General features: G+C 39.8%; 1 protein-coding gene across 1 annotated transcript; it reads right to left on the bottom strand.

The window, feature by feature from the left end:
- Positions 1 to 1162: 1162 nt before the first annotated feature.
- On the bottom strand, positions 1163 to 53836 carry LOC108714564 (voltage-dependent calcium channel gamma-2 subunit). The gene is made up of 4 exons (XM_018258906.2): positions 52317 to 53836; positions 7177 to 7260; positions 2433 to 2573; positions 1163 to 1807 (listed from the first exon to the last, which is right to left on the bottom strand). Exons 1-4 carry the CDS (start codon positions 52525 to 52527, stop codon positions 1290 to 1292), a joined length of 954 nt encoding a protein of 317 aa, XP_018114395.2. The 5' UTR covers positions 52528 to 53836; the 3' UTR covers positions 1163 to 1289.
- Between the last annotated feature and the right edge of the window lie 7112 nt (positions 53837 to 60948).

Raw genomic sequence — 60948 nt, 5'->3', positions numbered from 1 at the left:
AATCACTGGTAATACTTGGAGTGCTTGACTATAATGAGTCAATGTATCTCTTATACAGCGACACACTATGTTGCATAATGACTTTGAGTATTTTATACCCCTGATATCTCATGACTGGAGATGGTCAACTACTACATTGTATAATGGTGTTGAAAATGCACAAAAACACAGTCTGGAATGGTGATTCTTATCTCACTAAAAGTTCATTGCGTTTAGGCTGCAAAACATTCTTTTAGAGATATATAACTAGGTATGTAAGATACTTGGAATCATTATAAAGCACAGCTGCAGTCAGTTTTTTGAAGTGAAAAACATTAAAACATTTTCACCCCCAAGCAAGCAAGGTTGCTTTAAAGACAGACTGAATCCTTTGTAAATCATAGCCTCAAAATCCAATATATGTGTTTTAACAACTCATTTCAATACACCAGTAAGGGAGTAATAAGCTCTATGGAAAGTCTTTTTCATTATGATGCTAAAATGCATTAATAAGTTGGGCGTTTAAGACCAGATTTTAAAGACCAGAAAATTAATTTGGGTTATCCAATTTGCTTTCTATGATTTTAGCATTGCCATGGCCCTCTCGGTGTCATACTTATAGAACATTTTTTTTTTCAAATATGAATCAAGGTGTTTAGATTTCTAAGGACAATGCAGACAGTAAAGGAAAAAAATAAATAAAATAAAAAACAAACAAACAAACAATCAAAAACATAAAACAATACCTGGTATTGTTTTGAGGAGGTTTTACAAAGGGTAAGCACTGCCTGTAATGCTACTGGATCTGTGTATCAGACTCATTCTTATGGTTGTTCTTAAACTTCCCATTGATCTATGTTAGCTAGAAATAGCATTTTGTTCACAACTGTCAGCTGGATGCAGGCATTTCGGTAATTTGGCGACAAGGAACATTCGGAGCTGTGAGCCTCCATCCCCACATAACAGTGAGAATCGTAAGAACATTAATACTGTGGACAGTGTTGTCCCATGTGTTTAAGAAATACTAGAGGTTTGGGCATTTTCCAAGTTCAAGTTAAAGATCCTAAAATGAACTGGCTAAATTGTGACTATAAAAATACTTTTTGAATTTATTTAGCACTTTTTAAATGGGTTATTTCAGTTTCTAAGCCCTATCTAAAAAAGGCCAGATATGGGGCCTAAATAAGAAGCAAAAATGTTTATTTCACAGACAAAGCTTGATACACAGATCCTTCTGACTTGACCATACTGCTTTAACGTTCTGACCCTCTGTTCTCTTTTATCCCCCTGTTTTTCTCTTCCATCCTTTTTCATACTGGGGTGGTCCTGCGGTTGGCTGTGTTGTCCTTGTTATCTTTGGGTATACAGTTATGAACTTGGAGGAAGCTGTTATCCGAGTTATAAGTGGCAGTGGGGGTCCCAGCCGACTTAAGGGTGTCGCGGGTCAGCGTGTACATGGAAATTTCAGTGGATGGGAGAGTATTGAAGCCCTTGAGCCCAACAGGAGAGGCATCACGGGAGTGTGATGGCTCCGTTGATCGTGAACTGGAGCGACTGCGCCTCTGATAGCGGTAACGATAACTTGGGATGCGTGTGATTGCAGAGGACTGGAGGTAGTCCGTGGCCCGTGCAGTGGCCCTCAGCTGTTTGTGTCGGTCAATAAACATGTGGACTGCTAAAACCCCCACCATTTCTGCAATAATGAAGGAGAGAGCCCCAAAGTAGAAGGACCATCCATATGAGTAGCTGTTTTTCTTTGAGTCACTCTTGGAAGGGTCACCAGCATTGGCTGATATGTAGACAATGATCCCAATGATGTTACTCAAGCCTGTGGTCATTGAACAGGAAAGGGAAATAATGAGTATAGAAAATATTGGAATACTATCCAAAAAAGAGGCTGAAGGTAAAGCAAAATTTAAGTAGGAAAAATACATAAGACAAAGGACACATTGATAACAGTATAAAGAAGACCCAGAAAAAGAAAAAGAAAGAACAGAGATTAATGGAAGTATTTTTGAGCTGTTGAAACAATAAAAGACAATAGGCTTTTATAATTTAAATATAAGATTAATTATAATTATATATTATAATGGCAATAAAAATCTAAAACATTAAGCAAGAAAGGGCAATGCTGGAATCTGTCACAAACCACCAAAGGTGGATAAAGCAAGAATGGCAAAGACAGACACCATCTAAAGCAAGAAATGTTGGCCTGATCATGGCATATGTTTGAGCTACGTGAAAGAACAAGTTCAGAGCCATAAATTCTCCATGTAAATAAGTGTTGCTTATTATAGGTGAATAATGCTAGAGAATAGAAAAAATAGATTCACACTTACAGGACACTTGTTTGCAAGTTGAATTAAATTGCCATGATGAGAGTTACATACATAGCCTTAAACCACCCTATTCCACCCTACACAACCCTTCCCCTCCAGGCGTCACCCTGTTACCTGCAGATACAAAGAAGATGCCAGCACTCAGTATGATGTTATGTCGGGTCTTGTAGAATTCACTGGCTGCAATGCAAAGCCCTCCCATAAAGAGCAGGATAACGCTGAGAATTGGAAATATACTGGAAGCCCTCACAGCCCCTGAGGGAAGAGAGTGAAAAAAATATTCTTACCTGATATATATATATATAGCTGGAGACTTCAAATACAACATTATTTTGTGTTCTAGCCCTTTCAGTTCTATCACCCGTCTTGCATACCAGCATAAAGTTCTACTTGAAAAACTTCATATATTACAGGATGTCAGGGCATATTTATAAATAGTATAAATAGTTTATAAAAACTCCCATCAATGTTTGAAGATAGCCTTCATGATGTTTACGTTTTTTTGGTGGCTTTCACTCGAAAACTTGATCAATTTGAGCGTTTCGAGGTTTTCCCCCGAAAAACTGATTTCAGTTTTTTACATTCATAAATCAGAACCATTCAAGTTGTGAGTTCATTTGAGTCCATTCAAGGTCTAATAAAGCTCACACAGCTTCGACCTTTGATAAATAACCCCGTAAGTGTAAAAACCACAAAAATTCAACTACAAAAAAAAAAGTAAAAGCAGTTGAGGTGCAATGGAAGTCAAAGTGATCAGCGCTGATCCTATTGGACTTGTAAATTTTTACATTCGGATCTTTTAATAACTTTTATGCCATTCATGATCTTAGAGAAAAAGAGTTTAATCATGGTTTAAATAAGCTCTAATACCACTAAAATTCAACCTCTAATAAATGGGTCTCCCCAAGTAGTTTTTTAACTCTTTGAAGTTTTTCTGCGAAGTACTTTGCTTCTTCAAAGAGGCAATAATCTCAAACAAAAAAAAAATCTGACACTGGCTCCTGTACTGTATAAGCTGGGGAGCAGGACGCGCAGCCGGGCCCCCCGCCCCCCCTCCGTACGCCTGGAACTGCCCGGAATAAGCGGCGCCCGGTAGTTACGCCACTGACCTTTTTATAGTTCCACAAGTAAACAATGAATTTCATATTTTATTTTTGTGCCCTCTTAAATGCTGTTTTCAGCATCAATTTGCTTTCTTTTACCTCCCCATTTCCTTCCTTACATCTGAGTTAAGCCACATAGGGTTGGCGCTTAATGCTTTTCTGCTTTCTTCGTAAGGCAGTTTGTTAAAAATGTCAGTTTAATATCATTTTATCGGACACACATTTTTATTCTGTGTTTTTATCTGAGAAAACATTGCCCACATTCTACTCGCTGAAGTAACGATATTACAGTGGTAAAATTTGATTTGCTGAGGTTTAATGTCTTTGTTGACCCAGTGTAAATTAAATGAGGCAAAATCCCGTTTACGCGCAAGTTCTATTACCCACGTGAAACAGTTACTGAGGCTCTTCCTCTTCGTTTACACAAGGGGGGTCTATAATGAGCTCCTACAATTAACTTGTCTGTCACCTTCCAATCTGTGAAAGTTCTATTCATATGATCTCAGCCTTATCTCTTATCCCGACTACAAATTTTCTCTTTATATTGTGCTTCAAATCACGCTTGACATACAGACACACCACTTCCCTTTCTCTATATCTGAGAAGGACTTGTTTTCTGCCGCTCTTGTTTATTTTCTTATCTCCTTCATTAGGCTGTTTTGGTGACACATGAGAACAAAGGGATTTCAGACTTAATGAGACTGAGCTAGAAAACAAGTCTGAGCTGAAAAGTAGCTGTAGGACAGTAAAGTGCCAAAAAATCAGTGCAATTAACCATGTTTTTTTTGCCTACAATTCAACAGTCCGTCCCTTATTTCAATCTGAACTAGCCACAATCTGGTACAAAACTGTATGCTTAATTGTCTGCCATGCTTAGTAAACTGTGTGCAAAGGGCTCAACCAGCACTTTGAGGGAAGGGTAGCACATGGGGAAGATATAGGTGATTCCACTAGCACAATATGAAAACCCTATAGGCAAAATTCACAGACCTAATCCTGTATTTATCACCTGGTCAAGGCAGATTACACTGCTCGGTTGTGCCAGCGTATGCCCCTCATACATCAAAGTAGGTGCAACTGGTAAGTGATTGCACCAAGATATTACAAAGGGGTGCAAGTGGAAGCAAGTGCATTATGTCTGACTTTTTCATAGGTGCAATTCTAGGCACATTATATGATCTTAAATAAGCTCTTTGACTTTTGCAACATTAAGAGGCCCATTTATCAAAGGTCGAATTTCGAATTTATGTGAGTTTTTAAAATTCGAATATAGTCACAGTTCGACTCGGAGGTTATTTAAGAAAAAATTGAATGTTTAATATTTGATCGAATGGTTCCGACCCGAAAATTCGAATTGTATTCGATTCGTATGAATTAAACTTTTCTCCCGAAAAAAAAAAACCTCGGGTGTCAGGAAGGCTAGTAACATCTCCAAATGGCTCAACGGACCTCTGCTATTGACTTGTACATGAACTTGGCAGGTTTTAGGTGGCGAATATTCAAATTAGAACTGTTTCCATGGTCGAGGTGTGGTCAATCTCACATTCAAGTTTACATTCGACTTCATTGTAAATTATACATTCTGTTTAATATGTCATTGTATTAATCTTCTTATTCTGCATACTATTTGTTATCATATCGATTTTTATGGTTTATTGTGAAAACCAAATAAAATATTTCAAATCAAGTTTACATTCGAATAGGGGAATTAAAATTTGAATGTGTGAATTTTGAAATTCAAATTTGAATTTGCATTTACCATTTGAACCTTGATAAATCTACCCTAAATAAACACATTGATCCTTGACTACCCTTTTTTACCAAGTCTTGTACATTGCTTTCAGGTAAAAGCAATCCCTTTCTATTTTGATGACAGTAAATTTACTCAGTAAATAAAACCTGTGCCCTACTGATCTTGAATATTTTTTCCTTATTTTTCCCAGAAATGGCATGCAACCCCAGTAGAGGACTATTTCTTTCTTTTTAACTGCTGGCTGCCTCTAAAATATTATTTGGCCAGTGCGCTATAGCTTCCTGTCAATGAAACCCACCTGGATTTATATTTATAGTTATAGGTATGAACTCCAAAGGCTCATGGAACATATAAACAAGCTCGGCTATGATTTGGTAGGTACCATTAGAGAACAGAAAGGGTAAGGCTCCTGCAGGTTAGTGCAGCAGACTGTAAATACTGACACATTGATGACATGCAGGACTGATGCACTAGGCATATAAGAAGTGAGGAGTACTAAAGAAAAGCACAAATATATTTATAAGAAAAGTTATGTAGAGATACACAGAGCCAAAAACCAAAGCGGCTTTGTTGAGATCACTTTTCTGGGGAAAATAAAACTACATACAAAAAACAATAAAGGTAAATTATTTAAAAAAAATTATGAAAAAATAATCAGATGAGCAGCCGTTTTATTTACTGAATCCTGTGTAACCCTACATGCTAAACAGCATAGAATCTATAGGCCAGATGTATGTCCGCATTTGCAGTTGTGGTCTCTAATACTAGGTTGACCTGCAGCCATCAATAAAGACTACAAACTCCTCCTTTTCTCACTTGCTAAGAATGTGCTATGACCAAGGGAATGCCAATTGCAACATTTATTAGACAACACTGATTTTCAGTAAAGTCACAGTAAAGTTTCCCTTATAGCAATAGCCTTGGAGTAAAAAAATTGTTACTGAGATATGGTTATATTTGGGGATATTTCCTACTTTTCCAAGTAAAATTACTTTAGCTCAAAAGACAGAAGATGAACATAAAGAAACTAGCAAATATGTGCCTGTGTACCAAACCACCACAAATCCAGCTTCAGCTTTACCTCATTCCTGGTAAAGTGCAACCAAATCAAGCTTCTCACCTTGCTTCATAGCAAAAATGGGATTTAAGTTGTCTATTTATAAAGCATCAGTAGAAATTATTATTGTACTATACGACATTGATGCACATCAAAGGAAAATGTAAATGTTGGCATCAATGGGAGTTGGAAGGGAAGTGAATGTAAAGTAAAAAATGTCACTGAAGTAATAAGATTTAATTGTTAATCTCAGATTTGACAGATGTATTATCAGGGGGTCGGAAAATGTCGATGTTTCTTTTTTTTTTCATTTTGCCAAACATAAAGTTCTTCATCCTCCTGCAGGAAATAATGGGATTTGGTGAGGTTTTGGCTGGCTGGGACTTTTCAGTAATATTTTGTAGAAGAGGAAGATAAGTTCTTTATGTATAGGGTGGAAAAAATAAAAATTGGGCAATGTAGAACTTTAGCAAAATTGTATGAGAATGAATTAAAGTGAGACAAAAGTTGCATTTACTAAGTACAGTGTTGGGCTCAAAGTGTAAATTGCCATGTTTTTCACGCTACTCGCCCTGAATTGCCGCAGGTGTTTGTACTTGTGACCTGGTTGTACCCCTATTTATACAGTGTTGCCTATTCTCAGCAGTGCCATACTCATAAGAGACAGGTGGGGGTGGCACATAGACATCCTCCTCCGGACTCCTACCCGTCCCCTAACTTGCACATCATTCTGATGAAACCCTCTACCTACAGCCTTTTCCTATATTTTTTTGTGTGTGTAGGCAGTCAGTAATTTTGTATTTCATACATGCCACTTGAATGATCAAAGCGCTGGTGTGCGATGCATTGCTGGGAACTCGGCTAATGAAGACTAAAGAAACGTATTTGCCAAATAAGGATACATTGATCAATAACATATTGTAGAGAAAGAAGGGCTGTACTTACGAAGGAAATATTCAGCAGTATCTGCTTCATAATCTGCATCCTCTGGAAAGTGATCGATCTGTTTGCACATGCCTTTAAAATTACCTAAAGGGGATAAAGAAAAGACCTTTATTTTCCATACATCTTCTTACTGAACAAGCACCAACAACATCCTATTGTTACTCCTCCGAATACATACTGTATCAACCATTAGTTTTACATGAATGTGCTTCTTGTTCGTCACCAATTTATGTCTGCCTAGAAGGGAACGATTACTGAGACGCAGTATGTGGAGCCTAGCAGTTTTTCTGAGCTCATTTCCATGAAACTACAACTACATTGGAGCTGCCACTTACCTGCTTGTCTTGTGTTACCCACAGCCCCAGCACTACCTTGCCCACATACTGTACAGGGAAACTATCTAGTGTGTCTAGGGTGACTTTAACGCACTCATAATACTCATATTAGTGGGCAAAATGGCCCACTATCAAAGTATAAACCACAAAGGGGTGTTAACATTTTTGTATCAAATACACTGATGTTTTTGACTGCATCTCCTTTCAACCCACTGATTTTATTATCTAATTGGTAGCTTCTATTGGTGTGCATGATGGATATGGGGTATGCTTAAAGGAGAAGGAAAGGTTAAAACTATTAAGCCTTATCAGAAAGGTCCAAAATATACCAGAAACCCTCGAAGTAATGCTGCTCTGAGTCCTCTGTCAAAAGAAACACTGCATTTCTTTCCTTCTATTGTGTACACATGGGTAGGGGTGATCCGTGGGCCGCTGCCGCCTGAGGTAATGAGCGCGTACTGTGCTTTCTGCTGAATTTCCAGTTTAAAAAACGGAAATTCTGCTCTTAAAGTTACAGGAGGCGGCTTTTTGCCACCCCTTGTAACTGCCCGTTCCCTGCCGCCTGAGGCAAGGTCCTCACAGTCCTGCACATGGGCTTCTGTATCAGACTTCCTGCCGTCAGCTTAAACCTCCTTGCCCTGGGACTGAGCATGCTCAGTTTGCTCCTGTCCATTTGCTGTCCATTTATTGATAATATCTATCTATATATCTATCTATCTATCTATCTATCTATATATATATATATATATATATATATATATATATATATATATATATAATAACAAGACAGTACAGGACTCATGGAAAGAGCTGATGACTGCAGCTAAGGCAGTGGTACAGATGGACTTGTGTGAAGAATCTAATAACTACCATTGACATTAGACCAGTGTTTCAGATTTTGTGCCTCTAACAATAGAGCTACGACATATGCAAATCAAATCGGGAAGCAATGCAACTGCAAGTTTCTATCCAAAAAATTAAAAATCACCAAGCACTTTTGTTACAGCCCATCAATAAAGGACACTACCTTAGGGCAATGGAATTTTATAGAAGTTTTCCCACCATAAATGACTGTAAGTCAAGTCAAAACTTCTTCTAAATGTTGAAAGAGATACATTTGAGAATTTGATTTATTTGCAGAATCCAAAGAGTGGGAGAAAGGGCAAAAACAAAAATATCGTCCATTCATACTGTTAATGAAAAAGTAAAGTCACAAATGCTATAGATTATTCTTAATTAAAAGAACAAGGCAGAGACATTTCAGTACAGTTATTACACTTGTGAATTGCTAATGTTTTGATGTGTTTTGACGAATTGAGGATCCCTAGACTTAGAGTAGCACCCCAGGGCACACTGAATCTCAGGGCAATAGGGAGAGAGCAAGCAAGGAAAACTTTGAAAAGGGAGATGCTGAATACAGCTAATGGGCACAGATTATTACTGTCATTGTCTTCTGTATCTTTGCATCGTTTTAGTAAATCCAGTGCATAAAGTACAACACATATATTTAATGATTTTCAGGCTTTAGATACGGCTTTAGATACCCTTTAAATACTTGTGTATATTGACTACTACATACAAACGCCATTCCTGTCCAACACAATGGACCACTGGGCCTCTATTTTTAAAGCAACCCCAGATGCTTTTTGAATAGCACAATAGTTATGTCGAATAGTATTTATTAGTAGACATGGCTTTCTATTCATGTCCCCTGAAAAAGTGAAAATGAGCACAAAGAACTGTATATCTATCTATCTATCTATCTATCTATCTATCTATCTATCTATCTATCTATCTATCTATCTATCTATGATGAACCAGCAATTACCAAGTGAAGCAGGCGCCAGTCAGCTATGGCCCCCCTCCCCAATCACTGTGCTCTTCTGATTTTAGTTGGCTGGGGCCCACCACTCTGACGGACTGCCTACTACAAAACTTTTTATCAATAAGAGATGATGGCAAATAAATAAGAGTGTGATTCTAGGGGCCCACAAAGTCCGGGCCCACCAAGTTTTTTCCCGGTACACCGGCAGGCCAGTCCAACCCTCTATCTATCTATCTATCTATCTAGCTATCTATCTATCTATCTATCTATCTATCTATCTATCTCTATCATCTATCTATCTATCTATTATCTATGTATCTATCTATGTATCTATCTATCTATCTATCTATCTATTATCTATCTATCTATCTATCTATCTATTATCTATCTATCATATATCTATCTATCGATCTATCTATCTATCTATCATCTATCTATCTATTATCTATCTATCTATCTATCTATCTATCTATCTATCTATCTATCTATCTATCATCTATCTATCTATCTATCTATCTATCTATCCATCTATCTATCTATCATCTATCTATCTATCTATCTATCTATCTATCTATCTATCTATCTATCTATCTATCTATCTATCTAGTTGTTTAATATAGACCTTCTAATAAATACAGTTCACATGTTCACATATTCCTGAGTAAATGAAGTCAAATCCTAATTCCCAGGCTTCCCAGATAGCTACAGTCCTAGACACACACGTTACTTATAGTCAGTGATACAGAACACAATCACATCTGACCCAAACACACAAAGAGAGGATGCTGTTATGGAGTGTTATTGAAACTTTAAGATGTTTGGTGAGATAGTCAGACAAATTGCTCTTAACCTTATGTGGCCACCACCATGCTGGGCCAAATGGGGATCTGATTTTTCAGTTCCTGGCCCAATGATTGAAGTGTAATGGGGCTTGTGGAGACCCCGTGAGCAAGGACTATGTGTGCTGCCATTGGGCAGTTGTAGGTTTCATCACCGCAGTTATTGCTTCTACCCGTTTAGCAATGAAAGTAGCCTATACCTTTGACATCATTAAAGAGTTTGGTTTGAGCGCCACTGAAAAAAAATATTTAAAAAAAAATAAAATTATGCTGTAGGTTGGGAAAGGGTGGGATGGAACATTACCATACCTGTGTAATTCCAAAATGTTCTATGTGCCTGGGTGTCATGATCATGGGTGCTCAACTTCATGGAAATATTTTTTCGAGGGTGACTTTCTGGAATCATTAAATCAGTGTAGCTGCATCTGTCAGGGGAAGTTACATTGGCCCCTAAACTAAAATGTTCACTTTATTACTGTGTGCTGCTTCCTGGAAGGATAAATGCCTCTCATTGGAAAGACCTTGTAACACTGCAACCTTCTGTTGGCCGGAACATGTCGTGCTTTTAGCCCGCTCAACCTCAGAACAGAGCGTCTAACTCAAGACGGATCTGTGAAGTTCTCTCTCATGCAAATTTCCTTTCATTATTTTGTGGCTGATGAATAGATTGTTCCATGTGTACGTACGGCAGTGATGACCCATCTGCAGCTGTACAGCTGCTGTTGTTAAAGTACAACTCTCATCATCCGCAGTCAAGCGCTCATCAATGCCTATTGTGAATTTTTACGTGTGCTAAATGCCTGGAATTGTGGCGCGCATTGTTGTGCGAGTTGTCGTGGGCAAAGCACCTGCACTAGGAAATCCATACGGCACTTTAATTTGAATTCCCCAAGCGTGCGCATAATCAGTCACATTGCAATAATGGCTTGGGCATAATCCTCGGATTCACAAAGTATGAAGAGTACAAATGTGCCGAAAGCTGTAGAACACAACTTGCTTCTTTATATTCTGTGATTTTTTATTCAACTAAAGTATATGCACTCAGTTTACTAAAGAAATAGAGATCTGCGGCCTTTGTATTTCAAAGCACAAACTATTAGTCATAAAAGGATAAGCAGAACTGAGATCCAAAAGCCCCATGGTCATTGGCCAAAGACTAGTGCCCCAATACATGCAGGGGCATATTATACTTGCCCGATATAGTAGACATCCCTACCTTCTTACTTATGTTACTGATTGGACGACGGGGGAATAAGGACAGCAATGCTAGAGTAGAGAGGTACCATGGACAGCTTTTTGCCACCTTTAAGAAAAATGAGTTGTCAGAATCTCTTCCCTTTTGGTGGTCATTTGTGTTGAAGAGTATATTTAGGAAAGGTTAAATTAAGAAACTATAAGGATGCTATTTAGAATTACCTATAGGAATAAAAGTTCTTAATTTGTCGACCAGAAAGATTTCGCTAAGGTGTCACCTAATTAGATGCCCTACATACAGCAATTATTTCATATCTCAAGATTTGTTGCTCTCAATTGAAACAATGGAAGCCTGCTTGGAGTTCTGTATTTAATGCTTGCCCGCTTTGCTGGAAATCCAACAAGAGTCATCCGATTAACTGAACAGTTAAAATAAGGCTTTAGGATAGTGATCCCCAACCAGTGGCTCTTGAGCAACATGTTGCTCTCCAACCCCTTGGATGTTGCTCCTATTGGCTTATTTTTGAATTCCTGGCTGGGAGGCAAGTTTTGGATGCATTAAAAACCAGGCGTACTGTCAAACAGAGTCTCCTGTAGGCTGCCAGTCCACATAGGGACAAATATCCAAACACAGTCCTTACTTGGCACCCCAGGGACTTTTTCATACTTGTGTAAGCCATAGCCCTGGGACCTGTATATCCAGCTCTACCACTAGGCACAAAACATTAAAATGCCATGTACAAAGCACTTCCAAAGGGTCTGATAATGACAATGTACCATTTGAACTTATTAATGCAAATACGGCTCCAGGCACAAAGTGAATCCGGCAGAGATGCCACAAAGCCTCATTTTCTACATATGAACATGGGTTTGTGTCTAATTCTGCAAACCACAATTCAGACTCAAGCAGTCTTATCACATGATGACTGTTGATTTTGCTAAACTTGGTTGGATATGACTTCAACATTGTATATATACTGTATGATAACAAGATAGTACCGGCCTCATGGAAAGAGTTGATGACTGCAGCTAAGTTGGTGGCACAGATGGACTTGTGTATTAGTTACCATTGACATTAGACCATTGGTCAGGACATTGTTTCAGATTTCTTGTCACTAACATTAGAGCTATGACGTATGGAAATCCAATTGGGAAGCAATGAAAAGTAACTATTGGGGATACGAAGCACTTGTGTTACAGCCCTTTACTGAAGGGAACTGCTGAAAGCCTTAGGGAGCTTTAAGGCAATATCATTTTATAACATCCCCCCCCCCCAATATATTACTGCATGTGAAGAATAGCAGTAACATTTACACCATTTGTACACTAAAGCTCGTAGAGTAGGGATCCCTTTGCCCATGGGGCACTATATAGTAGGTGTAATTATAATGGAATTCGAGGTACAAGAAATACAGTGTGGTTGCAAATTATGCCCATTTCTCCTAATGAAGGACACAGTGGTGTAACTAGATGTTACTGGTTGTTGTCCTGTTTTACCAATATGTTGATATTGCTCTTTATTTGGGACACATGGGGCTCCCTATACCTCCTGGGCCCCTCTACAGCTGCTGGGTCTGCTTTCTCTGTAGTAACGCCCCTAGAAGGACCAATAGGCAGCAGAGTACAAAGTTGTGTGGAAGTCCTCACATCATATGTGATTTGGGTGGACAAGGGACACACAAAAGATGTTATATACTCCTTTCCATGTGCCAACAAATTACTTGCAAATGATTGTAAACCACTTTAGCCCCCACATTGCACACACACCATCACTGTGCACTGTGGGAAGAAATTTGTGAAGAGAAGGGTGCCCAATCTGTGAATAAATCATCTCATTCACAAATAGCTCTTATTAACACTGCATCATCCTACACCTCGGTGTTAAATCGGCTCAAATAATGGACTTATTTCTCTGCTTAAATATATTCATACTGTGGCACGCTGGTCGAGTAATTATAATAACAGGAGCAACTTGTAGATTCTGGCACAAGTAGTGGGTTCTGTGAAAATATTGGAGGAAAACACAATTATTCCTGCACTCAGCTAGAAATACCACTATAATTTGCTTTCATTCATCCTAAACATTCACTGCTTTGTTTGTGCTGTGTGTGTGTCTTTGTGTTCTCTATGTTCTTCATAAACCAGGTCACCAAACCTTAATATTTTCCTGCTAAATTGTGCAGACTGTGTATAATGGGGAGGAATAAGCATAACATATTTGTATGGCAAATGTCTGTAAGACTAGGGGGAATACGTATATGGTTGTTTTGACTGCATATAAATCTGTTGAAAACTATAAGTGGCTGTTTCTGTCTGACGATTCACTCTTCAGACATCATCCCTCTTGTCTAACTCCATTCCTCTAGTTGAACTCTCATTGGACTACAACTGGCTAAAGACTGAGATGTTCTGAAAGTTGAAGTTCAATGGCAGCTGGAGGCCTACACATTGTCCATTCAGATCAGTAACGAAACTAATAGCAATATAGTCCTTTTGCTTTCATATTAAGCTCACTGCTGACTCTCTTTATACAAATTTACCCCATAAAGTTTATATCCATCCATTTCCCTATCCTGCTCACCTGTTGCCCACTCCCCTAGGCCCCCAGACGTTGTTTGCTGCAAGGGTTTCAGTACAAAGCAGTGCTGCATTGCAGATGTTAGGTGACCTCAGTCCTCACCCACTCATCCTAAGGGGCTTGTTAGTGTGTTTGATCCCCAGCCCTATGTATGAATGGATAACAGCTCAGGCTTTCAAATCAATAATTACAATAATTGTAGCTGCTATTAGAGTAATTTCTGAGGGTGTGATTAATTGCTTAGCGGCTTAGAGTCTCGGTCACAGTTCCTTGGCATCCCACTGGTGACTGCAGCAGGAACGTTTAGTAATACATAGAATTTAGCAGCGGGGCTGTCTGGGGGCGCTTCCATTGCTGCAGCGGAGGATTGACAAGATGAGAGAGATCATGCAAGAGCAAGAAGAAAGGGAAAGCAATAGGAGGAAGGAAAGAAATTGGAGGTTCAGGGGAAAAGCAACTACAACCCCTAGAGGGGAAATGGCAGTCAGGCATATTAGAATCAAGGTCCAGTGCAGTAGTCCAGGGAACTGCAGGCAATTAGGGACCATAACATAAAAGAAACAAAAACATATCCAACTCCCAAGCTGAACTATAACTTACCAACAGCTGAATAGTACAACAACAGCTGGAGGGCTGCAACATCCCTGATATAGATACAGAAAACATCATATGACTGTTCCAAATAGCATAATATTTAGTGTGCACTAGTTCTTTACGTTATAGGCCAAAGCTGCCTCATGAGGCTGTTACCCAGGGCCAAATGCTCTCTCTGTCTTACCCTAAAACAAAGGGAAGTAAAAAGGACTGAGAAACATACAGCAAGTCTAGCAGCCACATGGAATAACACAGAAATAAAGGGGTACTAGAATAATCTGTGACTAGTTGTGCTATTAATGCCAAGTGCTGACTAAAAAGCTTGACCTAAGCTCAAGATCACTAGTGAATTTTCGCTAGGCACAAATGAACCCTAGCGCATGTTCGCTGAAGTACCACTAGCAAAAAGTCGCCAGCATTCGGAGCCCCGGAAGAAACTCTGCATATTAGTGAATTGGCGAAGTCTGAGTGCATTTGCACTGGGGGCGAAACGTACGCTAGCCAAGATTCGCCGCTTGGTAAATTTGCCCAATAGCCTCTTGACTAGACACAGCAGGACTCCTTTAGCAGAAAGTTGATATGAGATGGCATTGGTGGAAAGAAATAAAAAGGCTGGACAAATATTATTCAATACAAGTTCAGGAATTTCAACTTACACAGTAGCATCATATGAAGTGCAAGAAGGTTTTAGCTGTCCCTACATGGGCCAACGTGCGAGATATAGAACTGTAGAACATGCAGAATAATGCAGCCAAACTGCCAGGGATCAGTAGCTTGCATGGCCGGATCATTGGGAGGGCAGGGAGTGTAGGACTGTAGAGTTCCAGACGGATTAATGATCCCAGACATGAACTACATTAAATATAGAAATCAAGAATCAATGCCTTGCTTATGATATGGCGGTAACTGATACCTTTGCAATAGAATAACAGAGACATAATTCTGACCAGAGGCCACAATACATTTCTCGGCCCATGTGGCTGAGTCAGCATTATTGAGCTAGTGATCAACTAATGCCTAATATCTGAGAGTTAGACCTAAAGGTAAGAGGCCACCTTTAAATTATGTTTTAGTATGATGTAGAGAGTGATATTGTCAGCTAATGTGCAATTGGTTTTCCTTTATTATTACTTGTGAATTTTGAGTCATTTAACTTTTTAATCAGCAGCTCTCCAATTTGCAGTTTCAGCAATCCAGTTGCTACGGTCCAAATTAGCCTAGCAACCATGCACTAATATTAACAAGAGACTGGGATATGAGTAAAAGAGGACCTGAATAGAAATATGAGTAATAAAAAGCAATAACTATAAATGTGTAGCCTTACAGAGCATTTGTTTTTGGATGGGGTCAGTGACCCCCATTTGAAAGCTGGAAGAAGACGGCTAATAAAAACAAGTATAAAAAAAGAACTGAAAAGTTGCTTTGAATGAGCAATTCTCTAACATACTAAAAGTTAACTTTAAGGTGAACCATCTCTTTAGGCTAAGGCCACACTAGGCGATAGCGCCGCGATTTGACTCGCGGCGACTTTTCGCCGCGACTTTTAAGCTGCAATCGCTGGGGAAACTTTTGCGCTGGCGTTTATGGGGAATCGCGTAAAATCGCCAGCGTAAAAACACACGCGGCGATCTTTTTTCTATTGTCGCTCGAAATCGCCTAGCGAGGCAATTTCGAGCGACAGTAGAGAAAAGATCGCCGCGTGTGTTTTTACGCTGGCGATTTTACGCGATTCCCCATAGACGCCAGCGCAAAAGTTTCCCCAGCGATTGCTTAAAAGTCGCGACGAAAAGTCGCCGCGAAAAGTCGCCGCGAGTCAAATCGCGGCGCTATCGCCTAGTGTGGCCTTAGCCTTAATGTGCTTCAAGGATAAAATTTGATATCTTTATTTTTTCACCTTCATATAGGGTCTGTTCACCAGTTAATCAAGAATTATATTATTGGTCTTTTTCAAGAAATCTTAGTGGCACAAGGCTGCAGTGGAATTATACTGTACAAAAGCATTGCAGGGTTAGGCAAGAGGGAACATCTGTAATCCTGCCGGCTAGAACTACAACACCCCTTATAAATAGCAAAAATATATAGCTATTATTACAGAGTGTAATTGCATCTAATGAAGTATCTTTCAGCGATGGAATTACCCGGCTCTTATTAAGCTCTACAAAATGTGGGTAGAGGGACTCATTAACAAAGGAGGCATACAGGTTAATGTGAAAGAAACTTTGCCCAAGTTTAGTTACCATAGCAATCAGATACAGTATATGTATTCCAACAGCCGGCTAGTAAATGATACCTGCTGATTGGTTGCTATGGGTTATTAGAACAGTACCATCCTGTTCATTACATAATCCCAATAGTGTATGAGCTGCTTCCCTTTTGTAGACTCATTTCTAAATCTGTTTTCTGATACTGGTGCAGACTTTGCACAGAGCACTCTACTGTGATACTATAATCTACAATTACTATAGATATTGGTATATGTAGCTTATCTATGTGAGTTGTATAGATGTAGTTATGCACAAGTGCATATATATATATATATATATATATATATATATATATATATATATATATATATATATATCCTTTTATCCAGAATGCTTGAGACATGGGCTTTTCCGGATAAAGGATCTTTCTGTAATTTAGATCTTCCTACCTTAAGTCTACTAGAAAATCATGTAAACATTAAATAACCCCAATAGGCTGGTTTTGCTTCCAATAAGGATTAATTATATCTTAGTTTGGATCAAGTACAAGATTTGGTTTTACTATTACAGAGAAAAAGAAAATCATTTTTAAAAATGTGAATTATTTGGATTAAATGGAGTCTATGGGCGATTCCGTAATTCAGAGCTTTCTGGATAACGGGTTTCTGGATATTGGATTCCATACCTGTATATATATATATAAACTGTCTGATTTGGGTGGCATATTGAATTTAAGAACATGAAATGCCCTTATAAACACACTGGGTGACTTATGTTTTTTTTTTTTACATTACAACGAAAGTGAGGGCTGAACGTGGCAACAAATACGGCAAAATAATAAGCTTGTGTTTGTGCATTCATTTATTTATAACGTGCTCCACTTTTGGTAAGAAGGGGCATATTTATCAATTTATCATAAGGTAATTCTCCACAGAGTTCTCACAAAAATACTACAAGAAACTTTACAACTTAACTTGGGTTTTGTAGTAATTCATAGAAGCAAGGAGAGTCGTGCACAAGGCTAAGTAGCAATAACAGCAAATAAATTATTAATAATCCATGTTGGTCCTCCCACCCAATTCATTAACTTGTTATGCATTAAAACAAATATTTGAGATATAAATCAACTTATAAAGTAAAGCAGCCAGGCAAGAGATGTATACAGATCCAAAACTAATTCTATCTGTTGTAAAAGCAATTCATGTTCACACAGCTGCATGCTCCCCTCTCTCATACTGCATTCAAATGAATACTCTCTTCTCGTATGCTGCATTCAGCTGCATGTTCCCGTCTCATACTGCATTCAATGGCATGCTCCCCTCTCTCGTACTGTATTCAGTTGCATGTTCCCCCTCTCATACTGCATTCAACAGCATGCTCCCCTCTCTCCTACTTCATTCAACTGCATGCTCGCCTGTCTCATACTGCATTCAACTACATGCCCCCCTCTGCATTCAACAGCATGCTTCCCTGTCACATACTGCATTAAGTGGCATGCTCCCCTGTTTGATACTGCATTCAACAGCATGCTCCTGCTCTCATACTGCATTCAACTGCATGCTCCCTGCATTCAACTGCATGCCCCTCTCATACTGCATTCAACAGCATGCTAACCTGTCTCATACTGCATTAATTGGCATGCTCCCCTCTCTCATACTGTGTTCAACTGCATACTCCCCTGTCTCACACTGCATACAACTGCATGCTCCCCTCTCTCATACTGCATACAACTGCATGCTCCCTGCATTCAACTGCATGTCCCTCTCATACTGTATTCAACAGCATGCTACCCTGTCTTATACTGCATTAAATGGCATGCTCCTTTTACTCATACTGCATTCAACGACATGCTCCCCTCTCTCATACCGCATTTACCTGCATGCTCCCCTCTCTCATACTGCATATAACTGCATGCTCCCCTCTCTCATACTGCATTCAAAGACATGCTCCCCTCTCTCATACTGCATTTAACTGCATGCTCCCCTCTCTCATACTGCATTTGACTGCATGCTCCCTGCATTCAACTGCATGCCCCCTCTCATACTGTATTCAACAGCATGCTACCCTGTCTCATACTGCATTAAATGGCATGCTCCCCTTGCTCATACTGCATTCAACAACATGCTCCCCTCTCTCATACTGCATTTAACAGCATGCTCCCCTCTCTCACACTGCATTTAACAGCATGCTCCCCTCTCTCACACTGCATATAACTGGATGCACCCATCTCTCATGCTGCATTCAACGACAAGCTCCCCTCTCTCATACGGCATTTAACAGCATGCTCCCCTCTCTCACACTGCATATAACTGGATGCACCCCTCTCTCATGCTGCATTCAACGGCATGCTCCCCTCTCTCATACTGCATTTGAGTGCATGCTCCCTGCATTCAACTGCATGCCCCCTCTCATATTGTATTCAACAGCATGCTACCCTGTCTTATACTGCATTAAATGGCATGCTCCCCTTGCTCATACTGCATTCAACAACATGCACCCCTCTCTCATACTGCATTTTACTGCATGCTCCCTTCTTTCATACTGCATATAACTGCATGCTCCCCTCTCTCATACTGCATTCAAAGACATGCTCTCCTCTCTCACACTGCATTTAACTGCATGCTCCCCTCTCTCATACTGCATATAATTGCATGCTCCCCTCTCATACTGCATTCAAAGACATGCTCCCCTCTCTCATACTGCATTTAACTGCATGTGCCCCTCTCTCAAACTCAGGCCCGGACTGGCAATCTGTGGGTTCTGGCAAATGCCAGAAGGGCTGCTATAAGGTGCCATAGAAAGTGTTTAGTGGGCTGGTGGGGGCTGTTTGGGCCTCTGTGTGGGCTGTTTGGGCCTCTGTGTATCTGAATTGCCAGGGCCTATTTTAATTCTCAGTCCGGACCTGCTCAAACTGCATTCAACTGCATGCTCCCCCCTCTCATACTGCATGCCCCCTCATACTACATTCTACTGCATGCTCCCCTGTCTGGATTTTGTTGTTACTGGTCCTTTCATATTTGAAATTATCAATTTTTCTTATATTGACTGAATTATTGTTGCATGAGAGACACTGCAGAATTAGGATTTTTTTTCTGTCTTAAGCTGTTGATGCATTCTGCTTCCTTAATGTTTTTAGTTTGGAACTAAATTGATTTTGGATCTCATAATTCTATACTATGTTGCTCTGCATCTGTACCATAGTTGTGATTAGACATTGTGTTCCGCTGAGAGCTCCGAGTGTTATTAGTATGTGGCTATTGCAAGTCATTGCTCCTGCTCACTTCTGCAATTGATGTGGAATGTGGACAACTGCGCCTTTGCCCAGTTGATGGAAGATGAACTGTGGAAGTGATGACAGACAATAAATGAAGAACTGGTGGGCAGTTTGATGAATGAGTGTGGGAACTGTAATTAAGATTATTATTAACATGTATATTTAGAGTGCCATCATATTGCGCAGAGCTGTAAAATAAATCTGTTTATAAAAAGAAATCACATGAGTTGCATACATAGAACAAAAGAGCTTACAATCTAAAAGGGAAGGGAATGAGACATATAAACTAAGGCTCAGCTTACAACTACATGTGTATTTATCAACTTGTGTAATAAATGCAAAGCTTAGTTCAAATTCTGCTGTAAAAACTGGAGGAAAGTTGCACTGTTTTATTTCATTTCTTCTCTGCCTGTCCCTTTGGGCTGGAGTAAAATTATGGAGAAGATTAAATTACACTTTATGAAATTACAAACCATGACAAATCATACCACTGTTTACTCAATTCCACTGATTTTAATGGTTTATGCCAGCTCTGGGGTGGTGTAAAATGGTGCAGATGAAAATATACACCGTCCTTCAAGGGGTTATTAATAATGTAGAGCGTGATATTCAAGACAATTTGCAATTGATTTTCATTTATTATTATTTATGGTTTTTCAGTTATTTATCTTTTTATTCAGCAGCTCTCCAGTTTGCAATTTCAGCGGTCTGGTTGCTAGGGTTCAAATTACCCTAGCAACCATGTGTTGATTTGAATAAGAGACTGGAATATGGATAGGAGACATCCTGAATAGAAAGATGAGCAATAAAAAGTAGAAATAACAATGAATTATAGAGCATTTCTTTTTAGATGGGGTCAGTAACCCCCATTTGAAAGCTGGAAAGAGTCAAAAGAAGAAGGCAAATAATACCAAAACCATAAAAAGAAAAAAGGAAGGCCAGTTAAAAAGTTGCTTAGAATTAGCCATTTTATAACATACGAAAAGTTAATTTAAAGGTGAACCACCCCTTTTATATCATCACTGTTAATTTGGCCTATACAGCCCGAACAAAGGCTGCCACAATGGTCAGAACATCTTCACCTGCCACCAGCCATTATTCTCTTTCACATGTCCTACTATTATTGTTGATATAGATATGAAGATATGAAGCAGTTCACAAGTCACTGGGCAGGGCACCTTTATAGTGATTAGAGTCAAAATAAGCCATCGAATAAGAGAGCAAGGCATTTGTTATCCTGTTATTAATTGCTCACTTATTAAATGCAATATACAGCATGCCCTTTTCAACTCTGATTTTGGCAAGATTATAAGTGGGCTGTATGAGTAGAAATATGTTTTAAATGGGTCAATGTGCCAAAGTTTTGGGAATGAGATAAGCATTCAGTTATTAAACTATATGCATAGCTCCCAACATGCAATACTAAAAATCAGGAAATTAGGCAATGCCCCAGATCTGCCCTGGCCATACCCACTTCCACCCAGATACATAGTAATGTGACCAATACCCTGCCTGCTCACCCTATACCATGCAGGGCTGTCCTGCCAATACTAAGATATTTAGTGGGTATGTATATGTATTCACCTTCCAATTTCTTGCAGAAAATTCTGTGCTTTTTTTTTGTAAAGCTCTGCAGTGATCCTGCTCATGTAGGGGAGGGGGCACCACATCTAGGATTCAACCAAATCCCAGCACTTTAACAGTACTCAGAGTGCCTTGAATCTTTTCTTTGAATCTGAATTTCCATCCCTAAAGTCATGGCACCCCAAAGCGATGGACAACTGACAGCAAGAACTTTGTTTTTTAAATAATACATCTTTTTTAGATTTCCCTTACATTTAAATATAAAAATAATAGGGGTTGAGTTTGGTTTGAGAAACCCATTTTTGTGAAGGGTTTGGCTGAATCGTGGATGGATTTGGACCATTGCTTTCTAACTTTCATGATGGAAAAGTACTGTATAGTTATATGCACATGCACCCAGTACAGAGAGTGGAGAAATCAACCCATTTTATTTACATGCCTAATTGACTTCATGACCTAGTTTGAGTTTATGTTATGGATCAGATAAAAAGGAAGGTGACATGGGAACAGGGAAAAACTCTTCCAGGACTAGTTTTAGTGTAGGGCAGAGTGAGCACTTTCCTTGGTTCCTTGGTGGAGAAGACATAGTAGATCCATATAGCAATATATTAAGGATGGCCATCAGGCATGTCCAACTTGCAGCCATCTAGCTGTTGTTTAATGTGGACCTGTCACCCAGACATAACAATCTGTATAATAAAAGTCCTTTTCAAATTAAATACGAAATACAATTATTTTTTTTATTAAAGCATTCATAGCTGTAAACTCATTTAAAAACATCAGCTGTCAATCAAATATGTCCTGCCCCTCCTCTATGCCTAGGCATAGAGGCCTAGGCAAGCAATTACTTTCACTTTCATTCAGCACTTCCTAGATGTCACTGCTCTCCACACACCCCCCCAGTCCTCTTAACCATTTAATTGTGTAGCCAGGGCATGGGGATGGACATCAGGTCCCCCATTCTGGTGCACAAACAAGATTCTGAGATGATGCAAGTTTTTCCTTAATAACAGTGTTCACAAAATGGCTCCTTCCTGTTGCTATAATTATGAATTCCCAGACTGATGGAAACAAGATTCAAATAATTTATACAATGTTAATTTTGCTTGACTAAAATAGGATTTGGAATTATTTTTTTGGGTGATGGGTCCCCTTTAAGTGCAACTGCCATCCCACTAACAGCCAAAGCCTTGCAGGTTCCATATCCCTGTCAACCTGTACACCTAGAAGGTTTGAAATATATGAGATTATATCTCAGCTTTTAAGATTTAGCATCCCAGGACCAAAGCTCTTTATTAGTCCACAGGGTAACATATTTGGTGCTGAATCAGGGTGTACAGTGAAAGTGTACACATTTTTATTGCCGCAAGACTAATGTATCAATCAGCAAGAAATCAATGGAACCACCACTCCCTCTGCACAATCAGCTGTAGCAAGGGAAGGCATGGGGGTGGGTGGGGGTGAGATTCCCAGTTGAAGGCTCCTACCAAGTAATATGCCAGTGCCAAAAGGACTCCATAATAAAAGGATATCCCTCCGAACCAACTCTATTGGGATAAAATTAAAAAATACTACTGCGACCCCAGCTGTCATGTCTGCAAGGGAGAATTCGTGATTTTTAACATTAACGTTCTTTTAAACAAGTCAATAAAATCAAAAGAAAGAGGAGGCAGATGTGGGAGAACACAGGCAGATGTGGATGAGTAGGGATTTTAATAATGATTCATGGCTGCTTGTATACAGACTAGTCTGCTGCAATCCAAATTCTGCTGACAGTGAGAATCCCATGCCCATGAGAGCCTGACAAGAGCCAGTGATCTACATGCTGTAGTATATAGTGTTGGGGGATGTGTTGCATTGGAAGAGCCTCGTACTGATTTATTATTTGCTGCTCTGGAGAGACACCCTTAACACGATGACCCAATTTTGGCCTATTCTAGTAATTGGTACTCGGGAGGTCATCCTACATTGGGATCCCAGCATTCGGTTCACCTTTTGGACCATCAGATAGATACAGGGCGTGACAATTAGTCAGCCTTATATGCTGCAGGAGACCTCCCTTAATAATACAAAGTCTTCATGGTGCTGGACATTAAAAGATTGAATAAAGATGAAATATAAACTGACCACTGCTTCTCTCAACATCAGTTTGCAGGCAAGGTGACAGATGGATGTGCTTAAAAATATTCCAGAAGACTCAGTGAGACTGCCTGCACTGCAACAGAGCCCCGTGCACTTGCTGAGCTTTCCATATGGCTCAGTGAACCCAGCAAGGCTCTGCCAAATGCATTTGGGAGTGAGCGACGCTGCCATGACCTGTTCAAGTTACTCGTTCCTTTGGGGCAGTCTATTGCTTTGTAAAGCTAAGCATCCCCCTGTGACAGGAGATACAACCTGCCAACACAAGGGAACCCTTTCTAAAATAATTCAGCCAGACCTGGCAATGTTCCGGCATGAGGGAACCCTATCTTAGATGCAGACTCTGTACTGCATGAACCAGTTTTAATATTCTGCTGACATAAAGGAACCGTGCCTGTGCACTGGACGAGCCAGTCCTGTTACTAATTATCTGTTGGCTTGAGGAAACTCTGCTTATTCAGCATTACATTACATTAGCCAGTGCTGATAAATAGGGGCCACAAGGTCACACAAAATAGATACTCCCCTCCCCATTTGGGCTTGTTCTGATAACCTCCAAGTATGACATCATCACGTACAACTCGGGCTCATCCCTGGGCCTGTTCTGATATCATCGAAGCATTTGGTCTTTTAAATCACTTTGAAACTTGGTAATACCTGTGCTGGTTCCAATAAACAGTGGGCATGAGGTCACTACATTAGATCCAAACCCAACACCGACTCTGGTAACCTTAATATTACCCAGGCATGATGTCATCTTCTGTTATATAAAACCTCAGTGCAGGTATGAGGTCACTCACATTAGATCCAAACCCAGGCTGATAATAATCTGACATTGCTACCTTAGATTTCAACTCATCGATGTCTGTGCATGTCCTCCCATTACGGGCGCATGAAGTCACTGAACATTTTATACATATAACACCTTGTGGGTTTGTTTCTGATACTCTATTGATGGTCACCCAACCCACAGACTAATGCCACTGTCCTGATAATCTTTACACAGATATCAATATCTTATCAATAATAAATGTATCGGGATATCAGCCTGTTCCTGATGTGGGTTGTACTGGTGTTATGCCTTTATTAGATGCAAACACAGTGCTACAGAAGCTTCTCTAGATTATCTACACTGGAGAAATTACATTAGGATAAATGGAAATAGAGCTATTTCTGATCCTTCTTTGATAATCGTCAGACATGAGATTTCCCTGTGTTATTTACAAACTCAGCAGTATCTATTCTTGTCCTGATAATCTGCTGCCATGGGGGTCAACATTCATTACATACAAACCTAAACTCAGTTTAAACTGGCCCTGGTACAATCACAGAGTCACCCTATATCACAGCACTAAATTGCAAAGTGACTCTAAATGTGTAAAGGTATGGGACTATAGTTTATATAAACAAGCTGCTGTGTAGCCATGGGGGCAGCCATTCAAGCTCAGGATACACAGTAGATAACTTCTAAAGAATCCCATTGTATACTACAGAGCTTATCTGTTATCTGCTGTGTATCCTGTGCCTTTCCTCCCTTTTCAGTTTTGAATGGCTGCCCCCATTGCTACACAGCAGCTTGTTTATATAAACTATAGTAGAGTTTCTGAATCAAACACATCAGTTTTACCAGAACAGCATGACAGTACATTGTATTTTAAAGACTTTAATTTTTTGGTGTTACTGTTCCTTTAAGTCTGTTTAAAAATATATTAAACCTTAAATAACCCTAATCGGATGGTTTTGCCTCCAATAAGGATTAATTATACCTTAGCTAGGATAAAGTACAAGTTACTGTTTCATTATTACAGAGAAAAAATAAATAAAAATGTAAAATTCGAGTTATTTGCTTACAATGGACTCTATGGGAGATGACCTTCCTGTAATTCAGAGCTTTCTGTATAACGTGTTTCCAGATAGTGGATTCCATACCTGTAATACTAATCTACAGTTGTTGTGTTACTCTAAATTATATTCAGTTTTAGGTGTCTTTATAAAGGTCCTGATAATCTGCAGTAGTAGCTTTCAGTGTTATTTGGTTCACCCTAAGCTTGTTACAAGGTTACATATATATATAAAAGGCAGTAGTCTATCAGTCGTTGAACCATAATTTTGAAAATATCTAGGATAGCACATTAGAGTTCACCCCAAATCTGACACTAACCTTCAGGTCTGCCAAGAAGATCAAACAAACATTCAATACAAATCTTACCATGCACTGCACTGGGCACCCCAGAGGGACCAGTACCACAATTTAAAGGTATACTGTCATGGGAAAAAAAATTTTTTTCAAAATGAATCAGTTAATAGTGCTGCTCCAGCAGAATTCTGCACTGAATCCATTTCTCAAAAGAGCAAACAGATTTTTTTATATTCAATTTTGAAATCTGACATGGGGCTAGACATTTTGTCAATTTCCCAGCTGCCCCTGGTCATGTGACTTGTTCCTGCACTTTAGGAGAGAAATGCTTTCTGGCAGGCTGCTGTTTTTCCTTCTCAATGTAACTGAATGTGTCTCAGTGGGACATGGGTTTTTACTATTGAGTGTTGTTCTTAGATCTACCAGGCAGCTGTTATCTTGTGTTAGGGAGCTGCTATCTGGTTACCTTCCCATTGTTCTTTTGTTTGGCTGCTGGGGGGGAAAAGGGAGGGGGTGATATCACTCTGACTTGCAGTACAGCAGTAAAGAGTGATTGAAGTTTATCAGAGCACAAGTCACATGACTTGGGGCAGCTGGGAAATTGACAATATGTCTAGCCCCATGTCAGATTTAAAAATTGAATATAAAAAAATCTGTTTGCTCTTTTGAGAAATGGATTTCAGTGCAGAATTCTGCTGGAGCAGCACCATTAACTGATTCATTTTGAAAATTTTTTTTTCCCATGACAGCATCCCTTTAAGAACCCTTGATCTGCATTTATATGGAGACCACACCTTACACAAGTCATCTTTATTTAACTGCTCATTATAATCTACAGTCATGGGGTGATCTTATATTACATACAAGGTCCCTCTAAACCTTGTGATGATTATATACATTCTTTGGGTCACCCTACATTATATATCATCTCAAATCTCCCTACAGTACAGGAAGAGCCAACTCTAATATGGTCTTGTAACCTGCAATCATGAGGTCCCCATACATTACAAACAAAGTCAACTTTCTGTAGATTCAGTCTCAGGTCTTTCTAGGCTGGTGATGATAACCCTACAGTGCATATAAAGACAATTTAGTCTAAAATGATTTTGATAATCCTTTGTCTTTCGGTCCCCCTGTGTGCATTACTTGTGATAATCTGCAGTGTAGAAATTACGGGTATGCTCTGGGCCTGCAATCATAAAACTGATGGAAGTGTTTGTACCAGTCTCCAGCACTTAGACCACAAAGTGTTATACAGAAAGCCATCACTGCCTGTGCCTGCCCTGATAATCTGCAATTATATAATCACTGGCACTGTCTGTGCCTCTACTGATAATCTCCTATAATTTAATCATGGGCACTGTCTGTGCCTGTCCTGATAGTCTACACAGTGATGAACCCACCAGATTTTTATAGAAAGGCATGAGAGTCTGTGCATGTCTGATAACCTGCAGTCATGAGATCACCTTGTGTGAGATACAAACTCAGCACCGGTTATGTTTCTCCTGACAGTCTGCACAGGTCACAATTTACCTTCACTGCACAAACTCAGCATTATCTCCCACTGCCATTGCTAATCTGTAATACTACCAGTTGCGGAGATGTTATTTCAGACACTCAGGTTTCTAGAAAGTGAAGCTGCAGTTAAAATGTGCTGGATATTGAAAGTATCTTATATCATGGCATGTCAGTGTTATGGAATTCTCTAGAATACAGGCCAATCTTTAGTGTAACAATTTAACATTATACTTATTACTGGACCACATAAAATAAGCAGTCTAGTTTAGAAATAAATACACCACTCTCTTTAGTAGGTCCACTGCTGTGACTTACCAAACACATAGTTACATAGTTACGTTTTGTTGAAAAAAGACCAAAGTCCCTCAAGTTCAACCCCTCCAAATGAATCCCAGCATGCATACCTACACACACTTACTAAAACCATATATACCATATATACCAATATCTACAGTATATTCATTGTAGATTTTAGTATCACTATAGCCTTGGATATTATTTCTGTCCAAGAAATCATCCAAGCCCCTCTTAAAGGTGCTAACAGAATCAGTACTCACCACATTATCCGGCAGTGCATTCCCCAACCTCATTGTCCTGACTGTGAGGAACCACCTACGCTGGTTATTTTTCTCTAGTCTAAAGGGATGGCCTCTGGTCCAATGATTCATCTTATGGAAAAATATATATCCCACTAGCAGGCTGTAACGTCTTCTAAAGTACTTATAGAGTAAACATGTCCTCTCGCAAGTGTCAATCTACCCTCATAGTTTAAATCTTCCATCCCACTAACCAGTTTAGTTGCACGTCTCTGCAATCTCTCCAGCTCATTTTTATCCTTTTTAAGGACTGGAGTCCAAAACTGCACTGCATACTCCAGATGAGGCCTCACCAGGGACCTATAAAGAGGGATAATTATGTTTTCATCCCTTGAGTTAATGCCCTTTTTTATGCAAGACAGAACTTTATTTGCTTTAGTAGCCACAGAATGACACTGCCCAGAATTAGACAACTTGTTATCTACAAAGACCCCTAGATCCTTCTCAATTAAGGAAACCCCCAATGCACTTTTAGTGCCATTTGGTGTATAACTTGCATTTATAATATTTCTGCCAAAGTGCATATCCTTGCGTTTATCAACATTGAACCTCATTTTCCATTTTGCTGCCCAGTTTTCCAACGTAGTAAAACACTCTGCAAAGTGGCAGCATCCTGCATGGAACCTATAGTTCTGCACAATTTAGTATCATCTGCAAAAATAGAAACAGTACTTTCAATGCCCACCTCCAGGTCATTAATAAACAAGTTGAAAAGGAAACAACCAAGTACAGACCCTTGCGGTACTCCACTAACAACACTGGTCCAATCAGAAAATGTTCTATTTACCACCACTCTTTGTAATCTATCCTTCAGCCAGTTCCAATTCCAAATACTATGTCCCAGGCCAATATTCCTTAAGTTAACCATTAACCTTTTAAATGCTTTAGCAAAGTACAAGTAGATTACATCCATTGCCATTGCAGAATCAAGGTTCCTGCTCAACTTCTCATAAAAGGCAATTACATTTGTTTGGCAAGATCGGTTACACATAAAATCACGTCACACCTCTGATTAACAAAATGTCTGCTCATTGATTGAGTACTTTGCCCTCAGCACTAGTCTGGCTTCATGTGGCAGTCATAAATGATCCACTGTGACCAGATATGTTCATTAGGAAGAAGTGAAAGGCCAAGGCAGCCCCATTCCATGCAATTCATCAATGGCAGCATGAAGACAGGTGCAATCATAGCTTTCAAACCTGAAAGGCTCATTATAATCCAATCACTCCCAAGTATGAGTAATTATATACCTAGTTAAATAAATACCTAGTTAAATATATATTGTACCTAAGTCTGTATAATGGTTAATCAAAAAATCCAAGGGACATTTTTATAAAGGCTGTGTAAATTAGTGGCATTGGACTATACCTAACACTGGCACTTTAAAGGGGTTGTTCGTGTTCACCTTTAAATACATTTTTAGTATGATGTAGAAAGTGGTATTCTGAGACAATTTGCAGCTTTTATTATTTGTTTGCAAATTACCCTAGCAACCATGCATTGATTTGAATAAGAAACTGAAATATGAAGAGTAAAGGGCCTGAATAAAAAGATGAGTAATAAAAAGTTGCAATAACAATAAATATGCAGCCTTAGAAAGCATTTGTTTTTTTGATGGGGTCAGTGACTCCCATTTTAAAGCTGGAAAGAGTCAGAAGAAGAAGCCACATAATTCAAAAACAATAAAAAAAGAAATGAAGACGAGCTGAATTCACACAAGCCACTGGAGTCAGTCAGAACAACCTTTAAATACACTATCCATTTTACCCACTTGTTACACTGTTTTCCTGGAGTAAAATATTTGACACAGCTTTATAAATATCATGAGAAAGAGGGGTCATATTTGGGAGGAGGCGAATCTGGCAAATAAATGAAACCTCCTCACTCACATAACAGCGTTCATATAAAACTCCAATGGCTCTCTGCAGAGATGCTTTTTATTAAAGGCAGATATGTTCGAGAGGGTTTTAGAGAGCAGGATTTTTAATCACATTTAAGTCTCCCATATCCTACTTAGATACTCTTCCATAGAATCTTCACGAAATCCATGGAAATGTGTATTTACAGAACTATGAAAGCTTATCTTCTTGGATGCGGAGAGGTCATTATTTCATCTCTGGCAAACAAGGGATTAACCAATAATCACATAAAGCTCTGTTATACAGTCTAACCACATGAACGTATACAATGGTATCGGCCCAGGTAAAGTCACACACAATGTTTTCCATATTGCTGATTCACAAAAAACAGCATTTTATTCTCTACTTGCACCCTGTATATTTCACATACTGTTGTATATGTTTCCAGGACCTCCCCGGGGAGAAGCAATGTCTGTTCCCTGAGAGGTTCTGTGTGTAGCTGAGGGTAACCTAGCTCCGGAAAGTGACCATCGTTTTCCTGCCAGGCAAAATGGAACAGCTGCTTGTGAGAAGCAAGACATCCAGAGCTTGTGAAGGACACAGGGGGTGCGTTTTGTAAAAGACTCTCTTAATAACTTACAGCAGGGAGCATTTGTTTTTTTTAATAACTTATCTTTCCCCTGATCCCCAGCTCAATTCATCTCAGGTCTAAAACCAAGGCCGCAGAGAAAGAGGTGGTGGATTTGGAGGGAGAGGGGAGAGAAGAGGGGAGGAGTGGAAGGAGGTAATGGGAGAGAATAAATACATGGAGGGGGATGCCGGGTGGAGAAAAAAGAAGATGGTAGGAAGAGAAACACAGGGTGGTGTGAAGACTGGATGAAAAGGATAAATTAAATAGTTAAATGAGGTGTAAGAGATAATAAGAAATGCCAGAAGGTTCGACTGGAAATTAAAAAAAAAGGATTATATATAGAGACCAGAAAAGGAACACTGCATAACAACATTCAGTTGTAAAAAGAGTTGGGGAATAAGTCTGAAAATTTTATAAGTGCTGTGATTCTCCATTTGGTTGCCCCTACATGGACTGGCAGCCTACAGGAGGCTCTGTTTGGCAGTTCATCTGGTTTTTATGCAACTAAAACTTGCCTCCAAGTCAGGAATTCAAAAATAAGCTCCTGCTTTGAGGCCACTGGGAGCAACATCCAAGGGGTCGGTAAGAAACAAGTTGCTCAAGAGCCACTGGTTGGGGATCACTGATGTAGTCTATAAACTTATTCTCTAACACAGTGGTCCCCAACCAGAAGCTCACAAGCAACATTTTGCTCTCCAACCCCTTGGATGTTGCTCCCAGTGGCCTCAAAGCAGGAGCTTATTTTTGAATTCCAGGCTTGGAGGCAAGTTTTGGTTGCATAAGATGTACTGCCAAACAGAGCCTCCTGTAGGGTGCCAGTTCACATAGGAGGCTACCAAATAGACAATTACAGCCCTCATTTGGCAACCCAAGAACTTTTTGCATACTTGTGTTGCTCCCCAACTCTTTTTATTTTTGAATGTGGCTCACGGGTAAAAACATTTAGGGACCCCTACTCTAACATAATCTCCTTCCATTCCACTGTAATACTCGTTATAACATCAACTATAGCTTCATGAGAGAGTTCTGTACAACCCCTATGTACAGTGTAGTGGCTGGCTACAATTCTCTACAATGCTCCTATTATGTATACTTGTCTCCCATTAATGTGCTACTAACTAGTAGAGCCTCTTTCACTTATGCAACTGCTTTCTATCGCATAAACTGTAGCTGGTTCTGGTAACAACTCCATGCAATACATACCTATATCGACAGTACACCATTGCTTCCTGTTACTTTTGTATGTGTTGGGTTTCTTTATCTATATAACTGCGTTCTGCAATATCTACCTCTAATGGTGCATCTAATTTTTATTACCCCAGCCCTCCTCTTTGTAGTGGGTTTTGTACATCACTTGTCACCACTTTATTTGCATCATACATGGGTTCTGGTACTATGTTACATTTTCAGATCACTATGGCCAACTCTGTACTTTTCGTGCTATGGACTAACCCAGAGGTGTTAGCTGGGTTTTCTAAATTGCTTGGGAAACTTGAGGCATAAGTGGTTCACTGTCCTTCTGAGTGTTATATTTAATATAAAGATTATCATGGATATCAAACTAGAGGAAGAGGTACTTTGCTCTCAGATAGCAGACCCTTGCCTTCCACCCTCACTGTGTTCAAATTTACTTGAATAATTGGAGCTTCATAAAGACATAAAGAAGATTTAATTCCAGGAGAGCTTTATTCCTTACTTCTGTGCTCCTCAAATACAAACAGCAGAATACTTTTGCCAATATCTTCAATCTTCTGACTAGGCCACTTTTTACAAACATTCTTTTTAACCAAAGAATTTTAGGATTTTGATTGTTTTGCCACCCATATGGTTTCATGGGGCTTAGTTTGGATCAAGTACAAGGTACTGTTTTATTATTACAAAGAAAAAGGATATAATTTTTAATAAAAAATTAATTACCTAATTAACATGGGCTCCATGTTAATAGATGGCATTCCAGTAATTCAGAGTAGTCTGGATACCAGGTTTCTGGATAAGGGATTCCTTTACCTAGACTATGGTCTTACAGCGCTGATCTTCTAACTTGTCATTTAATATTCTCTCCTTTTTTTTCTATTATTATTCTTATGATGATATTATTATCCTTTATTGATATTGCACTGACATATACTGCAGCATTGTACAGAAGTGATTTATTATTCACACCAGTCCCTGCCCTAGTGGTGCTTACAGCCTAAGATACATATTACATTAATACACACTGCTATGAGTTTCATCAGGAACAAATTAATTTGCTTGTAAGTATTTGGGGTGTGGGAGGAAAGCCAGGCAAACATGGGGTAAACACGCAAAGTCCTTGCTGATAATGCTCTTGATGGAATCTATCCTAAGTATCCAGCACTACAAGGCAGCAGTGCTATCTATCACTTTTCTAAACTTCTGATTTCTTCTTAATCTAATCCGTTTTGTTTTACATTTTCTTCTCCCTGTTTCTCCCCTTTCATCTCTGTCTCTCCCTCTCTTTTATTTTATCATTACCGTCTATCTCTTGTCTGTCTTATTTCTATTACATCTTAATTTCTTTCTTGTTTCTCTCACTCTTATATGTTGCCTTTATTCTTTCCCTTTTCCTCTGCACTTAATCCCCATTATCCCTAACAAACAAATCTCCCCTTCCTCGACTGTACAGTTATCTCAGGAACATGCCCAGCACTGAAACCTGAATTGCCTGATCCAATCTAAAGAAAGGAAAACTGGGTTTTATTATTAGTCTTTCTTGTCTTGCGAGAATTTGAAATATTTTAAAATATGATTTTATTACAGGTTTCATGTGAATGCAACAGCTCATACAAGAGGGGTGGCACATGGGCAAGGTGTAGGCATCATCATGACAAGCAAGGAAGGGGTAGCATAAGGTAAGTGCCAAGCATGGGACCCTCTGAATAATTTAAGGAACACCTCTTCTGCACTTGCTCTATGTTCACTCATTAAATAAAAGCACAGTGCTTAGACCTGGCATTATTATTATTATCTGTTATTTATATATACACACAACCCACTAGAGTCAGTTTTATCAAGAGCCAAACAACCCAACAACTGACCAATATGGATTTTCAGTATGGGAGGAAACCCACCTTGAAATATAAAACACATATAGTGCGGTATATGCGTACACACAAATCTTCTGTATTGTTTGTTTAATTACCCTGATTTCATGCCTTTTTTGAAATTTTTCATGTATCTGCCTGCGAGACCTCTTTAGGAGCACCCTAGTTTTACAATTCTTTCTGCATTTTCCCCCCAGCCCCAGTACCTAGAAATTGCAAACAGTCATGTGTAAATTGTACTTTTATACCTTTGGCCTGATCCCTTTGTGCCAAATGAATTGCTGCATTAAAAGTATAAGTGCAGGAGAAGATCCAAAGCTGCAGCTCTAGCTCCTAGACAGGCTGTTTTGATTCTATTAGATCTTATCAGTACAAGGCGCAGAGGGGGAACGCTCTGGGAGTTCTGAAGGAGCATCAATGTAGGAAACGGGAGAAAACCTCTGCTGTGCATTGAAAATGTTTTTTTTTAAACAGGGAAGTTTTTTACAAGGCTGCAGCTAGACTTTCTAGTGGATGCTGAGGAGACAGGTTTAATTCCTGTGTTCTCTCACTCACATTGGAACAACTGCCATTATACTGTATGTTCTGGGTTTCCAGGGTATTGTCAGTCAGCTATTAGCCTCTGGCAAGGCACTGGGACTCATTTACTAGCCCTCCCCTGTGCTAAGCAAAGGTTGGACGTAATTGTATACTCTTTGAGCAAGACTGGCAGAGGAGTAAACAGAAGTTACTAGGCCCACTGGAACTTACTTTGAACCCCAGTCATTGGAGAAGATGATTTCATTTGCGCACATATCTTTGAAATTGAAGGTCAGGATCACCCTTTAATATTTTTATGTAATTTCACTAACCCTGTATTGTTTTCCTTTGGTTAAAAGCCATCTATTCCTTTCCTGGACTACAGTATTTACTGCAGTGATCCCCAACCAGTGGCTCATGAATCACATGTTGCTCACCAACTCCTTTAATGTTGCTCCCAGTGGCCTCAAAGCAGGTGCTTATTTTTGAATTACTGGCTTGGAGGAAAGTTTTGGTTGTATAAAAACGATGTGTAATGCCAAACAGAACCTCCTGTAGGCTGACAGTCCACATAGGGGCCACCGAATGGCCAATCATAGCCCTTATTTGGCACCACACAGTAACATTTTTCATGCTTATGTTGCTCCCCAACTCTTTTTACATCTGAATGTGGCTCACTGGTTAAAAAAGTTGGGGACTTTCAATTCACTGTATCTACCAGTAGAGCCACTTCCGGTAAAGAACTCTGCAACTTCACAGTTTTCGCTGTAAAGCCCTCGTTTCTTCACCTTACAGTGAGTCTTTTCTGCTAATCTGAATGGATGCCCTTGGGTCTGGTAAATAAACCATAGAGTTTTATATATCAATATCGTTATCGTATCGCTCCTTAAGCTTCTCTTTTCCAGGGTAAACATTCACAATTTGGTCAGCTCACCTCATATCTTAGACCTCCCATTCCCTTTATTAGTTGTGGCCTTTCTCTGTATCAATATTATACATTCTGAGTAAAGGAGACCAAATCTGTGTTGCATAAATAAACTGTATAGTGCTAAATAGAGATAGAAAATCATATGTTTCTCTAATAATTGTTGTAATTTGTATCATTGCTTTGACCATATAACTTGAGTGTCTGTGAGCTAATCAGCCATATTTAAGTGAGAGGCAACTGATTAGCACAGAGAAGTATATATATATATATATATATATATATATATATATATATATTATATACATACTGTATATAGAAACATCGCTTGGCATTTACTTGGGACTGGAAGTTATCGCGGGTGGCATTATGCATTATAATGTCACATCCCACCACTTACTTTAGTTTTGTGGTCACCTCTACCTAATAAAGACTTTTCCCTGCTAGGGCCAGTCAATTAATCTCTATCAGGAAGACATAGGCATTCAGTTGTTTACATTGGAGATGTTAGATAAGCCACTTTGTTGGACAATTCAGCACAGTGGGGAAGATAAGGACAGTAAAGAAAAAATCAAATCAGCCAAAAAGAACAAGCACAGAATTTCTTAGGAGCCATAATTATTTCTGCGCAGAAGGTGTTTTCATCACCGCAGTTCTGTCAAGGAGAACTGGACAGATGGAAAATCCCCATCAGCACCAGCTTCCCATTTAGCAGAATAGTAAACCCACCCACCATCATGGGAAAATGTCACTTTCCTATTCTCAAACAATAGTTTCTATGGTGTATATAGAACTATAGAGTACAAGTATATAATCTAGGCAGTGCATCCCTGTACAGACAAATAATCAGTCGGTGGGTTGATCGGTGCAGTTGTCCTAGCAATGAACAATGTGATCTGAATGTCCTGTGTGCCAGTGACCTAAGAGATTAAATAGAATTCTAGAGCAAGGGCACGCCAGTATGATCTGCATTATTTTTACTCAGATATTTATCATAAGATATTGTAAAGCTGCCACAAACCATGAAGGTTGATTGAGTTTGTGCATTTGGGGTGGGTTTCCAGCAGCCTTTTAGGGTTTATAATATTCCTACCTGATGATGCCAAGAGCAGCTTCCTGACTTGCTAAATAAAATAATAGGGCTACAAAGGGACTTTTGTCCTTTCAGATATTTTGTTACTTTTTATGCATATTTCTCAAAATGACAAAATACTTTTTTCAAATAGACAAAGATAGAAGTTTAATGGAGGTTTGTATTATAATGGACCAACATCTGTTTCTGTTTTTACTTGTCAAACTGTTCATGTAATGTGAATCTTCATCTTCTTTCACAGTATCTATCCATTCCTTTGTTATAGGAAGACTTAGTAACAAATGGATAAAACTAGTAAAACCCTCATCTGGAGTTTACTCAACTATTTATCTGTACCAATTAATCCATAATCTTTTGCTAGCCCTGCATAGATCTGCTGCATTGCCATACTTGTACTTGTCTTTAACAGTGCAGCATCCCTGTATATTCATTATCATTTCCAAATATTGCTTATTATACTAGATTTCAATTTTGTGTGCTTGAGTGCTGCATGTTGCATGACCGTCAATAGCACCCATTTGGTGAATAGGATTCTATAGAATCCTTGATGCTCAAGGAAATATGTGTAAATGCCCTTGTTCATATAGTCAATGATGTTATTTGGCAGTAATTAGAACCTTTCTAGATGTCGTTGAACAACATATTCAGCACACAGCTAAAACCCAAAGACTGACACAGAAAACCTGACTTTGCACAGGTATGGGATCTGAAAACCTGTTATGTGCAAAGCTCCAAATTATGGAAAGGCCGTCTCCCATAGCCTCGATTTTATCCAAATAATCCAAATTTTTAAAGAATATTTCCTTTTTTCTGTAATAATAAAACAGTATCTTGTACTTGATCCCAACTAAGATATAATTAATCCTCCTGGAAGCAAAACCAGCCTATTGTGTTCATTTGATGTTTAAAGGATTTTCTAGTAGACTTAAGGTACGAAGATCCAAATTATGCAAAATTATCTGGAAATTCCCACGTCCTGAGCATTCTGGATAACAGGTCCCATACCTGAATCACAAGGGTTGCTGGTCACCCATTCCCGTTATGTACAGTTCTTACAGTATCTACAATAAAAAGCACATCAAACACTCAAAATTGATTTTCCTAGTTGTTCACAACAATTGTTCTCTGCAAATATTTATTCTGAACCTTTCTATTATCTGCTAGAAATGTATATTTACGTATAAAATAAATACACCGTTTAGAAAAAGCAATGTGATAAGAAACAAGTACACAGAACACCCTTGAAATCCGTAGGGTAACACCCTTGCCTTTACATGGCAATTAACATAGGCTAACATACTGTGTATATATATATATATATATATATATATATATATATATATATATAGTGCCTGCAGAAGTGCTCAGAGAAGCCAGTGCAGTATACGGGAGAAAATGGCTTTCCAGACTGCCAATGAACCAGCTGTGCATATCCTACTTTGAGCAGGCAGCCATTTATCCCCAGTAATAGGCTTGCAAAGCAGATAAGATGAAAAGATACAGTTCAGTCAGTTGGAATATAGGAAAGTCTTTTGATCCTCTAACTGCTGTATCACAGACAAAGAGAAATGTTACTTCTCTACCCAATATACTGCTTGTTTATGCCGCATAGGCTTGGGTGGAGATTAACGCATCAACCATAGACTTATTCTGCTTGGAAATAGAGTTACCTTATTCCAGTACAAAATGAAAGGGGCCTCTGCCCACATCTGTAAATCTGCAGAGGAATATCTGCTAGAATTAAAGTGACATCGATTTCGGTCTGCAGAGAGGTGATGCACAGCGGGAGGTGTACTGTTGCCTCTGTAATTGCACTTGTTATAATATATTCTGCCCTAAATGTTTAGAGATGCTGCCTTTCAATATTTCATTGTCTTCAATATTTATATGAATAATGGGTTATTATTAAAATAGCCACCACTATGTATTGTGATTTTATTGACATAAAGGGAAACTATAGGACTTACAAAGATGTGTGCACCTCTGGTAGGTATGTACAATGCTGAGCTGTATTTTTGAGGAGTGGACTGAGGTGGGGCATGTGGGTGTCCCCTATCTTGTCCCCTAACATGTGTATCATTCAGACATGCAAGGTAGGTAGCACTGGGCAGTTCCTGGTACTAGCGACCTTTCTACTTGCCTAAGGCAGACATTAAATACACTGCTGTTTTGTGCCAGCAGACCTATGCCTTGCATCTTTCGCTGAATTGAGGCTGCACTCAAATTCCCTGCTAAAAGATCTCTCTAAATGAGCATGGAGACATACAATTTTACACTCCTTAATGCTTTAACACTTGCAGCAGATGATCCCCTAATTACTGTTATTATTATTATTTAATTTTATAGGAATTTAGGATAGGAAACTGGCTACAGGATCGGGTACAGAGGGTGGTTATTAATGGTACATTCTCTACTTGGAGTAAGGTTCTTAGTGGGGTCCCCCAGGGCTCGCTATTGGGTCCACTTTTATTTAACTTGTTCATTAATGACTTAGGGGAGGGTATTGTAAGTAATGTATCAGTGTTTGCAGATGACACAAAACTATCCAGCCCAATTAATTCCATCCAGGATGTGGCATCCTTGCAACAGGATCTTGACAAACTGGCAATCTGGGCGGCTAATGATATTCAATATTGATAAATGTAAAGTCATGCACCTGGGATGTAAAAATTTCCAAGTCACTTATACCCTTAATGGGACTGCACTAGGCAAATCCATTATGGAAAAGGACCTTGGAGTCATTGTAGATGATAAACTTGGCTGTAGCAAGCAATGCCAGTCAGCAGCATCAAGGCAAATAAGGTCTTGAGCTGTATTAAAAGGGGCATAGAGGCACGGGAGGAGGGGGTCATTCTTCCACTGTATAGAGCACTTGTAAGGCCCCTAGAATATGCCGTACAGTTTTGGTCTCCATCACTCAAACAGGACACTATTGAATTAGAGAGGGTACAGAGAAGGGCAACTAAGCTGGTAAAAGTTATGGAAAATCTTAGCTATGAGGAAAGACTGGCCAAATTGGGGATGTTCACGCTGGAGAAGAGGTGCTTAAGGGGTGATATGATAACTATGTATAAATATATAAGGGGATCATATAATAATCTCTCTAATGCTTTATTTACCAGTAGGCCTTTCCAGCTGACAAGAGGTCACACATTAGAAGAAAAGAGGTTCCGGCTAAATATTGGGAAGGGTTTTTTACAGTGAGAGCTGTGAAGATGTGGAATTCTCACCCTGAATCAGTCTAGAAGGCTGATAAATTAGATAGCTTTAAGAAGGGGTTGGATGGCTTTTTAGCAAGTGAGGGATTACAGGGTTATGGGAGGTTATGGGAGATAGCTCATTGTACAAGTTGATCCAGGGACTAGTCCAATTGCCAATTTGGAGTCAGGAAGGATCTTTTTTCCCCTATGAGGCAAATTGAAGAGGCTTCAGATGTTTTTTTTTTTTTGCCTAACTGGTATTTGGGCAGGTTAAAATAGAGTTAAAATGTTGAAGTTAATGGATGTGTGTCTTTTTTCAACCTAACTTACTATGTTACATTTTTTCACTTATTATTGTTCTTCATAAAATTTCACAGTACTTATATTTAAGGGGCACTTTATATCCTACTCTTGGCAACTTTCCAATTTGGTCGTCTGACTCTTTCCAGATAGAAGTGACCTCCTAACCCCTCGGCAGTCAAAAAGCTATTGCTCTCGTTTAAACCACTGCCTGGTTGCTAAGGTAAATTTTACCCTAGTAACCAGAGAGCTACTGACATTTTAAAATGGAGAGAAAACAGCTAAACACTTCAAAAAATAGCAAATGAGAACCAACTGCAAATTATCTCAGTTAGCACTATCCACATCAAACAAAATAATGTAATATTGTCCCTTTAATTTAAATAAACCCAAACGTAAGTTGTTACCAGATTGTCCATTCCTCAGAGAAAACCGTGAACTATAGTTGGAAAGTTGGAACAGTGAAACCCACTGACATAGTTTCAACAACAATACATTTGAATTTGATTGTCCCAATGGACTACTTAGGGCAATATTCCATGGAGCTGTTTTGGGTGTTTTTGCCATGTTTTTGAGAAGACCAAAATATGCAGCACCGGAGTGCCCAAAATTACCCTCAGCAGACTTAATCTGGCCCTACTATAAGATCCGCTCGTTTGGTGACCTCGCGAACCAGGGCAAAGATTGGATTACAATGTTGGGAACAGGAGCCGTCAAAGTGAGGACCACATCAACTTGCAGATGCGATCCTCAATCCATCAGGAAAGTCGAAACTGCCCGATTTTTGGCCAGATATCAGTCGGCTGGGCATGTTGGCCCAGTTTGAAGGGGCTCATCCTGAAGGCCAGCTAGAATGAAATTTGTGGAAAATTTTAACTTTTAGAAACTCAGTTTGCAGGCAGCAGAAAAAGTCAACCTTCCGGGCCCCCAATAGAAAAAATCTTTTGTCAGAGACCCCATGACCCCCTTTCTAGCATATTGTAGACCCTACAAACCTTGTATCAGAGGGCCCCCACATCTGCTGGGGTCTAAGTATGGTTAGACCACTGCTTGCAGGTCATTTAGTGGGGCTTATTTGCTCACTGGAATCAAGACTGGCACTTTTTTTCATATATCTGTAACACTGTTGTGAGCTAAGGGGGCCTTGACCAAATGTTGGACGGCTGAATTACCATTGCAACCAGACAGCAGTCCAAAGTCATAAAAGGAGATGAATAGGTGAAAGTATGAAAAGAAGCAATAAAAATAATAATATTTTTGATACAGTCATACTCTATGGGACTTTTATAGTTGTCAGAATCAGTGACCCCATCATCTGGGTAGGTTTTTCAGTTATAGGATCACTAATAATCCAAAAACCATACAAAATGAATAATGAAAACAAATTAAAATAAAACGTGGACTTTCTACATATTGTGCATAATGCATTTCCCTGATTTTACATTTCCCTGATTTTACATGATTTTATTCCATTTCCTAGAAAAATCATGTAAAATCAGGGTTCCTGTAATGGCACATATGTATTTTTTGGAGCTGGTCAGATATTGAACATGGCCACACATCCCACTGATCCAGCTGACCACTATATAAGGGTCCTCTAAAGAAGGGTGCCGGTTCTTACAGTTAGGCTTCAACTAATACAGTAATTCACAAGGGACCATCTTCGAATCCAGTTTAGTGCTGGTGCAACATATTATGTTTGATTGGCCAAATTCTTGCCAATTCATACATTCGTACACTTCTGAAATGACTAAACTGTGTTAAACGATGCCTTTCTTTGTGTTCAACCTTATTGCTTTGCCAAAAGTTTCATTGTGAATACATCAAGTTTATGTTGCATTGTGACTGCAAGGAATATATAAAATGTATATATGCATATTTGGGGGGCACCCAGGGGCCATAAATAAAGTCTGCAAAAGGTCCTTTTTTTCTTCTATAATATTTTCCCCATCATATCACTTGCTACATACTGTAATTGAGCCATACTCAGCACCCAACAAAAGCGCCCGTTATTGCACATTGTTATAGTACATTGTCTGTTGATATAAATGGAAAGGGGCTGTGAGTGCTGATTGTACTTCTCCCTAGGTGGATTTACCTCAAATCATGTCTAAACTGTCCTTCAAGTTTGGCTTCTTGGAGCATCTAGGAGGCCAAATAGGCCTTCTCTCTCCAGATGTTGCCCTAACTGGCCTTAGGCAACTTGACCACTTCCACCATTAGTGCTCCAAACTTTCAGTTTAGGAAACTGCTTTAGGCTCATGGTATCTAGAATGTATTTTCTGCAGGCATTTTTTTTAGCTGGTGGAGTGCCAGAACCCAGCAGAGAAACCCATCATTAGTATCAATGAAACCATGCTAATGACTTGTCATTAAAAAATCCAGTGGGGACTTTTATCCTTAAACCAGTTTTTGGTTGCCCTTGACACACACAGCTTCCTTATGCACTTACATTTAACACAACACATTTTTGTTTCTGGCTAATATACATTTCAAATGTTATATCTTGGCCCATTCATTGACCACTGATGTTCTAATTCCCTTTCTTATCACTGAGGATATGGACACACTGTGCTGAGTAATTCAGTCCATGCCCATTTCTTGTTTTTATTTGCACACCTTTCTTTAAATTAGGTTTATTTGCAACCATATGCCTACAATCCACATCCATACACAATCCAGCATTCCAGATACCTTCAGCCCATCTTGCTTATTTGCTTTAAGCAACAACTTACTTCCAAATTGCTATAGATATTCCACTGATCCTTAATATAAAACATTTCAAATACTGAGCTATTATTATCTCCTTCCTTAACCATCACTTCCATATCTGATGTATCTAAATAACACCATCATTCCAGCCTCCCAGCCTCACTGCCTAGGTGTTATCTTTGACTCTCTCCCTCATTCCTCCACATTGTGTCTATATCAAAGTGCTGTCATTTCCATCTTTGCAGCATCACCAGAATATGACTTTGCCTCACCCCAGAGTTCATCGAGACACACGTTCGCTCCCTGATCATGTCATGACTATTGCAAGTCCCTAGTAACCAGCCATCCCCCCTTGAGACCGTTTTACTGATTTGTTTTGTGCAGAAGGCAACTGCAAGTCATATTCATGTCACCTGCATATAAACTAGAAAAAGAGGGCACGCTTTGAAGTTGGGAGTGGAAAGCACAGGCAAGATTATGAAGTGCCACCACTGGGATCTGCAAGATGAAGGGGCACTAAAAAATTTAGTAGAGGATTGACAAATGCCTATGGCTGATTTAACACGTAACCCATGTTTGACTTGAATTGGAGTATTAAATATTTGCATTATTATATCACTGTAATTTTAACCAATATATGTGAGAATGTCCAGGACAATTTTCCACTTGCTGCCCTATAGTATTTGTTTTTCAGAGGCTTCTCCTTTAAAGTAGCTAACCACAGAATCACTGCAATGTACCAGCTTTTCTCAAAATTCTAACTTATTTTTTCTGCTTGGAGGTGGGGTGGTTGGGTCATCCAATAAACTATTTTTGTACATGAGTGACGGCAGTAAAAATAACATGACAAATTCTTCTTGATTCTAGGCAACTGCCACTGTGCTTGAGTGCAGCTGATTTAGGCTATGTGTTTTTTAAGTAAACCACAGGCAACTATTATTAAGAGGAGCCCCATGTGCCACAAGGCACACCATGAATAATTGGCATGCCCCCCCTCCCACGTCTTTGAGCATCAAGTATTTCTTTCATTGTAATGTAAAGAAAAGGGAATATTTATATGGCACCACCATAATGAATGACCCTCACATGCCTTATAAATTCTATGTGCAGTGCAGCATATATTATTTATATAAGGCACAAGTAATAATGATGTTACAAAATGCTCTTGGCAGAGTAACAGATTGTATTACACAGATGCAGTATCAATGCAGTCTCTAGGAGAAGTGACAATCCCTGAGTGGGTGGCCTGGGAGCAGCAATCACTCTTCACTATAGGTGCATATACGCAGCGAGTATACCTCAGCATAAGGGCTCTGCAATAGTAATCATCCTTTAGTAGTAGGGCCTGGGAAGCGGCAATCATTCCCGAGCAAAAGTAATTACCTATTTTTAAGGCCCTTGGAGCAGATATCATGCTTTACCCTCTAATTCTTTCATATATTTTTTTTCATCATTCACACACATTCATATATCAAATGATTTCTGCTCTTTAGTTCAGCAGCACCTTCTAAGCTTAGCAGTGGACCGTAGAATCTTCTGAACTTGGGGTACATACCCCCACACGACTCCAAACTATCCCAATGAGATATTGAAGCTACAGAGCTCTGCATAATCCGTATATCTTTGTCCTTATGCTGAAAGCTAGGCCAAAACTTCTGGAAGCTACAGAACCATGTATATATTTATCCATTCATACCCTAACTTAAACCATAATTTCAGATGCAGATCACCACATTCATATTGGTCTACAATATATATATATATATATATATATATATATATATATATATATATATATATATATATATATATATATATATATATATATATATGCCTAACTTTGGTTCAAATGAAGATTTCTGGGCTCTAGATTCTGCAGAATTGAGAACACACAAACACCCAAATATGCCTTGATTCCATTTCTAGAAATAGATACTTACTTACTTACAACCATTCAACAAGTAAATAGACAGTTGCCTTCTCCCTCTTCTTGCAGGGCCTCTCCTGTCACCCTCACAAACTCTATTACAGACACAAAATCCAGACTATATGGACATTCTTTATACACTGTATACATACTTTGGGCATTAGTGCATGATCAAATGTTCACTCCAGGCAGCTATATACAGTACATATCTAGCTGTAGTTAATATGTATAAACGCATTGTTACACCATGTTCTAGCTTCCGCAGAGGCATGGTGTCACGTACACCCTCAAATCTAGTTTAGAAAAAAAGTCAGACCCTTCCTTTGAGCTAAAGAATTTTCATAAAGCACAAATAGCAGATCCTTAGTCCAGCATTATAAACCGAGCATTGTTTCTAAAATCTGGAGACCATTGTAAGCACACATGCTCATATATATAAATATATATATACCCCACTCAGCCTCCTTAATAATTTACTCCACTTTCAGCAAAAAATATAACAGTGGTATGTCTTTCATTTCCCAAGAACATCTGAGTACTGGGGTGTTTTCTGAACAAAGATCTTTAGTGAAGCAGTATTCAGTTTGTGAAAAACTGGCTGTGTAAAAATTTGGGTACCCTTGTAATTTTGCTAATTTGAATGCATGTAACTGCTCAATACTTATTACTGGCAACACCAAATTGGTTGGATTAGCTTGTTAAGGGCTCTTACACATGAGCGTTCTGACCTGCGCTCCCCTGCGTTCCGTTTTTTGGTGTTCAGCCGCAGGGGAGAGCAGGAATAGACGCAAGTCATTATTTGAAATGGGGCTGTACTCACTCAGGCGTGTGTAGGCGCCGAACGCAGGAAAAATGCAGCATGTTGCGTCTGAACCTGCGTTCGGCGCCTACACGCGCCTGAGTGAGTACAGCCCCATTTCAAATAATGACTTGCGTCTATTCCTGCGCTCCCCTGCGGCTGAACGCCAAAAAACGGAACGCAGGGGAGCGCAGGTCAGAACGCTCATGTGTAAGAGCCCTAAGCCTTGAACTTCATAGGCAGGTGTGTTAAATCATGAGAAAAGGCATTTAAGATGGCCAATTGCAAGTTGTGCTTCTGTTTGACTCTCCTCTGAAGAGTGACAGCATGGGATCCTCAAAGCAACTCTCAAAAGATCTGAAAACAAAGATTTTTCAGTATCATGGTTTAGGGGACATCTACAAAAAGCTATCTCAGAGGTTTAAACTGTCAGTTTCAACTGTAAGGAATCAGTAAATGGAAGGCCACAGGCACAGTTGCTGTTAAACCCAGGTCTGGCAGGCCAAGAAAAATACAGGAGCGGCATATGCAGAGGATTATGAGAATGGTTACAGACAACCCAAAGATCACCTACAAAGACCTGCAAGAACATCTTGCTGCAGATGGTGTATCTGTACATCGTTCTACAATTCAGCGCAATTTGCACAAAGAACATGTGTATGGCAGGGTGGTGAGAAAGAAGCCATTTCTGCACTCACGCCACAAACAGAGTCGCTTGTTGTATGCAAAAGCTCATTTATACATTCATTCATTTAGATGGTCATTTTGGAACAAAGTGCTTTGGACTAATGAGACAAAAATGTAGTTATTTGGTCATAATAAATAGCTCTTTGCATGGCAGAATTCAAGAAAAACACCTGCTACCTACTGTCAAATTTGGTGGAGGTTCCATCATGCTGTGGGTCTGTGTGGCTAGTTCAGGGGGGGCCCTTGTTAAAGTCGAGGGTCGGATTAATTCAACCTAATATCAACAAATTCTTCAGGATAATGTTCAAGCATCAGACACAAAGTTGAATTTACTCAGGGGTTGGATATTCCAACAAGACAATGACCCTAAACACACTTCAAAATCTACAAAGGCATTTATGGAGAGGGAGAAGTACAATATTCTGGAATGGCCTTCACAGTCCCCCAACCTGAATATCATGGAAAATCTATGGGATGATTTGAAGCAGGCTGTCCATGCTCGGTAGCCATCAAATTTAACTGAACTGGAGAGATTTTGTATTGACGAATAGTCAAAAAATCCCACCATCCAGAATCCAGACACTCATCAAAGGCTATAGGAGGCGTCTAGAGGCTGTTACATTTGCAAAAGGAGGCTCAACTAAGTATTGATGTAATATCTTTGTTGGGGTGCCTAAATGTATGCACCTGTCTAATTTTATTATATTTTTTATATATATTATATTATAACATACGGCATGTTATATAATAAAAAGAAGTTGCTATTTTGAAAGATTAGCCAATGATAAACAAAACTCCAAAGAATTAAGAGGGGGTCCCAAACAGCACCCTCACCCCTAAAAAAAGGCAAAAAAGCCCAGGTGCTGCCACAAAAAATGAGGTGCACACTGGGAACATTTATAAAGGATTATTTGGTTTTAGGAAAAGACCGAAACGTTGACCTGCTTTTAAACATGTATTAAATAAAAATTAAGATTTTTTACCTTTATAAATGTTCCCAGTGTGCACCTCATTTTTTGGATTTTTGTATGCGGCATCTGGATGGTAGCACCTGGGTCGTATGTTTATTATCATTTGTTTAGTGGTGTGCTGAACATATTGGACTATTTATATATATGGGAAAGTCCCTTTGTAAAATGTATAATGAAGCAATAGAATTCTTAATGAATCAGATGAAAATTGAGCATAGGACTGGCCAGCAGGTCCGGACTGAGAATTAAAATAGGCCCTGGCATTTCAGGTACACAGAGGCCCAATCAGCCCACATAGAGGCCCAAACAGCCCCCACCAGCCCACTAAATACTGACTTTCAATGGGACCTTATTGCAGCCCCTCTGGCATTTGCCAGAACCCACAGATTCGGGCCTGCTGGCCAGATATGGGATGACTTTGACGTAGTTGGCCAGCTTAAATACATTGCAATATATGGACAAACAATCCCTGTTTAGTTTAAAGGGTAAGGCATTTTTCAGTAGCAGTATGCACAAAATGTCTCTGTCTTAAATATATTGATAATGGGTTGAGTGCAGAGGACTCTTGTATTTGTCTATATATATATATATATATATACATACACACTCTTATTTACAATTTACAAGTCAAAAAAGAAATCCTCATTATTGCGGCACATTCTGGACCTTAGTTTAGAATCTGTGTCTCAGTCATGCAATCTGGAGAACACAGTTTAGCCATTCAGACTTCTATATCCTGGACCTTAGTTTAGAAGTGGGTCCTCAGTCATGCAGTGATCTGCAGAATCAGCAGAACGATACAAACACTTGTATTTCATCGCCTGGAGTTCATAAACCGAGAGGGGACAAGGAACAACAAGGTCTATAGCACGCATACATAACCATGAACCCTAGTTGAATGGTTGTAGACATGACTTGGTCATATGGCCATGACCGAACTTTAGAAGTAGGTGCTCAATCTTGCATTCATGAATCAATAGGACCCTTATCACACTTATACACTATATATATATATATATATATATATATATATATATATATATATATATATATATATATATATATATATATATATATATATATATATATATATATATATATCTATACACACACACACCATGGGCACTAGTTTAGAAGCTGATCCTTAGTCTTTAGCCATCACACTCTTTCTTCCTGCCTGTTTCCTACATCGGTTCTCCTCCCACTCTCCAAAGGTCTGCTTCTCTTTCCCCCTCTTCTTTTCCTCCCCCTGTCTCACACCCACCCTTCTCTTTCCTCCCCTCCTCCTCTTTTCCTCTCCTCCTCCATTCTCCTTCTCTCACACACCCTGTGCAGTCTTTGAAAATTAGACAATCCCCCATTAACCAGTTAGTTAAACAGAATTTTGCGCATGGCCCCTTCCTTCCCCCAACACACGAGAGAACACCTCCATCCATATTCCAGAACAAATTCTAGCCACCTGTACTACCCCAGCACAGTTACCCAGCTGTATTTAGTGAATGAATATTTGTCAGACCCATATTCCATCTTTAACTCCACCAGACCCATATAACCATTAAAATGAAATGTCTTTTTCATTGCCGGACTTGTCTGCAAGTATCCTGCTTCAAAAGCGGTTAATAAAAAGCTAGCAGCTTAAACAAAATTCCTACAAGCATCCTATAAATCTTTAATTGTAACCACTAGCCACTTTAGGGACACATAATAAATAGGAGCATCAATTGAAAAGGTTTCCTGGAAGGAGGGGAGGTGGGAATGAGGTGTTGTGGATGGTGGTGGATGGTGGTGGTTGTTGGGTGAGGTGGGAGGGGGAGGACTGAGATCTATCAGGGTGAATTCATTGCTATTGATTTTCTCCCGGCTCGGGAGGGACGGCATATTCTATTCTGTGCAATGTTTCTCTGCAGATTATGTTAAGAGGCAGGCTTGGCTGAGGAGAGGCTCAGCGGATGCGCTATGCGTGTTTAATGCGTCAAACTGTTCTCATCGCTCAGTGGAGGCACTTAGCAATTCAGAGCATGTCCCATCACAGCCCAGCTCTAGAGAAGGAAGGGCCAAAGTGTCCCACAGGCTGGACTGGTGTCTGTGTGTGTCTGTCTTATGTTGCCCATATACTAGCCACCATTCATTTGGCTTGATACCTGTATCTTTATAGGGTTTTAGGCATGAGGTATATTACAGTATGAGCTGTATAAGTTAATGTTTTTGTGCAGTGTTTTGTGCCACTGTGATAAGGGCTGTCTGATAAAAGCTATAAAGCCATATCAATTGGGGAGACTTTTTTCTGATGGGGTTTTTATAAAAAAAAAAAAAAATCCATTTGTTTGTGAATGTGTCTAGGCATAGACAATCTCTGGCATGCCAGCTGTTGCTGAACAAACCTTTCAGTTTGCCCATGCCTAGTATTGTATGTGTATGAAGATGACATATTCATTTCTCGGATGTGATACAGAAAGATTGATTATATGAATGGAAGAGATTGAGGAGGTCAGAGAGAGATTGAGGGGGTCAGAGAGAGAGAGACAGAGAGACAGGAAGAAAGAGAGAGAGAGGCTCATTTATGGTTGCTCTCAGCTGTGTGTGCACTGAATCAGACGTGTGTGTTGCTGAGCATTGTAGTCTACTTATAAATTATTGTTTACCGCTTAATGGGTTTCATGAATGGACCTGTTACTTCTGTAATGTGCTTGGGTTTATGTCTGTGTTTATTATTATGTGTGTAATTAAAATCGTAGGCTGTGAGTATGTGTGTGTGTTTGGAGCGCGCGACAGGACATTTCACAGTCTGATTGTTGCAACAGGAATTATAGGCTGGTATGTCTAATTTGCAATGAGAGTCATTTTATTTAGTATAATTTCATCATGCGTGCTTCTGTAAGGTTATGCATGAAATTAATTTGTTTGCGCTAATGTCTCTGTCTAAAGGGAAACTATGTTCTTATTAAATGTGCAGCATTTGTGTTAATGATGGTGTCACCTGCGGGCTCCTAGATTTTGTTGAAGGCTTCCAGGGTTGGCTGGGAGTTGTAGTTTGATATAACTAACCATCTGTTGTATCTCCTATGGCTGCCAATGTGCAGTAGGGGAAATATGGACCCTTGTTAGGGGGGGGGGTAGGTAAAAGCTATCTTGTATACAACGAATCACAACGCCTGATGCATCACTCTAGTATACTGTACGTGTGAGGCAACAAAGCATGCACCAAATCCATCATTTTTGGTTCCGGCCTAATATTGATTCATCTGCTAAAAAGGACAGAACTGACCCTAAATCTTAATTTCTGTATTAATATGTGGGTCTTTTTTTCAAATTGAATTGATTAGTGATAAAACGAAAAGAATGTTGCCTTGTGCTGTCCGGTAGAGTCACATGATAACAAGGGTTTGATATGGTTCAGCCAAATGCTAAGGGATCAGCCGAATCTGAATTTGTGTCCTGGATTTGGTGCATCTGTAGAGGCAACAGTTAGACCAGGGAATTGGGTCCTACCTGTTTGCAGAGGATGGTGTTTCAATAGGACATATGCAGTGTGTATGAGTGAATGCACTTAATAGGCTAGTACCTTGGTGAAAATGCGTTCATGCATGTTCATGGACCATTTTTGCATGGCAGTTCTGTACTATTTGTTACATATATTACCGGTAACTTGAGGATAGGCTAGCTTTAGCCCACTGGCTGAGCTTGGGTTGGGATTCTGGGAGTTGTAGTTATGTAACATTGGAGATCTTAAGGCTGCCTATCCCCGATTCCATGAGTCCTCGGAAAATAATCAGGATTTTTTTGCTGTTCTTGCTGGTTCATTTACCCTGTTCAGATGTGATAATTATATCCGGAGCCATATGTATTGAAGAAAATCAGAAGAAATCTGGGTGCGCAAGGAGAAAATGATTGTGTGTGTAGGAGGTGTCACTGTTGTGTTTGTAATATGTGTGTGTGTGGACATATGTGCCTAAACTTTGTGTCTGGGCCTTGCATATGGTGTGTGGAATGTGTGCACTTGGCATAAGCTGCAGTTTGTGTATTTCTAAGTGTATGTGCCTGGACATGTGTGGTGACAATCTGTTCCTAGCATAGCCAGAGATAAAAATTCACATACACACGCAATTATAAGGAATTAGCCTTGCCAATGTCAATTACACTGACTAATGTCACCCAAATATTATATGGGAAAGGAAAAATGGTGCATTGTGTGCATTTGTGTAACGGTGCAGGGTTTTGTGTCTGATCATGAATAGATCTCTATTTCTTTCTCCATTAGGAATCAGGCACAAATAGGGAACACACTCACGGCTGCTGTGCCCCAGGCAGAAAGCTGATTGTGTGTGTGTTGTATGGCTGGATTGCTGACCTGCAGTGATTGAACAGGGGAGTTGTGGGGGAGGGGTGGGTGGTCTGTGTACCATTGGACTAATCATACTGTTACCTCGCTCCGCCTGGCACACACACACACATACACACACACTCCTTGTCCCCTTTAACTTGCTGCCTTTAACCCTTTCCTTTCACACTGCAATGTGTTGCTGGACCACAGACATAAAAAAGGTCACTGGAAAAGGCAGCTTGGGGCAGTTCTGGGTGCTTATGATCAGCATCAATTGACTCTTTCAGCACAATACAGAAAGCAGCCCTTCTGACTAGAGGCCTCATAAAATCTACCAATCCCTCCACTGCCAAGCACAAATCCCAGTATCACTCACTGCCAAGGAGGTGACAATCACTTTACACAATCCACGGTGGGGGACCCACGGGCAGCCACCGTATGAACTTCACTTTAACCCGTACACATATGGGAGACTATACAGCCGAGCAGGGGGCATCTATGGGTTTGTTCCTTGAACCTCTGGGATCCATGGGTGTTATTAGTTAAAGCTCATCATATGCAAGGGTACATAAAGCTTTTAACCCCTCAATGACTATCTATCTAGGCCTTCTGTCCACAAGAGGGCCGGATCTCCATTAATTACAAAAAACATTCACATTCGTTTTTGGGCTATCAATATTATAGCAATTTAGCACACAATATACAAAAAATATATATACTACAATTTTAATTTTAATCCATATATATATATATATATATATATATATATATATATATATATATATATATATATATATATATATATATATATACATTATACTTCCTTAGCCTGTATGTAATCACCAGCAGGCCTGTGCAGCTTTTACTCCAGATCTGACATCCATTTTAGTGAAACAGCAGTAAGGCAGCCCAGGTAACAGACCCTCTATTCGATTTATTCCCTTCTGCCATAAATAAACATTCGGCATGATCCTACTGGGTTTAGTGCATGAGAGAGGCATTCACAGTATACACAGAGTAATGTATTCTATACACCTTTTACTATTCACTGTGCCCTGCTGCTTCCATCTGAACAAAATCTATCATTCACATAATCACACTGAATGCCTGCAAGTGGATCATTCTCTCCCCAACCACCCCCTCCCACCTCCAGTTTTATTAGCTCAGTCTAGCCGCCCCTTGTTTAAAAAAAATGAAATGATAAGATGGAGGAATATGTAGTTTTCTGATTCAGGAGAGAAGGAGGGGAGCATGGGAGCACAGGAGGAGGGGGGATGTAAGATAAGAAAGGGTCTGATCCAGTCACCAAAATACCTTCAAGGCAACATGTTCTCCACAATCCAGAATGGGTCATGACTTCTTCATTCTTTTTGCTGGTTTCATTTTCACTTATGGATTTGCTCTTGCAGACCCCTCTAGAGTATAACCAGTAGTCTGTGCCCACGGCAATTGTCATCAAACTAAATGCTGCAAATGCCCCCACAGTGGTTAAGAGCATCTGAACACCTCTATCAAACAGACCCATAGTTCTTCATTCTATAGACATCCAACAGTGATCTGGTTTTGGGGGGGGGGGGGTGTCGATAGGTACTGGACGTTGAGGGTTTAGTTAGCAATAATGCTGGACGCTGCCCAAAAGATGAGGTATCGTATTAAAAAAAATAGCAAAAGTAAAGCTGGAAGGCTTCTTGATGGAGAGCTCCGTGTCCATCAGATCATGTCCACATGCAGGTAGCAAAAATAAAAAAGAGAATTCTATAGACAGACACATACACAAAGGGGGAGCAGCAGTGTTAAGACACAGAGATGGTATAACCTTTTTTGTTGTTGTTGTTTTTAATCCCTTTTCCTGAAATTTTGATCTTCAGTTTCCATAAGTGTTGGCTAAATGGGGAGCTTTGTTCAGCAGGAATACAAATGCAGCATCTTCATCACCAGCCTTCAGCATCTGGACCAAGGCAATGGGAGATTATAGGGTTAGGAAGGCGGCTTTTGCTCTTCTTATTTTGCTCTGCAGCCTGCGCCATGTAAAAAGGAGGAAAAAAGAAAGAATCCTGATTTCTAGCTCTGTCTCTCCTGTATTTTTCCCCTCTGCTCCTGACAGATATTTCTCTTCTCCTCTTCTGGTGTCTGTATGTAGCTGTGTGTGTGGATGTCTGTTGGAGTGTGGGATTCCTCCCCTGCTGTTGATTACACCACAAGTCTCCTCTGGATGCTGTAAGGTTTGGCTTGAGAAGGACTGCGGGTTTTGCAATCCATGGTTCTACACCCGAAGACCACACTGAGGCCCCCACTTAGATGTGCTGGGAGGGAGGCAGGCTTCTTTTGGAGGGTGGGCTGGAAGCTGTGCTCCTGCTGCTGCTGCTGCATGGAAGTGATGCTGCAGCTGTTTCGGCTAAATGTCGGTGTGTGTGCCTTGGCTGGGGATGTGGTGCTGAAATGGACAGCTCCTAGATGCCTCGGCTGCTGCTGGAAAGCACTTTCATGCAGGACCTCCTGCGCTGGAACAGCCAGCTGATGTGAACCTTCATATCCCTCCTCTCTGTGCTGTCCTAAGTCACCACCCCTGCTCACATTCTAGGAGGGGGTGTCAGTTTCTGCAGCCCACCTCCTACCTTCCCTTTTTTTTTATCCCCTGTAAGCTCCTCAGCCAAAATGTTTCCTTAACCTTGCTGCAAGCTGGGGACTGCTTCTAAAAGGCTGCTCTCTTCAGATTTTATCCCTCAGTCTCCTTGCCATTCTAACAATAGGTGCCTAGAGCTTCACATAACAACCTCATATTATGATCAGTCCAACAGGAGAGATGAAAAAAAAACCTTCAATCAGGCATTTTTCTCCCCAGAGGATAACACACCCACCCCCTCTCCTCTTCTTCATTCAGGGATCTAATGGATTGGTACCTATTTAAAATGCTCGGTTTCCGATTGTCTTTTTAACAATGCAGTTAGTTGAGTTTACCCCTCCCTCTCCTTCCCTTCCATTCACACTATATGTATTTATAATAATTATCAGCATAAGAATAGACTTCCTTTGAATGGGTTATCTTATTGTCGTCTCTATTTGGGGGGTGCTGGGGGGATAGGGTGGTAACCATTTCAGATAAGTAGAGTCATAAAGGGAATTTCAAATATGTGCATCTTATCCAGTACCACCAGTGTGTTTGCTGTACTTACAGTGAGAAAGAGGATAGAACAAGGCAGCTTTCTCAGAAGGGTCCTTTACTCTCAGAAGGGCACTTTATAACTGCCCTTCATTGCTGGTTAAGATATTTAGAAATATCATAATTTTGCTGCCTAATTATTTCCCAGTTAATTGGGATAATCAACCTGCACTGCTGACAACCCAATTCTAGAAAGCTGAAATATTTGGGAGAGTTGAAATGAATGCTCAGTAGCAGACGATTAACCCTTTATTTGATAAAGGAAATGAAAACAGGCACATTTAATCATCATATTGGCGGCATGTAATAAAGGCCAATCTATAAACCACCCCTAAAAGCCAATACAAATATCAATATTTTTCATAAACTGGATTCCAGTGTCAGATTTTAAAAGAAATGTTTGGTTGGTATCTAAATTTTTGGGTTATGGCTATTACTGTGTGACATTGCTATGTGTGTGTTTGATATTCTGTCTTTTCAAAATTGCAGCCATACATATAAAGACTTATTATGAACCAATGCAGGAATGCTAATGGTCGCAACATTGTAGCCTTTAAAGCCCCGTGCAACTTTTCAATGCTTCTTCATTATTTTCAGACACAGAGTGCAACACACACACAATGGAGGCCTATACACCAGAATAATGAATGGTCGCTATGGTCCAAATTTCCCAAGCAACCCTGCACTTATTTAAATAAGAGATTGCAAAATGAATAGGACAGGGCCTGGCAAAAAAAGTAGTAATAACAATACATCTGTACAGAACATTTGTTTTTTTTAGATGGGGCAAGTGACCCCCTATTTGAAAGCTGGAAAGAGTCAGAAGAAAAAGGCAAATCATTTAAAAACAATAAAAAAATAAAGACCAATTAAAAAGTTGCTTAGAACTGGCTTTCTGTAACATACTAAAAGTTAACATAAAGGTGAAACACCCCTTTAAACGAAAACTATACCCCCCAAACAATGTAGGTCTCTATAAAAAGATATTGCATCAAACAGCTCATATGTAAAATCCTGCTTCATGTAAATAAACCATTTTCTTAATAATATAATTTTATTGTAGTATGCGCCATTGGGTAATCATAAATAGAAAATTGCCATTTTAAAAATAAGGGCCGCCCCCTGGGATCGTATGATTCACTGTACTCACAACCATACCAACAAACCATACATGTTAGGTCACATGAGCCAATTATCCGACAGAGTTGTGTCTTTTGCTTCCACACTTCTTCCTGTTACAGTTAGAGTTGTAGTATTTCTGGTCAGGTGATCTCTGAAGCAGCACACAGACCATCACAATATGGTGGCTCAAGGCAAGAGATGTAAAAGGGCAATATTTACTTAAATATATATTCCAGTTTGGTAAGATTCTTTAATATGCCACTTAATATGATATGAACTATCTGTTGCTTAAGTGTTTGTTTTGGGGGTATAGTTTTCCTTTAAGTGATACATTTCTTGGCTACATTGGAGGAATGGCAGCCATTGATGTACAGTATTAACTGTAAATGTAAAGCTCGGGAAGCCTGCACAATAGGGTTGCAGATAAGAAATGCAGCTGGAAAAAGTCCTTAGGACCCATTCATCAACTTTACCACAACTGCATTGTGCTAAAAATGCCTGCAAACTTGAGCAAGCTTTGACCCCATTCATAAAAGGTATTTGCACCATACATTCTTCTTGCATTTGTTGTAATTTGCTCCTGGAAGCCATGATATATTAATCAGCTGAGGCATTCCTATGGACAACAACAATGGTGCCTCTAGTGGTTATTTGGAGACTGTGCTTTCTGTCATTGTTACCTTAGAATCTGGCATGTAACAATGCAGACAGCAGATGCAAAAGCACAGAAGTATATGATATCTCATGAGGGTCTAGACTGATGCTGACTTTACATATTAGTGTTTAAAATCGATCATCTTTATCAATGTTTTTGTAAGGGGAGACCTTTAATATATTTTACTGTGGAACCCACTATCCTCTAGTTATACTATATTATTTACCCTACTCATAATAAATATAAATACTAAACTTCCAGACTAGCCCCACAAGCCACTGGGGCTCATTTATAAACGCTAGCCAAATTTGCTCCTGGCCACTAACCCGTAGCAACCAATCAGTGACTGGCTTTTATCAGATAACTGTAGGTTGAACAATGGATTCAAACATTTGATTGGTTGCCATGGGTTACTGCCCAAATGCCAGAAACCCATGGCATTAATTTATAAATTTACAGGCTGTTTGATGTAGTAATGTGCAGGTCAGTCCAATGCCCATGGGACCAGCAATCCGTGCCGGCTTCCGTCTTCGGGCCGCAGGAAGGTTTGGGCAGAACTTTAGCCTCCATTCACCCTGCAGCCTTCTTCTGCACCACTTTTGCTCTGCGCATCTCAATTTATATACTCCCGCAGGCCTTGTGATGTCACAGCAGGGTGGATCGGGTGCAGGTATATTAAGAGTGGAGCGTGCCGTGTTACAGTCGGGTGCAGGTGGAGGAGCAGTGGGTTAGAGTCGGGTGCAGGTCAAGTTTTGCTCCACCTCAACATCACTAGTCTGGTGCCCTGGTATTCACTGTTATGAGCCACCAAGTGTAACCAGTCTGCTGCAACATTTTTAGCAAGCACAGATTTTTGCTGTTGGATGAAGATTTATTATTGGTCAGTATTAGGGGCAGGGGTGAGATGAGCCATCAATATGAAATGTTATGCTACATTCATTGACCTCCTTTAAAATGTCCTCACCTACCTAAAATCTGTTGGTTACAGATACAGTAGTTATTGTAATGTAGGAAGGCGGGACATCACAGTTTAAATAAACCAATATCAATCAGGAATCCTCTGCCTCAAACCATAACCATTCCTGGCAGCCTCCTGCTGTTGGATGATGCTGGGATATAAAGTATAACAATTGCTAAACAGCAGGGAGGAAACATCCACAAGAATAGCCTTCCACAGCCAACAGATATATTGATCAGGGAAGGTGTTTGCCCTATACATGGGTGGATAGGCTGCATTTGATTCAAGAAAGGATGATTCTCCTGCGTATAAGAGCCTTAACACCACCAGCACCAAACAGTATCTTGCAGTTATTAGACTACACAAGCAGCTGTAGGTTGAGCAGTGTCTCTGCAAGGTGAGGACCCCAGGGCTCATCACAGTAGACCCATCATCAAAATAGGTAACTCTGAAGCATTTCCCCCAGCTCACGTGGGGGAAGTTATTAATGGATTTTGCATCATATCAATGTCGTCACACTTCAATACTGAAATCACATCAAAGTTATTATGGACAGATTGCTATATATTTCACACAGTATCCTTAATTTCCTCTTATCCAGTTGCATACATTGCAGTGCTGGTTCTGCCTACTGGGAGATCTATCATATATTGTAACTATAGGTTTTATAGAACCACACAGATGTAACCCAATTTATAGCAATTCACATGACAGAACAGTGATCATTTACTGACTTGAAGATGAATCCCTGTGGTCCCTCTTGCACCTTAAAAATTAATTACTAGCCTCCATATGGTCATTACTACATTTCTACTTCTGATTTTTTGTAAAATACTTCCAGATTACTGTTCTGAACCCCAACAGTTTTGTAAACAGTATTCCAAAAATAGCACTGTGCTATTAACACTGGGAAGATCAGTGTCAATGGCTAAAGTTAACCAAGGAGGGCCCAATGGAATTGCAGAGAGTCTGTAGAATACATTAATGATGAATATCTAACCAGGTGTTGAACTATCTGAATATCTGGTGTGGGCACATTGTTATTTAAAATAGGAACATGATGAACAGGCCAGATGATAGTAATCCTTGTCCACTAGGTATCCCCCTCCCCCATGTTCTACAAGCTCCCTTCTCTTCAAAAGTTTTCTTTGGATATGGGAGACCCGCAGCTCTTGTAGATGAGCTCCAACTATGACAGCACACTTTGTAGCAAAAGGAAGCTGGTGCTGCATTCACAAGGGTGCTATTAAACCAACTGGTGCTCAAATAAATGACTGCAAAATGCAGTGTCTGACTGGGACACCAGGGGCCCACCAAAAAACCTTAGATCATGGGCCCACCAAAAGTTTTTAGACCAGGGGCCCACCCTCAGTACTATTTTCTTCCTCTCCTCACTCAACCCTGTATTCTTCTAGTCTCATTTCTTTACATACTATAATCTATTATTCCACCTATTTAGCCACTTTGTTCTCATAGAAATAGGGAATGACCATGAAATAGGCCAAAAGTTTAGCAGCATGAGGGCCCACTGACACCTGGGCCCACCGGGAGTTTTCCTGGTATCCAAGTGGGCCAGTCCGACACTGGCAAAATGCACAGAATAGGCCAACATATCTAAAAGTTTATAGAAATCATACAATACATAGGCCTCTTCTCTAAATACCTGAGATGCATCTAATTTTGTTATACCCTGAAACAGTTTACATATTCTCCCAAAGACCCAAACAGTGTAGGAGGCATACTCACTGATCATTAACCCTAGTCATTAAATGACATGATTTAAGAGGCAGGAAACGTTGGCCACCATTACTTCTGCTGCCTTTTCTGCATGTATAATCTCCAAGGAGCCTAGGATCCCTTAATCCTCTTGCTATGTCATAGATATAAATGCTTGTTGTATTTTCCAATTCAATCCAATTCAAAGCCTTCCCAGTAGAGATGTCGCGAACTGTTCGCCGGCGAACTTGTTCGCGCGAACATCGGGTGTTCGCGCTCGCCGGAAGTTCGCGAACGTCGCGCGACGTTCGCCATTTTGGGTTCGCCATTGTTGGCGCTTTTTTTTGCCCTCTCACCCCAGACCAGCAGGTACATGGCAGCCAATCAGGAAGCTCTCCCCTGGACCACTCCCCTTCCCTATAAAAACCGAAGCCCTGCAGCGTTTTTTCACTCTGCCTGTGTGTGCTGAAGAGATAGTGTAGGGAGAGAGCTGCTGCCTGTTAGTGATTTCAGGGACAGTTGAAAGTTTGCTGGCTAGTAATCGTTTTGATACTGCTCTGTTATTGGAGGGACAGAAGTCTGCAGGGGTTTGAGGGACATTTTAGCTTAGGTAGCTTTGCTGGCTAGTAATCTACCTTCTACTGCAGTGCTCTGTATGTAGCTGCAGTGGGCAGCTGTCCTGCTTCTGATCTCATCTGCTGACTGCTGCAATAACAGTAGTCCTTGTAAGGACTGCTTTTATTTATTTTTTTGTTGTTTTACTACTACTACTACTACTACTATAAGAGCCCAGTGCTATTAGTCTAGCAGTGTTGGGGAGTGGGACTGGTGTGCTAATCTGCTGCTCCTAGTAGTTCAGCAGCACCAACTTTAATTTTTTTTTTTTAATATTCATTTTTTTTTTATTTTACTTTTTTTTATTTTACTACCGCTGTAGTAGTGTATAAGTTGACCTTTTAGGCATTATTTGCCCTGTAGGCATTATTTGCACACTGTTTTCTTCAACCCGCCATCTAGCTGTGTGACCTTGTTCACATTCTGTCTAAATATCCATAATATTACCGTCTCCAGAAAAAACACCGGAGTGACTTTTTTCAAGCAGCATTCATATATTTTACGTAATCCGTATCCACCGCTGTAGTAGTGTATACGTTGACCTTGTAGGCATTATTTGCACAGTGTTTTCTTCAACCCGCCATCTAGCTGTGTGACCTTGTTCACATTCTGTCTAAATATCCATAATATTACCGTCTCCAGAAAAAACACCGGAGTGACTTTTTTCAAGCAGCCATAATATATTTTACGTAATCCGTATCCACCGCTGTAGTAGTGTATACGTTGACCTTGTAGGCATTATTTGCACAGTGTTTTCTTCAACCCGCCATCTAGCTGTGTGACCTTGTTCACATTCTGTCTAAATATCCATAATATTACCGTCTCCAGAAAAAACACCGGAGTGACTTTTTTCAAGCAGCCATAATATATTTTACGTAATCCGTATCCACCGCTGTAGTAGTGTATACGTTGACCTTGTAGGCATTATTTGCACAGTGTTTTCTTCAACCCGCCATCTAGCTGTGTGACCTTGTTCACATTCTGTCTAAATATCCATAATATTACCGTCTCCAGAAAAAACACCGGAGTGACTTTTTTCAAGCAGCCATAATATATTTTACGTAATCCGTATCCACCGCTGTAGTAGTGTATACGTTGACCTTGTAGGCATTATTTGCACACTGTTTTCTTCAACCCGCCATCTAGCTGTGTGACCTTGTTCACATTCTGTCTAAATATCCATAATATTACCGTCTCCAGAAAAAACACCGGAGTGACTTTTTTCAAGCAGCCATAATATATTTTACGTAATCCGTATCCACCGCTGTAGTAGTGTATACGTTGACCTTGTAGGCATTATTTGCACACTGTTTTCTTCAACCCGCCATCTAGCTGTGTGACCTTGTTCACATTCTGTCTAAATATCCATAATATTACCGTCTCCAGAAAAAACACCGGAGTGACTTTTTTCAAGCAGCCATAATATATTTTACGTAATCCGTATCCACCGCTGTAGTAGTGTATACGTTGACCTTGTAGGCATTATTTGCACACTGTTTTCTTCAACCCGCCATCTAGCTGTGTGACCTTGTTCACATTCTGTCTAAATATCCATAATATTACCGTCTCCAGAAAAAACACCGGAGTGACTTTTTTCAAGCAGCCATAATATATTTTACGTAATCCGTATCCACCGCTGTAGTAGTGTATACGTTGACCTTGTAGGCATTATTTGCACAGTGTTTTCTTCAACCCGCCATCTAGCTGTGTGACCTTGTTC

This window comes from Xenopus laevis, chromosome 4L, assembly GCF_017654675.1.
Source record: "Xenopus laevis strain J_2021 chromosome 4L, Xenopus_laevis_v10.1, whole genome shotgun sequence".
Taxonomy (NCBI): Eukaryota; Metazoa; Chordata; class Amphibia; order Anura; family Pipidae; genus Xenopus; species Xenopus laevis.
This window is presented reverse-complemented; position numbering and strand designations above follow the sequence as displayed.

Bases quoted from the DNA above. Each gene is read 5' to 3' on its own strand.
- LOC108714564 (XM_018258906.2), bottom strand. From the start codon at position 52,527: ATGGGTCTGTTTGATAGAGGTGTTCAGATGCTCTTAACCACTGTGGGG. The intron at 2,574-7,176 runs GTAAGTACAGCC...CTCTTCCCTCAG, and splicing joins TACTGCTGAATATTTCCTTC to GGGCTGTGAGGGCTTCCAGT. The intron at 1,808-2,432 runs GTAACAGGGTGA...CAATGACCACAG, and splicing joins CATCTTCTTTGTATCTGCAG to GCTTGAGTAACATCATTGGG.